Below are 71,258 nucleotides of genomic sequence, written 5' to 3' on the forward strand. Positions count from 1 at the left end.
TAAACCACCTCTTAACCCTAAACCCAACCCTCACCCTAACCGTTATCCTAACCCTAACTTTAACCCTCAACCTCACCCTAACACTCACCCTAATCCTAATGCTAACCCTAACCCTTACCTCACCCTAACCCTCACCCTAATCCTTACCCTCTCCCAAACCCTAACCCTAACCCTAAACCTCAACGTCACATTAAACCTCATCCTAATCCTAACCCTAACAATTATCATAACCCTCAAACTAAACCTAACCCTCACCCACACCCTACCCATCACCCTCACCCTAATCATCACCCTAACCCTAGCCTTAACCCTAAACCTAATCATCACCCTCACCCTAACACTAACACTCACACTAAACCTAAACCTCACCCTCACCCTAACACTCACCCTAACCCTAACACAAACCCTCACCCTAACCCTCACCCTCACACTCACCCTAACTGTAACCCTAACCCTAAACCTCAACCTAAACCTAACCCTAACCCTCCGCTAACCCTTAACCTAACCCTATTCCTAACCTTCACCTTACGCCTCACCCTCAACCTAACCCTAACCCTAACCCTAACCAGAAACTTAACTCTCGCCCTCACCCTCACCCTCACCCTCAGCCTAATGCTTACCCTAACCCTAACGCACACACTAACCCTAAACCTCACCCTAACCCTAACCCTACCACTCACCCAAACGCTCACCCTAAACATAACCCTAACCCTAACCCTAACACTATGCCTAACTCTAACCCTCACTCTAAACCTAATCCACACCCTCACCCTCACCCTCATCCTAACGTTATCCATCACCCTCACCCTATCCCTCAACCTAAGCCTTAACCTCAACCTAACCCTGACTCTAAACTTAACCCTCAACCTCACCCTAAACCTCACCCTAACCCTAACGCTACACCAAACCTCACTTTCATCCTAACCTTCACCTTAACCCTCACCCTCACCCTAAACTACACCCTCACCCTAACCCTCAGCTTTACCCTAAATTTCACACACACCCTAACCCTAACCCTCACCCTCACCCTCACCCTAAACCTAAACCTAACCCTAACCCTAATCCTCAACTTCACCCTAGCCCTCAACCTAACCCTAATCCTAACCATCACCCTCACTATAACCCTAATGCTAACCCTAACACTCACCCTATCCCTCACCCTCACCAAACACTAACCCTCATTCTACACCTAAACCTAACCCTAACTCTCACCCTAAACCTAACCCTCAACCTAACCGTTCCCGGAACACTAACACTCACCCTCACTCTAACGCTCACAATAACCCTAACTCTCACCCTAAACCTAACTCGAAAACTCACCCTCACCCTAACCCTCACCCAAACCCTAACCCTAACCCTCACCCTCACCCTATCCCTCAGCCTAACCCGAACCCTAACCCTCAGCCTAACCCTCATACTAACCCTAAACCTCACCCTCACCATAACCCTAGTGCTAACCTTAACCCTCACCCTCACCTTAACCCTCACCCTAACCCTTACCCTCACCCTAAACCTAACCCTCACCCTAACCCTAAACCTACCCCTCACCCTAACCCTCACCCTAAACCTAACCCTCACCATCACCCTAACCCTAACGCTCACCCTAACTCTAATGCTCACCATCACCCTAACCCTAAAGCTCACCCTCACCCTAACCCTCCCCCTAACACTAACCCCGACCCTAACACTCAGCCTCACCCTAACCCTAATGCTAACCCTAACGCTCACCCTCACCCTAACCCTCACCCTAAACCTTACCCTCACCCTAACCCTAACCATAACACTCAAACTAACCATAACACTCACTCTAAGCCTCAGCCTAAATCTAAACCTCACCCTCACCCTCACCCTCACCCTAACCCTCACCCACACCCTAACCCTCACCCTCACCTGAAACCTCACCCTAACCCAACCCTAACCGTTAAAAAACGGAAACTCTCATCATCCCCTCACCCTAACCCTAACCCTAACCCTAACCCTCAATCTCACCCTAACCCTTACCCTAACGCTAACCCTCACCCTAACCCTAACTATAACCCTCAGCCTAACCCTAACCTTCCCCCCCACCCTCACCTAATCCTAACCCTAAACCTCACCCTTATCCTCACACTCAACCTATCCCTCACCCTAATCCTTTCCCTCAACCTAACCCTAATCCTAAACCTAACCCTCACCCTCACCCGAACACTCACCCTAACACTCAAGCAAATCCTAACTTCATTCTCACCCTAACCTTCACCCTAACCCTTACCTTCACCCTAAACCTCAATCTAACAATAACCATAACCTTCACATGAAACCTAACCCTCATTCTAACCCTAACCCTAACCCTCACCCTAACTTTAACCCTAACCCTAACCCTAGCCCAAACCCTCACTGTCAGACTAACCCTAACCCTAACCCTAACCCTCAACCACACCTTACGCCTCAATCTCCCCCGAAACTTCACAATTACCCTAATCCTCACCCTCACCCTGAACATCAACCTAACCCTAAACCTCACCCAAACCCTATCCCTTCCTCACCCTAAACCTAACGCTCACCTAACCCTCACCCTCACCCTAATCCTCACCCTAACCCTAAGCCGGACCCATACCTAACAGAAATAATCACTCTCACCCTCACCCTCACACTAACCCGCACTCTCAATTAGCTCTCACCCTATTCCTAATACGTACACCAAAACCAAGCCTCACCCTAACCCTCAACCTCAGCCTAACTCTAACACTAACCCTCACAATAACCCTCACCGTCACCATAACCCTTACCCTTACCCTCACCCTAACCCTCACACTAACCCGAAACCTGTCCCTAACCCTCACTCTAACCCTCACCCACACCCTCACCCTCAGCCTAAAACTAACCCTAAACTTAACCCACACACTAAACCTAACCCTCACACTAACCCTAAACCTATCCCTCACCCGAACCCTCACCCTAATACTAAACCTCACCCTCACATTTACCCTAACCCTAACCCTCACCCTCACCCTATCCCTAATGCTAACCCTAACCCTGACCATCACCGTAAACCTCACCCTAGCACTTACCCTCACCTGAACCTGAACCCCAAACCTAAACCTAACCCTAACCCTCACCCTAATCCTCACCATAACCCTAACCCTAAACCTCACACTTACTCTAACTCTCTCTGTCACCCTAACCCTCAATCTCACCCTAAACCTAACACTCACCCTCACCCTAAACCTCACACTAAACCTAACCATAACCCTCACCCTCACCCTATCACTAACCCTATCCTTAACCCTATCTCTCAGCCTAACCCTCACCCTAATCCTAACCCTAACCCTAACCCTTACCATAACCCTTATGTAACGGAAATTCTCACCCTCCCCTCACCCTAAACATAAAGTTATCACTAACTCTAACACTAACGCTCACCATCACTCTCACCCTCACCCTCTCCTTAAGCCTAAGCATAATCCTAACCCTAATCCTAATCCTAAATCTAATCCTCACCCAAAACCTCACCCTAACCCTAAACCTACCGCTAAGCCTTACCCTAACCCTAACTCTCGCCCTAACCCTAACCCTAAACCTAACCCTCAACTTAAACCTAAACCTAACCATAACCCTCACCCTAACACTCACCATGATCCTAACAGTAAACTTAACCCTCACCCACACACTAACCCTCCCCCTAACATTTATCCACACCCTAACCCTAAGTTTAACCCTAATCCTAAACCTCACTCTCACCCTCACCCTTAACCTAACCCTAACACTCACCCTCACCCTAACCCCCACCGTCACCCTAAACTGCATACTCACCCTAACCCTAACCCTCACGCTCACCCTCACCCTAACCCTAAACCTAATCCTAACCCTAACCCTCACCCTCACCCTAGCCCTCACCCTAACCCAAACCCTAACCATCACCCTCACCCTAACGCTAAAGCTAACCCTAACCCTCACCCTATTCCTCACCCTCCCCTAACCCAAACACTAACCCTCACCCTAAGCCTAACCCTAAACCTAAATCTCACCCTCAACCCAACCCTCAACCAAACCGTTCCTGGAACCCTAACACTCACCCTCACTCTAATGCTCACAGTCACCCTAAACCTCACCCTAAACCTAACTCTAACACTATCCCTCACCATAACCCTCACCCTAACACTAACCCTAACCCTCACCGTCACCCTGTCCCTCAGCCTAACCCTCACCCTAACCCTAAACCTCACCCTAAACCTTACCCTCACCCTAAACCTAACCCTCACCATCACCCTAACCCTAACGCTTACCCTCACTCTAATGCTCACCATCACCCTAACCCTTACCCTAAACCTAACCCTCACCCTCACCCTAGCCCTCCCCCTAACCCTAACCCTAACCCTAACCCTAACCCTAAACCTAACCCTAACACTAACCCTAACCCTAACACTAACCCTCACCCTAACCCTAATGCTAACGCTAAATCTAAACCTCACCCAATCCCTCACCCTCACACTAACCCAAACCCGAACCCTGACCCTAAACCTAACCCTAACATTAACCCTAACAATCACCCTCACCCTCACCCTCAGCCTAAACCTAACCCTATTCCTAATCCTAACCCTCACACTCACCCAAACACTAACCCTAAATTTAACGCTCACCACCAAACTCACCTTAACCCTAAACCTAACGCTAACCCTCACCCCAACCCTAACTCTCACGTCAAACCTAACACTAACCCTAACCCTCACCCCAAACCTAACCCTATCCCTCACCTTCACCCTCAACCTAATACTAACCCTAACCCTAACCGTAACCCGAACCCTCACCCTAAACCTAATGCTAACCCTAACCCTCACCCTCACCCTAACTCTCACTCTAAACCTTATCCTCACCCTAACCCTAACCTTAACCCTCACACTAACACTAACCCTCACACTAACCCTAACCCTCACACTAACCCTAACCCTTCCCCTCACCCTAACCCTCACCCTAAACCTAAACCTCACCCTCACCCTCACCCTAACCCTCACCGTCACCCTAACCCTCACCGTCACCCTAACCCTCAGCATAAACCTAGCCCTCACCCTCACCCTCACCCTAACCGTAACTCTAATCCTAACAGTCATCCTCACCCTAAACCTAATGCTAACCTTAACCCTAACCCTATGCCTTAGCCTAACCCTCACCCTAAACCTAACCGTAACCCTAACCCTTACGATAACCCTTATCTAACGGAAACTCTCACCCTCCCCACACACTAAATTTAATCCTAACCCTAACCCTCACACTCACCCTCAACCTAAACCTAACACTAACCCTAAGCCTCACCCACACCCTCACCCTCAAACTCACCTTCACCCTAACCCTAACAATGATCTTAATCCTAACCTTAACCCTAAACCTAACCCTAAACCTAAACCTCACACTAACCCTAACCCTCACTCTACCCCTACCCCTAACCCTCAACCACACCCTAACCCGAACCCTCACCCGAAATCTCACCCTAAATATCAACCTAAACGGAACCCTCATCCTAACACTAACCCTAACACTCACCCAAATCCTAACCCTAACACTAACCCTAACCCTCAACCTAATCCTCAACCGAACCCTAACCCTAACCCTAAACCTAACACTCACACTTACCCTAACACTACCCCTCTCGCTAAACCTCAACCTATCCCGAACCCTAACCGTAATCCTCACCCTAACCCTAACCCTAACCCTCAACCTAAACCTAACCCTCACCCTAATCCTCACCCTCACCATAATCGTCTGGCTAACACTAAACCTAACCCTTACTTAACCCAAAACCTCACCCTCAGCCTCACGCTATCTCTATCCCTAACACTACCCGTCAGCCTAACCCTAAGCCTAACCCTAACCCTCACCCTCAACCTGATCCAAATCCTAATCCTAACCCTTAGCCTAACCCTCACCCTCACCCTAACCCTCACCCTAACCCTTACCCTCACCCTAACCCCAAACCTAACCCTAACCCTAACTCTCACACTAACCCTAACACTCACCCTAACCCTAACCATAAAATTAAAACTAAACCTCAACCTAACCTTCACCCAAACCATAACCCTAACCCAAACCCTAACCCTAACCCTCAACCTACCACTCACCCTAATCCTAACCCTAAACCTAACCCTCATCGTCACCCTAAAACTCACCCTAACACTTATCCTCACCCTACTCTAACCCTAACCCTAACCCTAACCCTCACCCTAACCCTAACACTCACCCAAACCCTAAGCCTAACACTAACCCTAACCCTCACCCGAAACTTCACATAACCCTAAACCTAACCCTAAACCTCACAATAACCCTAAACCTAACCCTAACTTTAACCCTCACACTAAACCTAACCTTCACCCGAACCTTAACTCTACCCCTCACCCTAACCCTCACCCTAATCCTACCCCTCACCCTAACCCTCACTCAAACCCTAAAACTAATACTCACCCTAACCCTAACACTAAACCTAAACCTCACCGTTACCTTCACCCTCACCCCCACGCTAACCCTCACCCTAAACCTAACCCTAACATTAACCCTAACCATCACCCTTACCCTATCCCTAAACCTAAACCTTACCCTAACCCTGACCCTAATTCTCACCCTAATCCTAATCTTAACTCTCACCATTACCCTCACCCTAACTCTCACCCTCATGCTAACACTAACGCTAACCCTAATCATCACCCTAACACTCACCCTAACCCTAATGGTAACCCAAAGACTCACCCTCAACCTAACCCTCACCCGAACCCTCACATTCACCCTAAGCCTAACCCTAACCCTCACACTAAACCTCACCCTCACCCTAACCCTAACTCTACTACTCAGCCTAAACCTCACCCTAACCCTAACCCTAAGCCTAACCCTCATCCTACCACTCACCCTAAACCTAAAGCTAAACCTAACCTTCACCGTCACCCTAAATCTAACCCTAATCCTTATCCTCACCCTACTCTAACCTTAACCCTAAACCTAACCCTCACCCTAACCCTAACACTCACCCAAACACTAAGCCTAACACTAAACCTAACCCTCACCCTAAACTTCACCTAATCCTAACCCTCACAATAACCCTAACCCTAACCCTAACTCTAACCCTAAACCTCACCCTAACGCTAAACCTCACCCTAACCCTTACACTCACACTAACACTCACCCTAACCCTAACCTTAACCCTCACCTTAACGCTCACCCTTAATCTAACCCTAACCCTAACCGTCACCCTCACCTTCACCCTCAGCCAAAACCTAACCCTAACCCAAACCCTAACCCTAACCCTAACCCTCACACTAAACCTAACCCTCACCCTAACACTAAACCTAACGCTAACCCTAACCCTCACACTAAACGTAACCCTCATGATAACCTTAACCCGATACCTCAGCCTAACCCTCACACTAACACTAACCTTAACCTTAAACCTCACCCTATCCTTATCCCTAACCCTAACCATCAACCTCAACCTAGCCCTCACCCTAACACTGCCCCTAACCCTAACACTCACCCTAACCCTCACCCTCACCCTAAACGTAACCCTCACCCTCACTCTCACTGTAACCCTCACCCTCACCCGCACCCTCACCCTCAGTGTAACCCTAACCCTCACCCTAACCATAAACCTAACCCTCACCCTCACCCAAACTCTAACCCTAACCCAACCCTAAACTTCACCCTAACTCTAACCCTAACCGAACCCTAACCCTCACCCTAACTCTGACCCTAACGCAACCCTAAACCTCACCCTAACCCTAACCATTACCCAAAACCTTACGCTAATCTTCACCCTAACCCGAAACCTAACCCAACACTCACCCTAAACCTCACCCTAAAACAAACGCTAACCCTAAACATCACCCTCAACCTAAACCTCACCTAACCATTATCCTCACCCTAACGCTGACCCTAACCATTACCGTAACCCTCACACTACTCCTAACCCTCACCAGCACCCTATCCTTCACCCTAACCCTAACCCTAACACTGCACCTCACACTATCCCTATCCCTAACCCTAAACCTCAACCTCACCCTAGCCCTCAGCTAACACTAACCCGAACTCTCACCCTCACTGTCACCCTAAACCTCACCCTAACCCTAACCCTCAACCACAACTTAAACTTCAACCTCACACGAACCCTCACCCTCATCCTAAACCTAAACATCACCCTAAACCGAACGCTAACCCTAACCCTAATTCTCACCTTAAACCTAACCTGCACCCTCACCCTTACCTCACCCTCACCCTAAGCCTTACCCTCACCCTAAACCTAACCCTATCCCTCACCTTCACCCTGACCCTAACCCAAACAATAAACCTTACCCTAACCCGAACCCTCACCCTAACCCTCACCGTCACCCTAACCCTAACCCTCACCGTCACCCTAACCCTAACCCTAACTTAACCCGCACCCACACCCTAACCCTCAACCACACCGGAACACTCACCCTCACACTAACCCACACCCTCACCCTAAACATCACCCTAATCTTAACCTTCACCCTAACCCTAACCCTAACCCTCACCCTAACCCTAACCTTAAACCTCAAACTCACCCTAACCCTATCCCTCATCCTCACCCCACACTAAACCTAACCCACACCCTAAGCCGAACCCTAACCCTAACCCTAACTTTCACCTTAATCCTCACCCTTACCTAACCATATACCTCACCCTAACCCTAAACCTAACACTAACCCTAACACTCACCCTAAGCCTAACCCTTACCTAACCCTAACCCTCACCCTCAGCCTAATCCTAAACCTGACCCTCACCCTTAACCTCACCCTCAGCCTAACACGAACCCTAACCCTCACCTTCACCCTCAGCCTAACACTAAACCTAACCCTAACACTAATCCTCACCCTCACCCTTACCAGAACTCTAAACGTAACCCAACCCTAACCCTCACCCTAACTCTAACCCTAACACAAATCTAACCCTCCCCTAACCCTAAACCTAACCCTAAACCTTACGCTAACCCTTACCCTCACCAGAGACTTAACCCTAACCCTAACCCTCTACCTAACCCTCAACGTAACCCTCACTCTAACCCTAAAGCTAACCCTAACCCTCACCCTCACCCTAAACCTCACCCTAACACTTATCCTCAGCATAACCCTGAGCCTAAACCTAACCCTAACCCACAAACTAATCCTAACCATAACCCTAACCCTAAATTTCCTCCTAACCCTCAACCTCACCCTAACACAAATCCTCACCCTCTCCCTAACCCTAACCCTAACCCTCACACTATCCCTAACCCTAATCTTTATCACCACCCTAACCCTAATGCTAACCCTAACCCAAAACTTCACGCTAAACCTAACCCTCACCCTAACCCTAACCCTAAACCTCACCCTCACCCTAACCCTCAACCTATCCCTTACCCTCAGCCTAACACTAACTCTAACCCTAACACTAACCCTCACACTAAACCTATCCCTCACCCTAAACATAACCCTAACCCTAACCCTTACCTTCAGCCTAACCCAACCCTAAAACTAATCCTACCGTAACACTCACCCTCAGGCTCACCCTAAACCTATCCATAAACCTAACCCACACCCTAACTCTAAAGCTAAAAATAAGCTTATCCCTAATCCTAACCCTGAACCTCACACTAAGCCTAACCCTAACCCTCATCCTAAACCCAACCCTAACCCTAACCCTCACCCTAACCCTAAGCTTAATCCTCACCCTCACCCTTAATCTAAACCTACCACTAACCCTCACACTAAACCTAACCCTCACCCTTACCCTAAACCACACCCAAACCCTAACTCTCACCATCACACTAATCCTCACTCTAAACCTTACCGTCACACTCAAATTTACTCTCAAACTAACCCTAAACCACAACCTAAACCTAACCCTAACCCTCACCATCACCCTCACCCTCAGCCTAACCCTAACCCTAACTCTAACCCTAAACCTCAACCTAACCCTTACACTCACACTAACCCTCACCCTAACCCTAACCTTAAACCTCACCCTTAATCTAACCCTAACCCTAACCCTCATCCTCACCTTCACCCTCAGCCTAATCCTAATCCTAACCCTAACCCTAACCCTAACCCTCACACTAAACCTAAACCTCACCCTAATACTAAACTTAACCCTAACTCTAACTCTAACCCTCACACTAAACGTAACCCTCATGATAACCCTAACCCTATACCTCAGCCTAACCCTCACCCTAACACTAAACTTAACCTTAAACCTCACCCTATCCCTAACCCTAACACTAACCCTCAACCTCACCCTAGCCCTCACCCTTTCACTGATCCTAACCCTAACACTCACCCTAACCCTCACCCTCACCTTCAGCCTAAATATAATCGTAACACTAATCCTAACCCAAACCCTCACCCTCACCCTCAATCTAACTCTAAACTTAACCCTAAACCTAAACCTCACCCTAACCCTAATGCTAACCCTAACCCTCACCCTCACCCTAAACCTCACCCTAATCCTAACCCTACTCCGAACCTTAACCTAACCCTACTCCGAACCTTAACCTAACCCTAACCCTCACACTAATCCTAACCCTCAACGTAACCCTAATCCTACACCTCACCCTAACCCTCACCCTAACACTAACCCTAAAACTAACAATTACCGTAACCCTAACCCTAATCCTCACCCTCACCCCAACCCTCATTGTCACCCTAACCCTCACCCTAATCCTAACCTTCACCCACAAACTAACTCTCAGCCTCACCCTCACCCTCACCCTCACACTAATCCTCAACCTCATCCTATACATCATCCTAACCATAACCATCACCTTAACCCTAAACATATCCCTCACCCTAACCCTAACCCTCACCGTAACCCTCACACTCAGCCTAACCCTCTCCATAACAATAACCATAACCATAACCATAACCATAACCATAACCCTCACCGTTAACCTCACCCTAACCCAAACCCTTTCCCCCACCCTCAACTTCAGCCTCACCCTCAGCCTAACCCTAACCCTAACCCTAATCCTACCCTAACCCTAACCCTAAATCTAACAATAACCCTAACCCTAACGCTATCCCTCACGCTAACCCTAATCATAACATTAACCATAACCCTCACCCTAACCCTCACCCTAACCCTAAACATACCCCTCACCAAAACCCTCATCCTAAACCTAACCCTTACCCTTACCCTCACCATAAACCAAACTTTAATCCTTAATCTAACCCTAAACCTAACCCTCACCCTCACCCTAAGCCTCACCCTAAACATTACACTAACCCTAATCCTAACCCTAACGGTAACCCTCACACTAAACCTTACCCTAATCCTATCCCTAAACCTAACCTTCACACTAACACTAACCCTCACCCTACACCTAACCCTAGCCGTCACGCTAACCCACACCCTATCCCTGACACTAACCTAACACTCACCCTAAGCCTAACCCTCACCCTCACCCTCACCCTAAATCTAACCCTACACCTCACCCTAACCCTCATCCTAACCCTAACCCTAACCCTAACACTCACCCTAACCCTAAACCTAACCCTCACACTCACCCTCACCCTCATCCTCAGACTAAACTTAACCCTCACCCTAAACCTTACCCTCACCATACCCTAACCATAACCCTAACCATAACCCTAACCCTAAACCTAACACTCACCCAAAACCTAACCCTAACCCTCACCCTCACACTAATCCTAACCCTAACCCTAACCCTCAATTTCACCCTAACCCTAATCCTAACCCAAACACTAACCCTCACCCTAATCCTTACCCTCATCCTAACACAAACTCTAACCCAAAGCCTACCACTCACACTAAAACTAAACCTCACACTAACCCTAAACCTACCCCTCACCCTAACCCTAAACCTAACCCTAAACCTAAACCTTACCTTCACCCTAAGCCTAACCCTAACCCTCACCCTCACCCTAGCCCTCACCTTAACCTAATCCAAACCCTAAGCTTCACCCTAAACCTAAACTTCACCCTAACCCTAAACCTCACCCTAAATCTTACCCTAACCCTAACCCTAGCATTAACCCTAAAGTTCACTCTATCACTTATCCTATCCCTAACCCTGACTCTCACCCTCAACCTAACACTCAACCTAACCCTTACCCTCACCCTCACCCTAAGACACACACTGACCCTAAACTTCACCCTAACCCTAACATTAACCCTCACCCTCACCCTCAACCTCACCCTCACACTCACCCTCACCCTCAGCCTCACCTTCACACTCACCCTAACGCTAACGCTAATCCTAACCCTCAACCTCACCCTAACCCTAACGCTCACCCTCACATTAACCATAACCCTAACCCTAACCCTAACCTTATCCCTCACCCTAACCATAATGCTAAAACTAACCCTCATCTGGACCCTAAACCTCACCCTAACCCTACCCTAACCCTAACCCTCAGATTAAACGTAACCCTCACCCTAACCATTACCCTACCCTTCAGCCTAACCCTCACCCTATCCCTAACCCTAACCCAAAACCTCAACCTCACCCTAGCCTCACACTATTCTAACACTATCCCTAAACCTCACCCGAACCATCAGCCTCACCCTAACACTCACCCTCATCCTAAACGTCACCCTAAACCTAACCCTAGCCCTCACCCTAACCCTTTACCCCAACCCTCAACCTAACCCTAACCCTCACCCTTACACTTACCCTCATCCTAATCCTCAACCTAACCCTAAAACTAACCCTTACCTAAAGGAAACCCTCACCCGCACCCTCACCCTAAACCTGACCCTCAGCCTAGCCCTCACCCTAACCTTCACACTAAACCCAAACCCTCAACCACACCCTCACCCTCAGCCTAACCCTAACCCTATCACTAATTCTAAACCTAAACCTCACCTTCAGCCTATCCCTAACCCTAACCTTCACCCTAACTTCACCCTCACCCACACCCTCACCCTAACTCTAAACCTAACCCTAACCCTCACCCTAACCATAAACCTGAACCTAACCCTGACCCTCACCCTCACCCTAACCCTAACCCGAAACCAAACCCTCACCCTAACCCTCCCTCTTATTCTCACACTCAACCTTAGCCTAAGCCTATCCCTACTCCTAATCCTAACCCTAAAATTCACTCTCACCCTCACCCTAAACCTAACTCTAACTCTAAACCTCACCCTCACCCAGAATCTCAGTCTAACCCTAACCCTAACCCTAATCCTAACCCTAAACCTCACCCTCATCCTCACCCTAACTCTAACCCTAATCCAACCCTAACCCTCACGCTAACTCTAACCCTCACCCAAACCTAACCCTCACTCTCAACCTCAATCTAACCCTAACCTTAACCCTAACTCTCACCCTAACCCTTAGCCTAACCCTAATACTAACCTTCACCCTAACCCAAACCCTCATCCTAAACCTAACCCTGACCGTGACCCTAGCCCTCACCCTAACCCTAACCCTAACCCTAACCCTCACCCTAACCCTCATCCTAACCCTAACCGTAACCCTAAGCCTCACCCTATGCCTCACCCTAACCCTAACCCTAACCCTAACCCTCACTCTCCCTAACGCTCACCCCAACCCTTACAATCTCCCTAATCCTCACCCTAACCCTAACCCTAAAACTAATCTTAAACTTCACAGTAACCCTCACGCTAAACCTAAAAATAACCCTCACCCTCAACCTAACCCTCATGCTAACCCGTGCCCCCTCCCTAACCCTAACCTTAACCCTAACTCTAAACCTCATAGTAACCCAAACCCTCACCCTAACCATAACCCTACCCCTCAACCTACCGTCATCCTACCCCTAACACTAACCCTCACGCTTAACCTCACCCTCACCCTAAAACTAACCCTCAACCTAATCCAAACCGCCACCCTCACCCTCACCCTCATCCTCAGTCTATCCCTAACACTAACCCTAATCCTCACCCCAACCCTCACCCTCACCCTAAATATAACCCTAATGCAACCCTAACTCTCACTATAACTCTAACCCTCACCCAACCCTAACCCTCACCCTCAACCTCAATCTAACCCTAAACTTAACCCTAACTCTCACCCTAAACCATACCCTCACCCTAACCCTTACCCTAAACCTAAACCTAAACCTAAACCTAACCCTCACACTAATCCTAATGCTAACCCTAACACTAACCCTCACCCAAACCGTAAAACTAACCCTAACCCTCACCCTAACACTAACCCTAATCGTCACACTCACCCTAACCCTCACCATCACCCTAACCCTAACCCTAACCCACACCATAACCCTCACTCTCACCCTGACCTTCACCCTCACGCTAAACATCACCATAAATATAATCCTCACCCTAACCCTAACGCTAAGACTCACCCTAAACCTAACCCTCACCCTCACCCTCACCCTCACTCACATCCTAATCCTAACCCTAACCCTAACCCTCACCCTCAGCCTAACCCTAAACCTAACCCTCACCCTAACCCTAATCCTCACCCTAACCCTAACGCTATCCCTAACCCTAAACCTCATCCTCACCCTCACCCTAAGTCTAACCCTCAACCTAACACTAATCCTAAAACTGTCACTCTCACCTTAACCCTCACCCTAACCCTAACCTAACCTTAAACCTAACCCTCACCCTAACCCTCACCCTAAACTTAACCCTAACCCTAAACCTCCCACTCACCCTAAACCTCAACCTAACCCTTATCCTAACCCTCACCCTAACCCTCACATTAACCCTAACCCTCACCCTAACCATAAGCATAAACCTTACTCTCACACTCATTGTCACCCTCAGCCTAACCCTAACCCTAACCCTACCTCTAACCCAAACCCTCACCCTCACCCTCACCCTAACTCTAACCCTAATTAAACCATAACCCTCACTCTAGCTCTAAACTTCAACCAAACCTAACCCTCAACCTCAAACTCAATCTAAACCTAACCTTAACTCTAACTCTCACCCTAACCCCAACCCTCACCCTAACACTTACCCTCACCCTAACCCTCACCCTAGACCTAACCCTCACCCTAAACCTTAACCTAACCCTCACCCTCACCCAAACCCTCAACATCTCCCTAACCCTCACCATAACCCTAACCCTCACCCACAACTTAACCCTCACTCTCACCCTGACCCTCACCCTCATGCTAAACATCACCCTAAACATAACCCTCACCCTAAATCTAAACCTAACTCTCACCCTAACCTTAAACCTCACCCTAACCCTCACCCTAAACCTAACCCTCGCCCTAAACTTAACCTTAACCCTCACCCTCACCCTAACACTCACCATCACCCTAACCCTCACCATATCCCTCACCCTCACACACAACCTAACCCTCACTCTCACCCTGACCCTCAGCCTCACGCTAAACATCACTCTAAACATAACCCTCACCCTAAACCTAACCCTAATCCTCACACTCACCCTAACCCTCACCATCACCCTAACCCTCGCCATAACTCTAACTCTAACCCACACCCTAACCCTCACTCCCACACTGACCCTCACCCTAACCCTTAACCTCACACTAAGCCTAACCCTAACCCTAAACGCTAACCCTCAGACTAAAACTAACCCTCTCCCTAACCCTAACCATTCCCCTCAGCCTAAACTTCACCCTAACCCTAACTGTAACCCTAATTCTCACCGATCCCTAACACTAACCCTAACCCTCACACTCACCCTATCCCTCAACCTAAATCTAAACGATACCCTAACCCACACCCTCACCCTCACCCTCAAACTAACCCTCGCCCTCATCCTTAACATCACCCTAACCCTATCCCTCACCCTAACCCAACCCTAACCCTCACCATAACCCTATCCCTCAAACTAACCCTCTCCCTCAACCAAATCCTCACCCTAACCCTAACACTAACACTTACCTATCGGAAAACCTCACTCTCACCCTCACCCTCACCCTCACCCTAATCCTCACCCTCACAATAGCCCTCACCCTAACCTTAACCCAACCCTAACCCTAACCCTCAAACTCACCCAAACCCTCAGCGTAACCCTAACCCTAACCCTAATCCCAACCCTAACCCTCACCCTTACATTAACCCTAACCCTAACCCTAACCCTCACCCTCCCTCAAACCCTCACCCTAACACTAACCCTAACCCTAAACCTCACACTAACTCTCACCCTCACCCTCACCCACACACTAACCCTAACACTAACCCTAAGCCTAACTCTCACCCTCACCCTAAAACTCACCCTAAACCTTACCCTCACCCTTAACCTAACCCTAACCCTCACACTAACCTAACCCTTCCCCTCTCCCTAACCATAACCTTAACCCTAACTCTAACCAGCACAGTAACCCTAAACCTCACACTAACCATAACCCTATGCCTCAATCTAACCCTCAGTCTACACCTAACCCTAACCCTTTCGTTTACCCTAACCCTAACCCTCACCTTAAAAAAAAACCATCACTCTCACCCTCACACTGACCCTCAGTCTAACCGTCACCCTAAACCTAAACCTAACCCTAACCCTCACCCTCAACCTCAGCCTAACTCTAAACCTAATACAACCATAACCCTCACTCTAATTCTAATCCTCACGCAACCCTAACCCTCACCCTCAACCTCATTCTAAACCTAATCTTAACTCTAACTCTCACCCTAACCCTAACCCTCACCCTAACCCTCACCCTAAACCTAACCCTCACCCTAAACATAACCCTAACCCTCACACTCACACAAACCCTCACCATCACCCTTATCCTCACCATAACCCTAACCCTCACCCACACCCTAACCCTCACTCTCACCCTGACCCTCACCCCATGCTAAACATTACCCTAAACATAACCCTCACCCTAAACCTAAACCTAAACCTAAACCTCACCCTCACCCTAACACTCACCCTAAACCTAACCCTCACCCTAAACCTAAACTTAACCCTCACCCTAACCCTAACCCTCACCATCAAACTAACCCTCACCATAACCCTAACCCTCACCATCAACCTAACCCTCACCATAACCCTAACCCTCACCCACACCCTAACCCTCACTCTCACCCTGACCCTCACTCTCACGCTAAACATCACCCTAAACATAACCCTCACCCTAAACCTAACCCTAATCCTCACACTCACCCTAAACCCTCACCATCAACCTAACCCTCACCACAACCCTTACTCTCACACACACCCTAAACCTCACTCTCACCCTGACCCTCACCCTAACCCTTAACCTCACACTAACCCTAATCCTAACCCTAAACCTCAGACTAAACCTAACCCTCACCCTAACCCTGACCATTCCCCTCAGCCTAACCCTAACCCTAACCCTAATTCTCACCCTATCCCTAACCCTAACCCTAACACTCACCCTCTCCCTAGCCTTCAACCTAACTCTAACTGTAAGCCTAACCCACCCCCAAACCCTCACCCTCACCCTAACCCTCACCCTCATCCTTAATATCACCCTAACCCTATCCCTCACCCTAACCCTAACCCTAACCCTCACCCTAATCCTAACCCTCACCATAACCATCACCCTTAACCAAATCCTCACCCTAACCCTAACCCTAACACTTACCTAACCGAAACCCTCACCCGCACCCTCACAATCACCCTAAACCTCACCCTCACAATAGCCCTCACCCTAACCTTAAACCAACCCTAACCCTAACCCTCAAACTCACCCTCATCCTCAGCCTAACCCTAACCCTCACTCTCATTCAAACCTTCACCCTAACCCTAACCCTAAACCTAACCCTAAACCTCACACTAACTCTCACCCTCAACCTCACCCCCACACTAATCCTAACACTACCCCTAAGCCTAAATCTCACCCTCACCCTAAACCTCATCCTAATATTTACCCTCACCCTAAACCTAACCCTAAGCCTAACCCTCACACTAACCTAAGCCTTACCCTCTCCCTAACCCTAACTTTAACACTAACCCTAACTCTCACAGTAAACCTAACCCTCACCCTAACCATAAACCTACCCCTCAATCTAACCCTCATCCTACCCCTAACCCTAACCCTTTCTCTTACCCTCACCCTCACCCTAACCCGAACACTCACCTTAAAAAAAACCGTCACCCTCACCCTCACCCTCACCCTCAGTGTAACCCTAACCCTAACCCTAATCTTAACCCTAACCTTCACCCTCAGCCTCACCCTAACTCTAACCCTAATCCAACCATACACCTCACTCTAACTCTAAACCTCACCCAAACCTAACCCTCACCCTCAACCTCAATCTAACCCTAACCATAACCCTAACTCTCACACTAACCCTAACCCTCACCCTAACCCTTACCCTCACCCTAACCCTAACCCTAACCCTCACAATAATCCTAATGCTAACCCTAACCCTAACCCTCAAACTGACCCTCAACCTAACCCTAAAACTAACGCTAACCATCACCCTAACCCGAACCCTAATTTTCACTCTCACCCTAAACGTCAACGTCACCTTAACCCTAACCTTAACCCTCACCCTCAGTCTAACCCTCACTCTCTCCCTTACCCTCACCCTCATTCTAAACATCATCCTAAACATAACCCTCACCCTCACCCTAACCCTAAACCTAAACCTCACCCTAACCCTAACTCTCACCCTAACCCTCACCCTAAAGCTAACCCTCACCCTAAACCTAGCCCTCACCCTCAACCTAACCCTCACCCTAACGCTTAACCTCAAAATAACCGTCACCCCAACCTTTCCCTATCACTCAGCCTAACCCTCACCCTCACCCTAACCCTAACCTTCACCCTAACACTAACCCTAACCATAACCCTAAGCCTCACACTAAATCTAACACTCACCCTAACCCTTACCCTACCCCTCAGCATAACCTCACACTAACCCTGACCCTAACATGCTCCCTAAACCTAACCATAATCCTAAGCCTCACCCTAACACTAGCCCTAACCCTTACCCTCACCCTAACCCTCACACTAATCCTAAGCCTAACCCTAACCCTAACCCTAAACTTCACCCTAACCATCACCCGCAAGCTAACCCTCAGCATCAACCTCACCCTCACCCTCAACGTCACCCTCACCCTCACCCTAACCCAAAGAATAACTCTAACCCTAACCCTAATGCTAACCCTCACCCGAACCCTTACCCTACCCCTCAGACTAACCCTCACCTGCACCCTAACCCTAACCCTAAACTTCACCCTACCACTAACCCTAACCCTAACTCTTACAAGAAATCTAACCCTCACCCTAACACTTACCCTACACCTCAGCCTAATCCTCACCCTAACCCTAACTCTAAACTGCACCCTAAACCTAACCATAACCCTAACCCGATCCCTAACCAGGACCCTAACCCTTACCCTCCCCCGAACTCTCAAACTAATCCTAAGCCTAACCCTATCACTAAACCTCACCCTAAACCTCACACTAACCCTAACACTAACCCTAACCCTTAGCCTAACCCTAATCCTAAACCTAAGCCTCATACTCACCCTAACCCTCACATTCTCCCTCACTCTCACCCTAGGCCTAACCTTAATCCTAACACTAATCCTAAACTTACCACTCACCTTAACACTCACCCTAAACCTAACCCTAACACTAACCCTCACCCTAATCCTTACCCTCATCCTAACACTAACCCTAACCCTCACCTACACCCTAACCCTAACCCTATCCCTAGCATTAACACTAACCTTCACCCTAACCCTCATCCTATCCCTAAACCTAACCCTTACCCTCACCCTAACCCTAACCCTAACCCTAACCCTCTCACTAATCCTAATGCTAACCCTAACCCTAACCCTCCCCCTAACGCTAAAACTACCCCTAACCCTCACCCTAACCCAAACACTCACCCACACCCTAACCCTCACTCTGACCATGACACTCACCCTCTCCATAAACATCACCCTAGACATAACCCTCACCCTAACCCTAACCCTAAGCCTCACCCTAAACCTAACCCTCACCCTCACCCTCATTCACAGCCTAAGCCTAACCCTAACCCATCCCTCAACCTAACCCTAACCCTAAACGTAACCCTCCCCCTAACACTAAAACTCACCCTAACCCTAACACTAACCCTAAACATCACCCTAACCCTAACCCTAACCCTCACCCTTACCCTAACCCTATCCCTAACCCTAAACCTCACCCTCACCCTCACCCTAAGGCTAACCCTAAACCTAACACTAATCCTAAACCTACCTCTTACTCTCATCCTTACCCTAATGCTAACCCTAACCCACACACTAATACTCACCTTCACCATCACCCTAACCCTAATGCTAACCTAATCCTAACCCTCACCCTCACCCTAAACCTAACCCTAACCCGAACCAGAAACGTCACCCTCACCCTAACCCTCACTCTCACACTAAACCTCACCCTCACCCTAACCCTAGCGCTAACCCTCACACTAACACTTACCGTCAGCCTAATCCACAAGTCACCCTAACCCTCACCCTAAACCTAAAGTTAAACCTTATGCTAACCCTAACCCTCACCCTCACCCTCACCTTCACCCTCAGCCTAACCCTCACCCTCAACCTAGCCATCACCCTAACCCTAACCCTAACCCTAACCCTCACCCTGAACCTAACCCTCACACTCACCCTAACACTAACCCTAAACCTAACCGTAACCCTCACCCTAAACCTACCCCTAAACCTCACCCTCACCCTCAATCTCACCCTCAACCTAAACCTAATCTTAAACCAAATCCTTACCATAATCCTCACACTTATCCTCACCTTAACGCTAACCTTCAAACTCACCCTCACCCTCACCCTAACCCTTAGCCTCACTCTCAGAGTCACCCTAACTCTAACCCTAAAAATAACCCTCACCCTCACCCTAACCCTAACCCTAATCCTATCCCTCACCCAACCCTCACCCTAAACCTAACCCTAAACCTCACCCTCACCCAACCCTCACCCTAAACCTAACCCGAAACCTCACCCTCACCCTAACCCTCACCCTAACCCTTACTCTCACCCTAAGCCTAATCTAACCCAAAACCTAACCGTAACCCTCAGACTTAACATAACCCTCACCCTAACCCTGACCCTACACCTGAGATTAACCCTCACCCTAAATCTAACCCTAACCCTAATTCTCACCCAATCCCTCTTCATAACCCTAACCCACACACTCATCCTAGCCCTCACCCTAACTCTATCCCTAACCCTAACCTTCAGCCGAACCCTCACACTCACCATCACCCTCACACTAATCCTAAAAATAACTTTAACATAACTCTCACTGTAACCCTAACCCTACCCCTAACCCTAAGCCTCCCCCTCTCATTCCCTCTCATCCTCAGCCTAACCCTAACCCTAATACTAATACTAACCCTAACCATCACTCTCACCCTCACTCTAAACCTAACCCTATCCCTAAACCTCACCCTCACCGTCACCCTCACCCTCACCCTAACCCTAACACTAACCCTAACACTAACACTAATCCTAACAATAACCCTCACCCTAACCCTCACCCTAACACTCACACTAACCCTTACACTAACCCTAAACCTCACACTAAACCTAATACTCACCCTAACCCTAAAACTACCCCTCATGCTATCCCTAACCTTAACCCTAACCCTAACGCTCACCCTAACCCTAAGCCTAACCCTAACACTCACCCTCACCCTAGCCCTAACCCTAACAATAATCCTAACCTTAAACCTCACCCTAACCCTAACCTTCATTCAAACCCTAAACCACACCCTATACCTAACCCTCACCCTAAACCTAACATTCACCCTAAAAGTTTCCCTAAAGGCAAACTTAACAATAACCCTAATCTTCACCATAACCCTAACCTAACATTAAACCTAACTCTCACCCTAACCCTAACCCTAACCCTAACCCTAAACCTCCCACTCATCCTAACCCTCAGCCTAACACTTATCCTCACCCTCACCCTAACCCTGACATTAACCCTAACCCTCACCCTAACACTTACCCTAACCCTAACCCTATCATTAACCCTAACCTTCACCCTAACCCTAATCCTAAACCTAACTCTAACTCTCCCCCTCACCCTAAATCTCAATGTAATCCTTACCCTCACCCTCACCCTAAGAATCACACTAACTCTATCCCTCACACTAACCCTAACCCTAACCCTCACCCTCACCCTCACCCTCAGCCTAACACTAACCGTAACCCTAATCCTAACCCTAACCCTCAGCTTCACCCTCATCCTAACCATATACCTAAACCTCACCCTTACCCTCACCCTCACCTTCATCCTCACCCTAACCCTAACCCTAATCCTAACCCTCACCCTAACAATAAACCACACCCTAACCCTAACCCTCACCCTCATATTAACCATAACCCTAACCCTAACCCTCACTTTAACCCTCACCCTAACCCTCATGCTAAATCTAAACCTCAAACTCACCCTAACCCTCACCCTAACCCTTACCCTAACCTTAACCCTAACCCAACCCTAATCCTAACCCTCAACCTAACCCTAACCCTACCCCTCAGCCTAACCCTCACCCTAAACTTAACCCTAACTATAATTCTCAACCTATCCCTTACCCTAACCCTAACCCTCAACCTCACCCTAGCCCTCACCCTAATTCTAACCCTATCCATAACCCTAATCCTAACCCTCACCCTCAGCCTAACCCTCACCCTCATCCTAAATATCACCCTAAGCCTAACCCTCACCCTCAACCTAACCCTAACCCCAACCCTCAATCTTTACCTAACACTCAAACTAAATCTCACCCTTACCCTAATTCACAACCTAAAGCAAAAACTAACCCTTACATAAGCGAAAGCCTCAACCTCACCCTCACCCTCACACTGACCCTCACCCTAGCCCTCACCCTAAACTTAACAATAACTCTAATGATCAACCACTCAATAAACCTCATCCTAACCCTAATCCTAAACCTAATCCTAAACCTAACAATCACCTTCACCCTAACCCTAACCCTAACCATAAACCTAAACCTCAACCTCACCCACACCCTCACCCTAACCCTAAATCTAACCCTAACCTTCAACCTAACCCTAAACCTGACCATAACCCTAACCCTCACCCTCACCCTAATCCTAAACCGAACCCTAACCCTAACCCTCCCTCTTACTCTCACACTAAATCTGAGCCTAAGCCTAACCCTAATCCTAATCCTAAACATAAAGCACACTCTCACCCTCACCCTAAACCTAACTTTAACCCTAAACCTCACCCACACCCTCATCCTCAACTTCACCCTAATCCTAATCCTAACCCTAACACTAACCCTCACGCTCACCCTAACCCTAACCCTAACTCTAACCCTAAATCTCACACGAAACCTAACACTCACCCTAACCCTAACACTATCCCTCAGCCTAACACTCGCCCTAACACTTACCCTAACCCTAATCCTAACCCTGACCCTAACCCTAACCCTCACCTAAACCTAACCCTCACCCTGACCCTAATCCTCACCCCAACACTAACCCTAACCCTAACCCAATCCCTCACTCTAACCCTCATCTTAACCCTAACCTTAACCCTAACACTAACCCTCACTCTCCCTAATCCTCACCCTAACCTTTACCCTCACCCAAAACCTCACCCTAAACCTAACCCTAACCCTAACATTAACCTTAACCCTCACCGTAACCATCACCCTAACCCTAACACTAACCCTCAGCCTCAACCTAACGCTCACGCTAACCCTTACCGTCTCCCTAACCCTAACTTTAACCCTAACCCTAACCCTCAAAGTAACCCTAACCCACACCCTCACCATAACCCTACCCCTCCACCTAACCCTCATTCTACCCCTAAGCCTAACCCTCATGCTTACCCTCACCCTAACCCTAACCCTAACCTTCAACCTAACCCAAACCCTCACCCTCACCCTCAGTCTAACCCTAACCCTATTCCTAATCCTAAGCCTAACCCTCACCCTCACCCTCACCCTAACTCTAACCCTAATCCCACCCTAACCTTCACTCTAACTCTAACCCTCACCCAACCCTAACCCTCATTCTCACCCTGACCCTCACCCTCAAGCTAAACATCACCCTAAACATAACCCTCACCCTAAACCTAACCCTAATCCTCACACTCACCCTAACACTCACCATCACCCTAACCCTCACCATAACCCTAAACCTCACCCACATCCTAACCCTCACTCTCACCCTGACACTGACCCTCATGCTAAACATCACCCTAAACATAACCCTGACCCTAAACCTAACCCTAAGCATCACCCTAAACCTAACCCTCACCTTCACCCACACCCTCACTCATAGCCTAAGACTAACCCTAACCCTAACCCTCACCCTCACCCTAATCCTCACCCTAACCGTTAACCTCACACTTACCCTAACCTTAACCCTAACACTAACACTCAGACCAAACCTAAACCTCACCCTAACCCTAACCATTCCTCTCAACATAGCCCTCACCCTAACGCTCAACGTAACCCTAACCCGCACCCGAACACTCACCCTCACCCTAAACCTCACCCTCATCCTAAACATCAACCTAACCCTATCCCTCACCCTAACCCTAACCCTAACCCTCACCCTAACCCAAATCCTCACCCTCACCCTAATCCTCACCTTAACCTTAAACCTAACCCTTACCTAACAGAAACCCTCACCCTCACCGTCACCCTAACCCTCACCCTCACAATAGCCCTCACCCTAACCTTAGGGTTATTGTGAAGGTTAGGATGAAGGTGAGGGTTAGGGTGAAGTTTAGGATTAGGGTGAGTGTTAGGGTTAGGGTTAGAGTTAGGCTGATGGCTAGGGTGAGGGTGAGGGTTAATGTGAGGGTGAGGTTGAGGGTTAGGGTGTCGGTGAGGATTAAGGTAGGGTGAGGGTTAGGGTATTAGGGTGAGGGTGCAGTTTAGAGTTAGGTTTAGGTTTAGAATTATTGTCAGGGTGAGGATTACTGTTAAGTTTAGGGTTAGCATGAGGGTTAGGGTGAGGGGTAGGGTTAGGGTTAGGTTGAGGGTAAGGCTTAGGTGAGGGTGAGAGTTAGGGTTATGGTTAGGGTTAGGTTTAGGGTAATTATTAGGCTGAGGGTTAGGATGAGGGTGAGGGTTAGGGTTAGGGTGAGGGTTAGGGTGATGTTTAAGGTTAGGGTTTGTGTTAGTGTTAGGGTTAGGCTTAGCGTGAGGGTTAGGTTGAGGGTATGGGTTAGGGTGAGGTTTAGGGTGAGTTTGAGGGTTAGAGGGAGGGTTAGGGTTAGGGAGAGGGTTAGGCTTAGGGTGACAGGGTTAGTGTTACGGTGACGGTTAGGTTTAGGGTGATGTTTTGGGTGAGGGTGAGGGTTACCGTGCAGTGAGGGTTCGTGTGAGGGTGAGGGTTAGGGTTCGGGTAAGGGTTAGGGTGAGGGTGAGGATTAGGATTAGGGTGCGGGTGACCATGAGGGTGAGGGTGAGGGTGAGGGGAAGGCTAGCGTGAGGGTTAGGGTGAGGGTAAGTGTTAGGGTGAGGGTGAGGGTTAGGGATAGGGTGAGGGTGAGGGTTTTCGTTAGGTAAGGTTTAAGGTTAGGGTTACGGTGCGGGCTACGTTAAGGGTGAGGTTTATGGTGAGAGAGAGGGTAAGGTTGAGGGTTAGGGTGTGGGTGAGAGTTAGGGTTAGGGTGAGGGTTAGAGTGATGGTGAGGGTTAGGGTAAGGCTGAGGGTTAGGGTTAGTGTTAGGTTTAGGGTGAGGATTAGGGTCAGGATGAGGGTTAGGGTGAGGGGTAGGGTTAGGGTTAGGGTGAGGGTTAGGGTTAGTGTGAGGGTTAGGGTTAGGGTCAATGTTAGAGTGAGGGTAAGCGTTAGGGTGAGGGTTAGGATGAGGGTGATGTTTAGGGTTCGGTTGAGGGTGAGGGTGAGGGTGATGTTTAGGGTTAGGGTTAGGATTATTGTGAGGGTTAGGGTTAGGGTTAGTGTCAGTGTTAGGGTGAGGGTAAGGGTTAGGGTGAAGGTTAGGGTGAGGGTGAGGTTTAGGGTTAGGGTTAGGGTTACAGTGAAGTTTAGAGTTCTTGTGAGGGTGAGGGTTAAGTTTAGGTTTAGGGCGAGGGTTAGGGTTAGGGTGAGAGTTAGAGTTAGGGTTAGGGTTAGGGTGAGGGTGAGGTTTAGGGTTAGAGTTAGGGTGAGGTTAAGGGTTAGGTTGAGGGTTAGGATGAGTTGAGGGTTAGGGTTAGGGTGATGTTTAAGGTTAGGATTAGGGTTAGGGTGAGGGTTTGGGTGAGGGTTAGGGTTAGTGCTAGAGTTAAGTTTAGGATGAGGGTTAGGTTGAGGTTAAGGTTTAGGGTGAAGTTTAGGGTGAAGGTGATGGTTAGGGTTAGGTTTAGGGTGAGGGGTAGGGTGAGGTTTAGGTTTAGGGTTAGGGTTAGGGTAAGGGTTAGGGTTAGGGTTAGGGTTAGGGTGAGGGTTAGGGTTAGGGTTAGGGTGAGGGTGAGGGTCTGGGTGAAGTTTAGGGTTAGGGTTAGGTTTAGGGTTAGGGATAGTCTGAGGGTGAGGTTGAGTGTGAGGGTGAGGGTTAAGTTTAGGGTTAGGGTTAAGCTCAGGGCTAAGGAGAGTGTGAGGGTTAGGGTGAGAGTGAGGGTAAGGGTGACGGTTTTGGTTAGGATAGAGTTAAGGTTATGATTAGGGTGAGGATTAGGGTGAATTTGAGGGTTAGATGGAGGGATAGCGTTAGGGCGATGGTTAGGTTTTGGGTTAGGGTGAGGATTAGCGTTAGGGTGATATTTTGGGAGAGGTTGAGGGTTACCGTGAGGTGAGGGTTCGATTGAGGGTGAGGGTTAGGGTGAGGATGAGGGCTAGGTTTAGGTTTTTTTGAGGATTAGGGTGAGGTTAAAGTTTAGGGTGAGGGTTAGGTTGAGGGTGAGGGTTAGGGTTAGTGTTAGGGTTAGGGTGAGGGTTGGGGTGAGGGTTAGGGTTAGGGTTTGGGTGAGGGTGAGGTTTAGGATTAGGGTTAGTGTGAGTGTTAGGGTTAAGGTTAGGGTTACGATGAGATTTAGGGTTAGGTTGAGGGTGAGGGTGAGGTTGAGGGTTTCGGTTAGGTAAGGTTTAGGGTTATGATTATGGTGAAGATTAGGGTGAGTTTGAGGGTTAGAGGGAGGGTTAGGTTTAGGGTGAGATTTAGGGTTACGGTTAGGGTGACAGTTAGGGTTAGGGTGATGTTTTGGGTGAGGGTGAGGGTTACCCTGAGGTGAGGGTGAGGGTGAGGGTGAGGGTTAGGGTGAGGCTAAGGGTTAGGGTGAGGGTGAGGGTTAGCGTTGGGGTGATGGTGACCTTGAGGGTGTGGATTAGTGTTAGGGTTAGCGTGAGGGATAGGGTGAGGGTAAGTGTTAGGGTGAGGGTGAGTGTTAGGGTTAGGATGAGGGTGAGGTTGAGGGTGAGGGCTCTAGTTAGGTAAGGTTTAGGGTTAGGGTTACGGTGAGAGCTAGGTTAAGGGTGAGGTTTTGGTTGAGGGTGAGGGTGAGGTTGAGGGTTAGGGCGTAGGTGAGGGTTAGGGTTAGTGTGAGGGTTAGAGTGACGGTGATTGTTAGTGTCAGGCTGAGGTTTCGGTTTAGGGTTAGGTTTAGGGTGTGGATTAGGGTCAGGATGTGGGTTACGGTGAGGGGCAGTGTTAGGGTTAGGTGAGGTTTAGGGTTAGTGTGAGGAATAGGTTTAGGGTTAGGGTTATGGTGAGGGTAAGGGTTAGGGTGAGCGTTAGGTTGAGGGTGAGGGTTAGAGTTAGGGTGAGGGTGAGGGTTAGGGTGATATTTAAGGTTAAGGTTAGGTTTAGGCTTAGGGTTAGTGTGAGGGTTAGTGTTAGGGGTAGTGTGAAGGTTAGTGTGATGGTAAGGGTTAGGGTGAAGGTTAGGGTGAAGGTGAGGGTTAGGGTTAGGGTTAGGGTGAGTGTTAGGGTTAGGGTGAGGGTTAGTGTTAGGTTGAGGGTTAGTGTTAGGTTGAGGGTTAGGTTAGGTTAGGGTTAGGGTGAGATTGAATGTGAGTGTGAGGATTAGGGTTAGTGTTAGGGTTAGGGTGAGGGTGAGCTTTAGGGTGTGGGTGAGGATCAGGGTTAGGGTTCGGATTAGGGTGAGGGTTAGGTTGAGGTTTAGGGTGAGAGTGAGGGTTTGGGTGAGGTTTTGGTTTAGGGTGAGTGTTAGGGTCAGTGTTACGCTAAGAGTTATTGTTAGGGTGATGTTCAGGTTTAGGGTGAGGGTTAGGGTGAGGTTGAGGGTTCGGTTTAAGATGAGATTTACGGTGTGGGTGAGGGTTAGGTTTAGGGTGAGGGTTAGGTTTACAGTGAGGTTTAGCGTGAGGATGAGGCTTAGTGTTAGGGTGAGGGTTAGCATTAGGGTTAGTGTTAGGGTTAGGGTGAGGGGGAGGATTAGGGTTATCATGAGGGTTAGGGTGAAGTTTAGGGTTAGAGTGAGGGTTAGGGTTAGGGTGAGGGTGAGGGTAATTGTTAGGCTGAGTGTTAGGGTGAGGATGAGGGTTAGGTTTAGGGTTAAGATTATGGTTAGGTCTAGTGTGAGGGTTAGGTTTAGGGTTAGGGTGAAGATTAGGGATAGGTTTAGGGTGAGGATTAGAGTGTGTGTGAAGTTTAGGGTGAGGCTTAGCGTTAGGGTGAGGTTTAGGCTTAAGATTTGGGTAAGGTTTAGGGTTAGCCTGAGGGTGAGGGTGCAGGTGAGATAGTGGGTTAGGGTTAGGTTTAGGGTTAGGGTTAGGCTGAGGGTGAGTGTGCAGGTTAGGTTTAGGGTGAGAGTTAGGGTTATGTTTACGGTTAGGGTGAGTGCGAGGGTTAGGGTGTGGGTGAGGGTTAGGGTGACGGTGAGGGTTAGGGTGACGGTGAGGATTTGGGACAGGCTGAGTGTTAGGGTTAGGGTTAGGGTGAGGGTGAGGGTTAGGGTTAGGTTTAGGGTTACATTGAAGGTTTGGTTGAGGTGTAGGGTTTGGGTTTGGTTTAGGGTGAGGGTGAGGGTGAGGCTGAGGGTTAAGTGAGAGTGAGGGTGAGTGTGAGGGAGAAGGTTAGGCTTAGGGTTAGGTTTAGGGTGAGGGTAAGGGTGAGGGTGAGGGTTAGTGTTAGGATTAGGGTTAGGGTTAGGATTAGGCTGAGGGTGATCTTTAGCGTGAGGGTAAGGGTTAGGGTTAGGGTGATGGTTAGTGTTAGTGTGAGGGTTAGCGTGAGAGTGAGGGTAAGGTTTACGTTGAGGGTTAGGGTGAGAATAAGGTTTAGGGTTAGGTTTAGGTTTATGTTTACATCAGGGTTAGGTTTAGGGTGAGGGTTAGGGTTAATGTTAGGGTTAGGGTTAGGGTAAGGCTTAGGATGTGGTTGAGGTTTTATGGTTAGGGTGAGGTTTGGGGTTAGTGTGAGGGTTAGGGTAAGGATTAATGTTAGGGTGAGGGCTAGGGTGAGGGTGAGCATTAGGTTTAGGCTTAGGGTTAGGGCGAGGGTTAGGTTTATGGTTAGGGTGAGTGTGAGGGTCATGGTGAGGGTTAGGGTTAGGTTTAGGTTGAGGGTTAGGGTTAGTTTGAGGGTAAGGGTGAGTGTGAGGGTAAGATTTAGGGTGAGGATTAGGGTGAGGGTGAGGGATAGGTTTAGTGTAAGTGTTAGGGTTAGGGTTAGGGTTAGGGTGAGTTTTAGGGTTAGGGTTAGGTTGAGGTTTAGGGTTAGGGTTGGGGTTAGGGTGAGGTTTAGGGTTAGGGTTAGGGTTAGGTTTAGGGTTAGGATTAGGGATAGGGTTATTGTTAGCTTTAGAGTTAGGTTTAGGGTGAGGGTTAGGTTTAGTGTGAGGGTTAAGGTTAGAGTTAGTGTTATGCTAAGTGTAAGGGTTAGGGTGAGGGTTAGGGTGAGGGTGAGGGTTAGGGTTAGGTTTAGAGTGAGAGGTAGGGTTACAGTTAGCATTAGGGTTAGGCTGAGGATAAGGATTAGGGTAAGGGATAGTGTGAGGTTTAGGGTTAGGGTTAGGGTGAGGGTGAGGGTGAGGGTGAGGATTAGGGTTAGGTTTATTGTTAGGCTGAGGGTGAGGGTGAGGGTTAGGGTTAAGTTTAGGGTGAGCTTTAGGGTAAAGGTGAGGGTTAGGTTTAGGGTTAGTGTTAGGGTGAGGGTGAGGATGAGGTTAAGGGTGAGCTTGAGGCTGAGGATTAGGGTTAGGATTAGTGTTAGGTTTAGGGTTAGGCTGAGGGTGAGTGTGATGGTGAGGGTTAGGTTTAAGATTAGGGTTACTGTGAGGGTAAGTGTGAGGGTGAGGGTAAGGTTTAGCTTGAGAATTAGGGTGAGGGTGAGGGTTAGTGTTAGAGTTAGGATTAGGGTGAGGCTTAGTGTAAGGGTGAAGAATAGGTTTATGGTTAGAGTTAGGGTAAGTTTTAGGGTTAGGATTAGGGATAGGGGTATTGTTAGCTATAGAGTTAGGGTGAGGGTGAGGGTTAGGGTGAGCCTGAGGGTGAGGGTTAAGGTTAGGATTAGTGTTAGGTTTAGTGTTAGGCTGAAGGTAAGGGTCAGGGTGCGGTGAGGGTTAGGTTTAGGGTTAGTGTTAGGCTGAGGGCGAGGGTTAGGGATAGGTTTAGGTGAGGGTGAGGGTTAGGGTTAGGTTTAGGGTTAGGCTTAGGTTGAGGGTTAGGGTTAGGGTTAGGGTGGGGGTGAGGGTGAGGCTGAGGGTTAAGGTGAGAATGAGGGTGAGTGTGAAGGAGAAGTTTAGGCTTAGGGTTAGGTTTAGGGTGAGGGTGAGGGTGAGGGTTAGTGTTAGGATTAGGGTTAGGGTTAGGATTAGGCTGAGGGTGATCTTTAGGGTGAGGGTAAGGGTTAGGGTTAGGGTTAGGGTGATGGTTAGTGTTAGTGTGAGGGTTAGCGTAAGAGTGTGGGTAAGGGTTAGGTTGAGGGTTAGGGTGAGAATAAAGTTTAGGGTTAGGTTTAGGTTTAGGTTTACATCAGGGTTAGGTTTAGGGTGAGGGTTAGGGTTAATGTTAGGGTTAGGGTTAGGGTAAGGGTTAGGATGTGGTTGAGGTTTAGGGTTAGGGTGAGGTTTGGGGTTAGTGTGAGGGTTAGGGTAAGGATTAATGTTAGGGTGAGGGCTAGGGTGAGGGTGAGCATTAGGATTAGGCTTAGGGTTAGGGCGAGGGTTAGGTTTATGGTTAGGGTGAGTGTGAGGGTCATGGTGAGGGTTAGGGTTAGGTTTAGGTTGAGGGTTAGGGTTAGTTTGAGGGTAAGGTTGACGGTGAGGTTAAGGTTTAGGGTGAGGATTAGAGTGAGAATGAGGGTTAGGGTTAGGGTTAGGATTAGGGTTAGGGTGAGGGTTAGGGTAAGGGTGAGGGTTAGGTTTAGTGTGAGGGTTAGGGTTAGGGTTAGGTTTAGGGTGAGGGTGAGGTTTAGGGTTAGGGTTAGGTTGAGGTTTAGGGTTAGGGTTGGGGTTAGGGTGAGGTTTAGGGTTAGGGTTAGGGTTAGGTTTAGGCTTAGGATTAGGGATAGGGTTATTGTTAGCTTTAGAGATAGGTTTAGGGTGAGGGTTAGGTTTAGTGTGAGGGTTAAGGTTAGAGTTAGTGTTATGCTAAGTGTAAGGTTTAGGGTGAGGGTTAGGGTAAGGGTGAGGGTTAGGGTTAGGTTTAGAGTGAGAGGTAGGGTTACGGTTAGCATTAGGGTTAGGGTGAGGATAAGGATTAGGGTTAGGGATAGTGTGAGGTTTAGGGTTAGGGTTAGGGTGAGGGTGAGGGTGAGGGTGAGGATTAGAGTTAGGGTTATTGTTAGGCTGAGGGTGAGGTTGAGGGTTAGGGTTAAGTTTAGGGTGAGCTTTAGGGTAAAGGTGAGGGTTAGGTTTAGGGTTAGTGTTAGGGTGAGGGTGAGGATGAGGTTAAGGGTGAGCTTGAGGCTGAGGATTAGGGTTAGGATTAGTGTTAGGGTTAGGGTTAGGCTGAGGGTGAGTGTGATGGTGAGGGTTAGGTTTAGGGTTAGGGTTAGTGTGAGGGTAAGTGTGAGGGTGAGGGTAAGGTTTAGCTTGAGAATTAGGGTGAGGGTGAGGGTTAGTGTTAGAGTTAGGATTAGGGTGAGGCTTAGGGTAAGGGTGAAGAATAGGTTTAGGGTTAGGGTTAGGGTAAGTTTTAGGGTTAGGATTAGGGATAGGGGTATTGTTAGCTATAGAGTTAGGGTGAGGGTGAGGGTTAGGGTGAGCCTGAGGGTGAGGGTTAGGGTTAGGATTAGTGTTAGGTTTAGTGTTAGGCTGAAGGTAAGGGTGAGGGTGGGGGTGAGGGTTAGGGTTAGGGTTAGTGTTAGGCTGAGGGCGAGGGTTATGGATAGGTTTAGGTGAGGGTGAGGGTTAGGGTTTGGTTTAGGGTTAGGCTTAGGTTGAGGGTTTGGGTTAGGGTTAGGGTGAGGGTGAGGAATAGGGTTAAGTTAAGGGTGAGGATTAAAGTGAAAGTTAGGTTTAGGTTAGGATGAGGGTTAGTTTGAGGGTAAGGTTTAGGGAAAGGTTTAGGGTGAGGGTGAGGGTGAGGCTTAGGGTTATTGTTATTTTGAGGCGTACTGTGAGGGTGAGGGTTAGGGTTTCGGTTAGAGAAAGGGTTAGTGTGAGGGTGAGGGTTAGGGTTTCGGCTAGAGTAAGGTTTAGAGTGAGGGTGAGGGTGAGGGTTAGGGTTAGGCTGAGGGTTAGTTTCAGGGTGAGGGTTAGTGTTAGGGTGAGGGTGAGGCTTAGGGTCAGGGTTAGTGTTAGCTGAGGGCTACGGTAAGGTTGAGGATTAGTGTTAGGGTTAGGGATAGGGTCAGCTGTAGGGTTAGTGTTAGGGTTAGTGTGAGGATTAGACTCAGGGTTAGGTGTAGGGTTAGCATGAGGGTTAGGTTTAGTGTGAGGGTTAGGATTAGGGTGAGGGTTAGTGTTAGGGTGAGGGTTAGGTTTAGTGTGAATGTTAGTTTTCGGGTTCAGGTTAGGGTGAGGGTAAGGTTTTGGGTGAGGTTTAGGGTGAGGGTGAGTATTAGGGTTAGGGTGAGGTTTAGGGTGAGGTTTAGGGTTAGGGTTAGTTTTAGGGTGAGGGTTAGGGTTAAGGTGAGGGTTAGGTTTTGGGTTAGTGTTAGGGTGAGGGTGAGGTTGAGGTTGAGGGTCAGCTTGAGGGTGAGGGTTAGAGTTAGGATTAGTGTTAGGTTTAGGGTTAGGCTGAGGGTTAGGGTAAGTGTGAGGGTAATTGTGAGGGTGAGGGTAAGATTTAGGGTGAGGATTAGGGTGAGGGTGAGGGTTAGTGTTTGGTTTAGGATTAGGGTGAGGGTTAGGGTAAGGGTGAGGAATAGGTTTAGTGTGAGTTTTAGTGTTAGGGTTTGGGTAAGTTTTAGGTTAGGATTAGGGATAGGGTTATTGTTAGCTTTAGAGTGAGGGTGAGGGTGAGGGTTAGGGTGAGCCTGAGGGTGAGGGATAGGGTTAGGATTAGTGTTAGGGTTAGGGTTAGGCTGAAGGTATGGGTGGGGGGGGTGAGGGTTACAGATAGGGTTAGGGTTAGTGTGAGAGTTAGGGTTAGAGTTAGTGTTAGGCTGAGGGTAAGGGTTAGGGTGAGGGTTAGGGTGAAAGTGAGGGTTAGGGATAAGGTTAGGGTGAGGGGTAGGGTTAGGGTTAGCTTTAGGGTTAGGGTGAGGATAAGGATTAGCGTTAGGGATAGTGTGAGGTTTAGGTTTAAGGTTAGGGTGAGGGTGAGGGTGAGGGTTAGGGTTAGGGTTAGTGTTAGGCTGAGGGCGAGGGTGAGGGTGAGGGTTAGTGTTAGGATTAGGGTGAGGGTGAGGTTTAGGGTTAGTGTTAGGCATAGAGTGAGGGTTAGGGTGAGGTTGAGGGATAGGTTTAGGGTAAGGGTGAGGATTAAAGTGAAAGTTAAGTGTAGGTTAGAGTGAGGGTTAGTGTGCGGGTAGGGGTTAGGGTGAGGGTTAGCATGAGGGTGAGGGTTAGGCTTACGGTTATTTTTATGGTGAGGCGTAGGGTGAGGGTGAGGGTTAGGGTTTCGGTTAGAGTAAGGGTTAGTGTGAGAGTGAGGGTGAGGGTTAGGGTTAAGCTGAGGGTTAGGTTCAGAGTGAGGGTTAGGGTTAGGGTTAGGGTGAGGGTTAGTGTTAGGGTTAATGTTAGCTGTGGGCTAGGGTAAGGTTGAGGGTTAGGGTTAGGGTTAGGGATAGGGTGAGGTTTAGGGTTAGGGTTAGGGTTAGTGTGAGGGTTAGACTCAGGGGTAGGGTTAGGGTTAGCATGAGGATTAGGTTTAGTTTGAGGGTTAGGAATAGGGTTAAAGTTAGTGTTAGGGTGAGGGATAGGTTTAGTGTGAGGGTTAGCATTAGGGTTCAGGTTAGGGTGAGGGTAAGGTTTCGGGTTAGTATTAGGGTTAGGGTGATGGTTAGGGTGAGGGTTAGGTTTAGGGTTAGGTTTAGGGTGTGGGTGAGGGTGAGGGTTAAGATTAAGTGTAAGGTGAGCGTTAGGGTTAAGGTGAGGTTTAGGTTTAAGGTTAGAGTTAGGGTGAGGGTGAGGATGAGGTTGAGGGTGAGCTTGAGTGTGAGGGTTAGGGTTAGGATTAGTGTTAGTTTTTAGGGTTAAGCTGAGGGTGAGTGTGATGGTGAGGGTTAGGTTTAGGGTTAGGTTGATGGTTAGGGTTAGTGTGAGGGTAAGTGTGAGGGTGAGGGTAAGATTTACGGTGAGGATTAGGGTCAGGGTGAGGGTTAGTGTTAGGGTTAGGATTAGGGTGAAGGTTGGGGTAAGGGTGAGGAATAGGTTGTGTGAGGTTTAGGGTTAGGTTTAGGGTAAGGTTTAGAGTTAGGATTAGGGATAGGGGTATTGTTAGCTTTAGAGTTAGGGTGAGGGTGAGGGTTAGGGTGAGCCTGAGGGTGATGGTTATGGTTAGGATTAGTGTTAGGGTTAGGGTTAGGCTGAAGGTATGGGTGAGGGTGGCGGTGAGGGTTACAGATAGGGTTAGGGTTAGTGTTAGGGTAAGAGTTAGGTTTAGAGTGAAGGTTAGGGTTAAAGTTAGTGTTAGGCTGAGGGTAAGGGTTAGGGTGAGGGTTAGGGTGAAGGTGAGGGTTAGGGGTAGGTTTAGGGTGAGGGGTAGGGTTAGGGTTAGCGATAGTGTGAGGTTTAGGGTTAGGGTTAGGGTGAGGGTGAGGGTGAGGGTGAGGGTTAGGGTTAGGGTTAGTGTTAGGCTGAGAGCGAGGGTGAGGTTGAGGGTTAGGTTTAGGTATAGAGTGAGAGTGAGTGTTAGGGTTAGGGTTAGGGTTAGGCTTAGGGTGAGGGTTAGGTTTAGGGTTAGGGTGAGGGTGAGGGATAGGTTTAGGTAAGGCTGAGGATTAAAGTGAAAGTTAGGTTTAGGTTAGGGTGAGGGTTAGTGTGAGGGTAAGGGTTAGGGTCAGGGTTAGGTTGAGGGTGAGGGTGAGGCTTAAGGTTATTGTTATTGTGAGGCGTACAGTGATGGTGAGGGTTAGGGTTTCCGTTAGAGTAAGGGTTAGTGTGAGGGTGTAGGTGAGGGTTAGTGTTAGACTGAGGGTTAGGTTCAGGGTGAGGGTTAGGGTTAGGGTGAGTGTGTGGGTTAGGGTTAGGGTTAGTGTTAGCTGGGGGCTAGGGTAAGGTTGAGGGTTAGGGTTAGGGTTAGGGATAGGGTGAGGTTTAGGGTTAGGGTTAGGGTTAGTGTGAGGGTTAGACTCAGGAGTAGGGTTAGGGTTAGCGTGAGGGTTAGGTTTAGTGTGAGGATTAGATTTAGGGTTAGGGTTAGTGTTAGGGTGAGTTGTAGGTTTAGTATGAGGGATAGGGTTAGGGTTCGGTTTAGGGTGAGGGTAAGGTTTTCGGTGAGTTTTAGGGTGAGGGTGAGTGTTAGGATTAGTATTAGCGTTAGGGTGAGGGTTAGGGTGAGGGTTAGGTTTAGGGTTAATTTTAGGGTGAGGGTGAGGGTGAGGGTTAGTGTTAAGTTTAGGGTGAGCGTTAGGGTTAAGGAGCGGGTTAGTTTTAGGGTTAGTGTTAGGGTGAGGGTGAGGATTAGGTTGAGGATGAGTGTGAGGTTGAGGGTTAGTTATAGGGTTAGGTTGAGGGGTAGGGTTAGTGTGAAGGTAAGTGTGAGTGTGAGGGTAAGATTTAAGGTGAGGATTAGGGTGAGGGTGAGGGTTCATGTTAGGGTTAGGATTAGGGTGAGGGTTAGGTTAAGGGTGAGGAATAGGTTTAGTGTGAGGTTTGGGGTTTGGGTTAGGGTTAGGGTGAGGGTGAGGATTAGGGTTAGGGTTAGTGTGTGGGTTAGGTTTAGGGATAGGTTTATGGTGAAGGTTAGGGTTAAGGTTAGGATTAAGGTGAGGGTTAGGGTTAGGTTTAAGGTGAGGGTTAGGGTGAGTGTGAGGGTTAGGGTTAGAGTGAGGTTTAGGGTTTGGGTGAGGATGAGGGTTAGGGTTAGGGAGAGTGTTAGGGTGAGGGTGTGAGTGAGAATTAGGGTTAGGTTTAGGGTGAGCATTAGGGTTAGTGTTTCGGTTAGGTTTAGGGCTCCAGTAAAGGTGAAGTTTAGGGTGAGGTTTAGGGTGAGGGTTAGTGTTAGGGTTAGGGTTAGGGTGAGGGTTAGGGTGAGGGTTAGGATGAGTGTGAGGGTTAGGATTAGGGTGAGGTTTAGAGTTAGCGTGAGGGTTAGGGTTAGGGTAAGGGTGATGGTGAGGGTTAGGTTTAGGTTGAGGTTTAGGGTTAGTGTAGGGGTTAGGATAAGGGTTAGTATGAGCATTAGGGTGAGGGTGAAGGTTAGGGTGAGAGTTAGGGTTAGAGTGAGGTTTAGATTTAGGATTACGCTGAGGGTTAGGTTTAGGGTGATGTTTAGTGTGAGGGTGAGGGTTAGGGTGAGGGTGAGAGTTCGGGTAAAGATGAGGGTTAGTGTGTGGGTTCGATTTAGGATTAGGGTGAGGGTTATGGTCACGGTGCGGTTTAGCTTGAGGCTGAGGGTTTGGGTTAGTGTGAGGGTTAGTGTTAGGGTTAGGGTTAGGGTGAGGGTTAGGGTGAGGGTTAGTGTTAGGGCTAGGGTTAGGGTAAGGGTTAGGATTAGTGTTAGGGTTACAGTTAGGGTGAGTGTTAGGGTTAGGGTGAGGTCTAGGGTGAGGGTTAAGTTTAGAGTAAGGTTTAGGTTTAGGGTTAGTGTGAGGGTTAGGATGTGGGTGAGGTTTAGTGTTAGGGTGAGTGTTAGGGTGATGGTGACAGTTAGGGTGAGTTTTTGGGTTAGGGATATGGTAAGGTTGTGTGTTAGGGTTAAGGTTCGTGTTAGACTGAGGGGTAGGGTGAGGGGTATGGTTAGGGTTAGGGTGAGGGTTAGGATTAGTGTGAGGGTAAGTGTTAGGTTTAGGGTTAGGGTGAGGGTAAAGGTTATGGTGAGGTTTAGGCTGAGGGTGAGGTTTTGGGTTAGCATTAGGGTTAGGTTGAGGGCTAGGATGAGGGTCAGAGTTAGGGTTATGATTAGGGTGAGGGTGGGGGTTAGGGTTTGGGTTAGGTTTAGGGTGATGGTTATGGTGAGGGTCATGGTTAGGGTGAGGTTAAGGGTTAGGGTGAGTGTTAGGTTGAGGGTGAAATGTAAGGTTAGGCTTAGGGTTAGGGTGAGGGATAGGGTGAGGTTTACGGTTCGGGTTAGGTTTAGGGTTAGAGTGAGGTTTAAGGTGAGGGATAGGGTTAGTGTTTGGGTTACAGTTAGGGTGAGTGTTAGGGTTAGGGTGAGGGTTAGGATTAGGTTTAGGGTATGGTGAGTGTAAGTGGTAGGGTGAGGGTAAGGTTTAGGCTGAGGGTGAAGGTGAGGGTGAGGGTTAGGGTTAGAGTTAAGGTTAAGGTGAGTGTTAGGGTTAGGTTAGGGTTAAGGTGAGGGTTAGGGTGAGCTGTAGGGTTAGGGTTAGTGTGAGTGTAAGGTTGAGGGTTATGGTTAAGGTGAGGGTGAGGGTTAGGGTTAAGGATAGGTTTGCAGTTAGGGTGAGTGTTAGGGTTAGGGTGAGGGTTAGGGTTAGGTTTAGGATAAGGCGAGTGTAAGGCGTATGGTGAGGGTTAGGGTTAGGCTGAGGGTGAAGTTGAGGGTGAGTGTTAGGGTTAGGGTTAAGGTTAAGGTGAGTGTTAGGGTTAGGTTAGGGTTAGGATGAGGGTTAGGTTGAGGTGTAGGGTTAGGGTTAGTGTGAGGGTAAAGTTGAGGGTTAGGGTTACAGTGAGGGTGAGGGTTAGGGTTAGGTGTAGGTTTAGGGAGAGGGTTAGGGTGTGGGTGAGTGTTAGGAAAAGTGTTAGGGTGAGGGTGAGGGTTCGCATTAGGGTTAGGTTTAGGGTTAGTGTTAGGGTGAGGTTTAGGGTGAGGGTTAGGGTTAGTGTTAGGGTTAGATTTTGGGTGAGTGTTAGGGTTAGTTTGAGGGTTCGGTTTACTGTTAGGATTAGGGTAGGGTGAGGTTAAGGGTTAGGGTGAGGTTTAGGGTTAGGCTGAATGTTAGGTTTAGGAATAGGTTTAGGTTTAGGGTGAGGATGAAGGTTAGGGTGAGGGGTAGTTTTAGCGTTCGGGTGAGAGTGAGAGTGAGGGTGAGGGTGAGTGTTAGGGTGAGGGTTAGGGTGAAGATGACGGTTAGGATTAATGTTAGGTTTAGGTTGAGGGTTAGGGTGAGTGGTAGGGTAAGGTTTAGAGTGAGGGTTAGGGTTAGTGTGAGAGTTAGTGTTATTGTTAGGGTTAGGGTTACTGTGAGGTTAAGGTTAAGGATGAGGGTTAGTGTGAGCGTGGGGGTTAGGGTTAGGGTTAGTGTGAGAGAGTATTAGGGTGAGGATGAGGGCTAGGGTTAAGGTTAGGGTTAGGGTGAGGGTTAGGGTGAGGGATACGGTTAGGTTTTGGGTTAGGGTGAGGGTGAGTGTTAGGGTTAGGATGAGGGTTAGGGTAAGGTTTAGTGTTAGGGTGAGTTTAGGGTAAGGTTTAGGGTGAGGGCGAGGGTGAGTATTAGGGTTAGTGTAAGAGTTAGGGTGAGGGTGAAGGTGAGGGTTAGGGTTAGGGTCAGGTTTATGGTTAGTGTTAGGGTTAGGTTTAGAGTGAGTGTTAGGGTTAGTGTGCAGTTTAGGATTAGGGTTAGGGTTAGGGTTAGGGTGAGGGTAAGGGTTAGGATGAGGGTTAGGGTGAGGGTGAGGATTAGGGTGAGGGTGAGAGTGAGGGTTTCGTTTAAGTAAGGGTTAGGTTTGGTTTAGTGAGAGGATTAGCGTTTGTTTGAGGGTTAGGGTGTGGGTAAATGTTAGGGCTAGGTTGAGGGTTAGGGTGAGGGTGAGGGTGAGCATTAGGGTTTCGGTTAGGTAAGGGTTAGGGTTAGGGTTATGGTTATGGTTAGGGTTAGGGGTAGGTTGAGTTTTAGCATGAGGGGTAGGGATATGGTTAGGGTGAGGGTTAGTTTTAGGGTGAGGGTTAGGCTTAGTGATAGGATTAGGGTTAGGTTGAGGTTAAGAGTTAGGGTGAGTTTTAGGATGAGGGTGAGGTTTAGGGTGAGGGTTACGGTTAGGGTTAGGTTTAGGTGAGGGTTAGGGTGAGGGTTATTGATAGGGTTAGGTTAAGGGTTAGTTTTACGGTTAGGTTAAGGGTTAATGAGAGTGTGAGTATAGGGTTAGGTTTAGGGTGAGGGTGAGGTTGAGGGTTAGGTTTAGGTTTATTGTTACTTTTAGGGTTAGGCTTAGGGTTATGGTGAGGGTGAGGGTTAAGGTTAGGTTGAGCCTTAGGGTTAGGGTTAGGGTGAGGATTAGGTTTAGGTTTAGGGTTAGGGTGAGAGTGAGTGGTAGGTTGAGGATGAGGTTTAGGGTTAGGGTTAGGGTTAGGTTTATTGTTAGGGTGAGGTTGATGGTTAAGTTTAGGGTTAGGGTGAGGATTAGTGTTAGGGTTACGGTTTGGGTGAGGGTAAGTGTTAGGATTAGCATTAGGATTAGGGTGAGGTCTAGGGTGAGGGTTACGGTTAGGGTTAGGTTTAGGTGAGGGTTAGGGTGAGGGTTAGAGTTATCGTCAGGGTGAGGGTGAGGGTTGTTTTTAGGATTAGGGTTAGTTTTAGGTTTAGGATAAGGGTGAGGGTGAGGTTGGGTGTTAGGATTAGGATAAGGGTTAGGGTGGGGGTTAGCTTTAGTGTGAGGTTTAGGTTTAGGGTTTGCATGAGGGTTAGGTTTAGGGTGATGTTTAGGGAGATGGTGAGTATTAGGGTGAGGGTGAGGTTTTGGGTGAGGGATAAGATGTGTTTGAGGGATTGGATTAGGGTGAGGGTTGGGGTTAGTGTTCGTGTTAGGGTGAAGGAAAGGTTGAGGGGTATGATTAGGGTTAGGGTGAGGATTAGGATTAGTGTGAGGGTATTGTTTAGGGTTAGGGTGAGGGTAAAGTTTAGGGTGAGGTTTAGGGTGAATTTGAGGTTTTCTGTTAGCGTTAGGGTTAGTTTGAAGGTTAGAATGAGGGTTAGGGTTAGGGTTATGTTTAGAGTGAGGGTGAGTGTTATAGTTAGTGTTAGGTTTAGGGTGATGATTAGGGTGATGGTTAGGGTTAGGGTTAGTGTTAAGGGGAGAGTTAGGGTGAGGTTTAGGGTTAGTGTTATGGTTTCGGTGAGGGTGAGGGTGAGTGTTAGGGTTAGGGTGAGTGTTTGGGTTAGGTTTAGGGTTTGGGTAGGGTGTGGGTAAGGGGTAGGGTGAGGGTTAGGGTTAGGCTGAGGGTGAGGGTTAGGGTTAGGGTTACGGTGAGTGTTAGTTTTAGGGTTAAGGGTAGGATGAGGGTTAGGGTGAGGGATAGCATTAGGGTTAGAGTGAGGGTGAGGGTTAGGGTTAGGGTGAGGGTGAGGCTTAGGGTTAGGTTGAAGGTTAGGGAGAGGGTGAGGCTTGGGGTTAGGGTGAGGCTTAGGGAGAGGGTTAGGGTGAGGGTAGGGGTGAGGTTTAGGATTAGGGTTAGGTTTAGGTTGAGACTTAGGGTGAGGAGTACGGTTAGGGTAAGTGTGAGCCTTAGTGTTAGTGCGAGAGTTAGGTTTAGGGTTAGGTGAGGGTTACCTTGAGGGGAATGGTAAGGGTGAGGGTTAGGGTGAGGGTTAGCGTGAGGGTTAGGGTTAGGGTGAGGGTGAGTGCTAGGGTGAGGTTGAGGGTTAGTTTAGGGTTAGGGTGAGGTTTAGCGTGAAGGTTAGGTTTAGGTTTAGGTTTAGGGTAAGAGTGAGTGGTACGGTGAGGATGAGGGTTAGGTTTAGGTTTAGGGTTAGGTTTAGGGTTAGGGAGAGGGTGAGGGTTAGGGTTCGGTTAAGGGTTACAGTGAGGTGTTGGGTGAGGGTTAGGGTTAGGGTTTTGGTTAGGGTTAGAGTGAGGGTGAGGGTTAGGGTTAGGGTAAGGGTGAGTGTGAGGGTGAGGTTTAGGGCTAGGTTTAGTGTTAGGGTGAGGGTAAGTGGTAGGTTAAGGATTAGGATTAGGGTTAGGCATAGGGTTAGGATGAAGGTGTGGGTTATGTTTATGGTGAGGGTAAGGGTTAGGGTGAGGGTGAGGGTTAGGGTTAGGGTGATGTTTAATGTGAGGGTGAGTGTTAGGGTAGGTGTGAGGGTTCACGTGTGGGTTAGGGTGTGGGTGACTTTTAGGGTAAAGCAGAGTTTTAGGATGACAGTGAGTTTGAGGGTTAGGTTTAGTGTAAGGGTAAGGGTGAGTGTTAGCTTGAGGGTTATGGTTAGGGTTAAGTTTAGGGTAAGTGTTAGGGTTTGGGTGAGTGTTAGGGTTAGGGTTAGGGTTAGAGTTAGGGTAGGGTGAGGTAAGGTTTAGGGTGAGGGTTAGTGCCAGGCTGAGGGTGAGGGTGAGGTTGAGGTTTAGGGTTATGTTTAGGGTTAGGGTGAGTGTAAGTGTTAGGGTTATGTTTAGGATGAGGGACAGGTTGAGGGGTAGGATTAAGGTTAGGTTGAGGGTGAGGGTGAAGTTTAGGGTTAGGGTGAGTGTTAGGGTTAGTGTTAGGTTTAGGATGTGTGTTAGGGTGAGGGGTAGGGTTAGGGTTATTGGGAGGGTTAAGGTTAGTGTGAGGCTTAGGGTTAGGTTTAGGGTTAGGGTGAGGGTTAGGGTTTAGGGTTAGGTTTAGGGTTAGGGTGAGGGTTAGGGTTAGGGTTATGGTTAGGGTAGGGTGAGGTTTAGGGTTAGTGATAGGGTTAAGTTTAGGGTGAGTGTTAGTTTTAGTATGTGTGTTAGGGTTAGGGTTAGGTTTAGTGTTAGGGTGAGTGTAAGGGTTAGCGTGAGGTTTAGGCTGAGGGTGAGGGTTAGGGCAAGGTTTAAGTTTAGGATTAGGGTCAGGGTGAGGGTGAATGTTAGGGTCAGTGAGAGGGGTAGGCTGAGGGGTAGGGTTAGGGTTAGGGTTAGGGTGAGTGTGAGGGTTAGGTTTAGGGTTAGGGAGAGGATTAGGTTTTGGGATAGGTTGAGGGTTAGTGTGAGAGGTAGGGTTATGGTTGGGTTGAGGGTTAGGGTTAGTGTGAGGGTTAGGTTTAAGGGTAGGATTAGAGTGAGGGTAAGTGTTAGGGTGAGGGTTAGGATGAGGGTGAGGTTTAGGGTTAGTATGAGGGTGAGGGTTAAGTTTTGGATTGGTGTTAGTGTTAGGCTTAGGCTTAGTGTGAGGCTGAGGGGTAGGGTGATGGAGTGGGTTGGGGTTAGGTTTTGGGTGAGGGTTAGTATGAGGCTTAGTGTAAGAGTTAGGGTTAGGGTTTGGGTGAGTGTTAGGGTGAGGGTGAGGTTTAAGATTAGGTTTAGGGTTAGGGTGAAATCTAGGGTGAGGGTTAGGGTTAGGGTTAGGGTGAGTGTGAGGGTTAGGGTTAGGTTTAGGAGGAGGGTTATTTTGAGGTGTAGGGTTAGGGTTAGTGTGAAGGTTAGGGTTAGTGTGAGGTTTAGGGTTAGGTTTAGGGTTAGGGTTACCATGAGGGTAAGGGTAGGGTTGAGGGTTAGAATGAGGGTGAGGGTTAGGATTAGGGTTAGGGTGAGGGTTAGCCTGAGAGGAAGGTTTATGTTTGGGGTGAGGGTAAGGTTTATTGTGAGTGATAGGTTTAGGATTAGGGTTAGGTTGAGGGTAACGTTTAGGGTGAGGATTAGGATGAGGTTGAGCATTAGGGTAGGGTGAGGGTTAGGGTGACGGTGAGGGTTAAGTTGAGGGTTAGGTTTAGGGTTAGGGTTAGGGTCAGGGTGAGGATTAGGGTGAGGGTTAGGGTTAGGATTAGGGTTAGGGTGAGGCTAAGGGTTAGGGTGAGGGTTTGGGGGAGGTTGACATTTAGGGTTAGGGTTAGGGTGAGTGTAAGGATTAATGTGTTAGGGTTAGGATGAGGATTAGGGTTAGGTGAGGGTGACAGTGAGGGTGAGGGTTTCCCTTAGTAAGGGTTAGGTTTATGTTTAGGGTGAGGATTAGGGTGAGTTTGCAGGTTAGAAGGAGGGTTAGCGTTAGGGTTAGGGTGAAGGTTAGGTTTAGGCTGATGTTTTTGGTGAGGGTGAGTGTGAGGTTGAGGGTTAGGGTGAGGGTGAGGGTTAGGGTTAGGGTGAGTGTGATCGTGAGGGTGAGGTTGAGGGTTAGTGTTAGTGTGAGGGTTAGGATGAGGGTAAGTGTTAGGGTGAGGGTGAGGGTTAGGGTTAGGGAGAGGTTGAGTGTTTCGGTTAGTTAAGGGTTAGGGTTAGTGTTAGGGTTATGGTGAGGGCTAAGTTCTGGGTGAGTTTTAGGGTGAGGGTTAGGGTTAGGGTTAGTGTGAGGATTAGGGTCAGGTTGATGGGTAGGTTGAGGGGTAGCGTAGAGTTAGGGTGAGGGTTAGGGTTAATGTAAGTGTTAGGTTTAGGATTAGGGTTAGGGTTACCGAGAGGTTAAGGATAAGTGTGAGGGTTAGGGTGAGCATGGGGGTTAGGATTCGGGTTAGGGTGAGAGTGAGTGTTAGGGTGAGGATGAGGGTTAGGTTTAGTGTTAGGGGGAGGGGGAGGGTTAGGATGAGGGTTAGGGTGAGTTTAGGGTTAGGGTTTGGGTGAAGACAAGTGTGAGGGTGAGGGTTAGTGTAAGAGTTAGTGTGAGGGTGATGGTTAGGATTAGTGTTAGGGAAAGAGTGAGAGGTAGGGTGAGTGTTAGGGTTAGGGATATTGTTAGGGTTAGTGTGAGGGTTAGGGTGAGGTTTAAGTTTAGTGTTAGGTTTAGGGTTAGGGTGAGTGTTAGGGTTAGTGTGAGGGTTAGGATTAGAGCTAGGGTGAGGGTTAGGGTGAGAATAAGTGTTAGGGTGAGGGTTAGGGTGAAGGTGAGGGTTAGGGTTAGGGTGAGGGTGAGGGTCAGGGTTTCGTTGATGGAGGGGTTAGGATTTGGTTTCGCGAGAGTTTTAGCGTTTGTTTGAGGGTTAGCCTGAGGGGTAGGGTTATGATTAGGGTGAGGGTTAGTGTTAGGGTGAGGGTTAGGTTTCGTGATAGGATTAGGGTTAGGGTGAGGGTAAGGGTTAGGGTGAGTGTCAGGATGAGGGTGTGGTTTAGGGTTAGCATTAGGGTTAGTGTGAGGGTTAGGGTGAGGGTTAGGTTTAGGGTTAGGGTGAGGGTTAGGGTTAGGGTGAGGGTGAGTGTGAGTGTGAGGTTTAAGGTTAGGTTTAGGGTTAGGGTGAGGGTGAGGGTTAGGTTTTGTTTTAGTGTTCCGGTTAGGGTTAGGCTTAAAGTTATGGTGAGTGTGAAGGTTAGGGTTAGGTTGAGGGGTAGGGTTAATGTTAGGGTGAGGATTAGGGTTAGTGTGATGTTTAGGGTGAGGGTGAGGGTCAGGATGAGGGTGAGGGTTAGGTTGTGGGTGAGGGTTAGGGTTAAGGTGAGTGTTAGGGTGAAGGTGAAGTTGAAGGTTAGGGGTAGTATAAGGGTTAGGGTGAGTGTTAGGGTGAGGTTGAGGGTTAGGGGTAGGGGTAGTGTGAAGGGTAGGATGATGGTTAGGGTTATGTTTATGGTTAGGGTTAGGGTGAGGGTTAGGGTGAGGGTTAGGGTTAGAGTTAGGTTTAGGTTTTGTGTTAGTGTTAGGGTTAGGGTGAGTGTTAGAGTTGGGGTTATGTTTAGGGTATGGTGAGGGTAAGGTTTAGGGCAACGGTTAATGTTAGGCTGTCGGTGAGGGTGAGTGTGAATGTTAGGGTTAGGGTCAGTGTTAGCGTTAGGGTTAGGGTTAGGATGAGGGTTACTGTGAGGGTAATGTTTAGGGTGAGGATTAGGGTGATGGTGAGTGTTAGACTTAGGGTTAGGCTTAGTGTTAGGGTGAAGTTGAAAGTGAGGTTTAGGGTTAGGATTAGGGTTAGTCTGAGGGTGAGGGTCAGGGTTTTGGTTAGGGGCAGGTTTAGGGTTAGGTTTAGGGTGAGGGTTAGGGTTAGGGTGAGGGTTAGCCTGAGGGTGAGGGTTAGCGTTAGGGTTAGTGTTAAGGTGAGGGTTAGGGTGAGTGTTGTGATTAATGTTAGGGTTAGCCTTAGGGTGAGGCTTAGGGTTAAGTTTAGGTTTACTGTGAGAGTGAGGGTTATGGTATGATTAGAGTGAGGGTTAGTGTTATGTTGAGGGTGAGGGTGAGGTTGAGTTTGAGGGCTAGGGTTTGGGTTAGGTTTAGGGTGAGTGTGAGGGTGAGGGTTATGGTTAGTGTAAGGGTTAGGGTCAGGGTTAGGGAGAGAATTAGATTGAGCGTGAGGAATAGGGTGAGGATTAGGCTTAGGGTGAGGGATAGGTTTAGGGTTAGGGTGAGGGTTATGGTTAGGATGATGTTCAAGGTGAGGGTGAGGGTTAGTGTGAGGGTGAGGGTTCCTTTGAGGGTGAGAGTTAATGTGTGGGTGAAGGTTAGGATTAGCGTGAGGGTTAGTGTGAAAATGAGGGTTGGGGTGAGGGTGAGGATTAGGGTTAGGGTTATGGTGATGGTTAGGGTTAGGGTTAGTGTTAGAGTGAGGGTTCAGGTGAGCTGTAGGATTAGGGTTAGGTTGAGGGTTAGGATTAATAGGTTTATGTTTAGGTTGAGGGTTCGGGTTAGGGTGAAGGTAAGGTTTTGGGTGAGGTTTAGCGTGAGGGTGAGGGTGAGGGTTAGAGTGAGTTTTATGTTTAGGGTTAAGGTTAAGGTTAGCTTGAGGTTGAGTGTGAGGTTTAGTGTAAGGATGAGATTTAGGGTTAGGTTTAGGTTGAAGGTTAGGGGGCTTGTGAGGGTTAGGGTTTGGGTTAGGGTTAGTCTGAGGTTAGGTTTACGGTTAAGGTTAGGGTTACGTTGAGGTTAAGTGTTCGGGTGAGGTTTAGGATGAGGGTGAGGTTTAGGGTTAGGGTTAGGGTGAGGGTTAGATTGAGGGTGAGGGTTAGGTTGAGGTTGAGTTTTAGGGTGAGGATTAGGGTGAGGGTTAGGTTTAGAGTTAGGGTGAGGGTGAGGGTTAGGGTTAGGATATGGGTTAGGTTGAGTTTTAGGTTGAGGGTGAGGTTTAGAGTTAGGGTTAAGGTTAGTGTGAGGGTAGGGTGAAGGGTAGATTTAGGGTTAGGGTTAGGGTTAGTGTGAGGGTTAGGGTTAGGGTTAGGGTGAGTGTGAGCGGGAGGGGGAGGGTTAGGATTAGGTTTAGGATTAGGGTTAGGGCAAGGGTGAGGGTTAGTTTTAGGGGTAGGGTTATGTTTAGTTGAGAGTTGGGGTGATGTTTAGGTTTAGTGTTAGGGATAGGGTTAGGGTGAGTGTTAGGGTTATTGTGTGGGTTAGGATTAGGGTTAGGTTTTTGGATTGGGTAAGGGTAAGGGTTAGGGTGAGTGTTAGGGTGAGGGTGAGGGATAGGCTAAGGGTTAGGATAAGGATTAGTTTCAGGATGAGGGTGAGGGTTAGGGTTATTGTGAGTGTTAGGGTGAGGGGTAGGTTATAGTTATGGTTAGGGTTAGGGTGAGGGTGAGGGTGAGGGTTTCAGTTAAGTAAGGGTTGGGTTTAGGGTTAGGCAGAAGATTAGGGTGAGGGTGAGGATTAGGGTGAGGGTTAGGGTTAGGGATAGGTTGAGGGTTAGCGTGAGGCTTAACCTTAGGGTTAGGGTGTGGGATATGTTTAGGGTTAGGGTTAGGGTTATGGTGAGGGATAGGGTCAGGATAAGGTTAGGGTGAGGGTGAGGGTGATGGTGAGGGTTAGATTTAGGTTTAGGTTGAGGGTTAGGGCTAGTGTGAGGTTTAGGTTTAGGGTTAGGCTGAGGGTGAGGGTTACATTTGGGGTTATGTTTAGGGTGATGGTGTGGGTTAGTCAGAGGGTGAGGGTTCTGGTGAAGGTAAGGGTTAGGGTGTGGGTGAGGTTTAGCGTTAGGGTGAGGGTTAGGGTGATGGTGAGGGTTAGGGTTAGGGTTAGTGTTTGGCTGTGGGTGAGGGTGAGGGAGAGGGTTAGGATTAGTCATACAGTGAAGCTGAGTGTTAAGTTTAGGGATAGGGTTAGGCTTAGGGTGAGGCTTATGGTTGGGGTTAGGTTTAGAGTTAGGTTTAAGAATAGGGTGAGGGTGAGGGTGAGGGATAGGGTTAGGGTGAGGATGAAGGTTAGGGTTAGGGTTAGGTTTAGGGTGATTGTGATGTTGAGGGTTAGGGTTAGGGTTAGCGTAAGGATGAGGGTGAGTGTGAGATTTAGGTTTAGGGTTAGTGTTAGATTTAGGGTTAGGCTTAGGGTGAGGGTGAGTGTGAGGGTGAGGGTTAGGTTTAGGGTGATGTTTAGGATTAGGTTAGGGTGAGGGTTAGGGTTATTATGATGGTGAGGGTTAGGGTGAAGGTGAGGGTTAGGTTGAGGTTGAGCGTTGAGGTTAGGGTGAGGATGAGGGTTACGTTTAGGTTGAGTGTGAGGGTTAGGGTTAGGGTTAGGGTGATGGTTATTATTAGGGTTAGGGTGAGGATTACGCTTAGGATGAGGGTGAGGGTGAGGGTGAGGATTAGATTTAGCTTGAGGCTTAGTTTTAGGGTTAGGTTAAGAGTACGGTTTAGGGATATGTTTATGGTTAGGGTGAGGGTGAGGGTTCCTGTGAGGGTGAGGTTTAGGGTGTGGTTGAGGGTGAGAGTGAGGGTGAAGGTTAGGTTTACGGTTAGTGTTAGGCTGAAGGTGAGGGTGAGGGAGAGGTTTAGGTTTAGGATTAGGGTGAGGGTGAGGGTTAGGCTTAGGGTGAGGGTTTGGGTTAGGGTTACTGTGAGGGTGAGGGTGAGAGATAGTGTTAGGGTTAGGGTTAGGGTTAGGTTTAGGGTGTAGGTTATTTTTAGTGTGATGTTTAGGGTGAAGGTGTGGGTTAGTGTGAGGGTGAGAGTTCAGGTGAGGGTAAGGGTTATGGTGTGGTTGAGAGTTAGTTTTAGAGTGAGGGTTAGGGTGACGGTGAGGGTTAGGGTGAGGTTGAGCTTTAGGTTTAGGATTAGGGTGAGTGTTAGGGTTAGGTTGAGTGTTCGGGTTAGGGTGAGGGTGAGGGTTAGTGTTAGGCTGAGGGTGAGGGTGAGGGAGAGGGTTAGGGTTAGGCTTAGGGTGAGGGTGAGTGTTAGGTTTAAGGTTAGTATTAGGCTTACGGTGAGGGTTAGGGATAGGGTTAGGGTTAGGGTGAGGGTGAGGGTGAGGTTGAGTGTGAGGGTTGTGGTTAGGTTTAGGGTGATTGTGACGGTGAGGGTTAGGGTTAGGATTAGGGTTTGAGTTAGGGTGAGGGTTAGGCTAAGTGTGAGGGTGAGGGTGAGGGTTAGGGTTAGGGTGAGGTTTAGGTTTAGGTTTAGGCTGAGTTTTAGGGTTAGGGTGATGTTTAGGTTGAGGGAGTGCGTTAGTGTGAGGGCGAGTGTTCGGGTGAGGGTGAGGGTTAGGGCATGATTGAGGGTTAGGTTTATGGTGAGGGTTAGGGTTAGGATGAGGGTTAGAGTTACGGTGAGGGGTAGGGTGATTGTCAGGGTTATGATTAGGATTAGGGTGAGGATGAGGGTTTGGTTTAGGGTTAGGGTTAGGGTGAGCGTTAGGATTAGTGTTAGGGTGAGTTTTAGAGTTAGGCACAGGGTTATTGTAAGGATAATTTTTAGGATGAGTTTTAGGGTGAGGGTTAGGGTTAGCATTACGGTTAGGGTGAGGGTTATTGTGAGGGTGAGGATGAGGGTTAGTGTTATGGTTAGGTTTCTGGTGAGCGTGACTGTTAGGGTATGTTTTAGGGTTTGGGTTAGTGTTAAGGGAGGGTTAGATTTGGGTTAGGTTTAGAGTTAGGTTGAGGGTTAGAGTTGGGTTTGGGTTAGAGTTAGGGTGAGGATGAGGGTGAGTCTTAGGGTTAGGATTAGGATTAGGGTGAGGGTGAAGGTGAGGGCTAGGATTAGGGTTAGTGTTAGGCTGAGGGTGAGGGTGAGGTTTAGGGTTAGGATTATGGTGAGGGTGAGTATTAGGTTTAGGGTTAGTGTTAGGGTGAGGTTGAGGGATAGGGGTACGGTAAGGGTGAGAATCAAGGTGAAAGTTAGGGTTAGGTATAGAGTGAGGGTTAGGGTAAGGGATGGGGTGATGTTTATGGTGAGGGTGTGGGTTAGTGTGAGGGATAGGGTTAGGGTTAAGGTTAGGGTTACGGTGAGCGTGAGGGTTTGGGTTAGGGTGAGGGTTAGGGTGATGGTGAGGGTTTGGGTGAGGTTGAGTTTTAGGGTTAGGGTTAGGGTGAGGGTTAGGGATAGGTTGAGTGTTAGGATTAATGTTCCGGTGTGGGTTAGGGTTAGGGTTAGGTTGAGGGTTAGGCTTAGTGTGAGGGTGAGGGTGAGAGTGAGGTGTTAGGTTTAGGGTGAGGGTTAGGGTTAGATTTAGGATGAGGGTTCGGTTTATGGTGATGTTTATGATTAGGGTTCTGGTGAGGGTGAGGTTTAGGGTGTGGTTGAGGTTTAGGATTAGGGTGAGGGTAAGGGTGACAGTGAGAGTGAGGGTTAGGGTTAGGGTTAGTGTAAGCTGAGGGCTAGGGTGAGGTTGAGGTTTAGGTTTAGGGTGAGGGTTAGTGTGAGTTTTAGGCTCAGAGGTAGGGTTAAGTTTAAAGTGATGGTTAAGTTTAGGGTGAGGGTGAGTTTGAGGGTTAGGGTTTTTAGGCTGAGCATTAGGGTTAGGATGAGGGTTATGGTTAGGCTTTGTGCCAGGGTGATGGTGAGTTTGAGCCTTAGGGTGAGGGGGAGGGTGAGGGTTAGGGTTAGATTTAGAGTGAGGTTTAGGGTTAGGCTTAGGGTGAGGTTGATATTGAGGGTTAGGTTTAGGGTAAGGTTGAGGGTGGGGGTGAGGGTTAAGGTTAGGCTTAGGGTTAGGTTTAGGGTGATGGTTAGGTTTAGTGTGAGGGTTATTGTTAGGGTTAGTGTTAAGGTTAGAGTGAGGTTTAGGGTTAGGCTTAGGGTGAGGTTGATGATGAGGGTTCGGTTTAGGGTAAGGTTGAGGTTGGGCGTGAGGGTTAAGGTTAGGCTTAGGTTTAGGGTTAGGTTGATAGTTAGGTTTAGTGTAAGGCTTAGGGTTAGGGTTGGGGTTATGGTTAGGGTGTGGGTAAGTGTTAGGGTGTGGGTTAGGGTGAGGGTGAGGGTTTGGGTTAGGGTTAGTGTGAGGGTTAGGGTTAGGGTTAGCTTTAGGTTTAGGGTGAGGATAAGGATTAGGGTAAGGGATGGTGTGAGGTTTAAGGTTAGGGTTAGGTTGAGGGTGACTGTGAGCGTGAGGGTTAGGGTGAGGTTTAGGGTTAGGGTGAGGGTGAGGGTGTGGGTGAGGGTTAGGTTTAGGGTTTGGGTTTATCTTCGGTTGAGGGTGAGGGTGAGTTTTAGGTTTAGGGTTAGTCGTAGGTTTAGGTTTAGCCTTAGGGTGAGGGTGAGGGTTAGGATTATGGTGAGGGTTAGGGTAAGGGTGAGGGTGAGGGTTACAGTTAGGGTTATGTTTAGGGTGATGGTGTGGGTTAGTGTCAGAGTGAGGGTTCGGGTGAAGTTAAGGGTTAGGGTGTGGGTGAGGGCTAGAGTTAGGTTGAGGCTTAGGGTGATGCTGAGGGTTAGGGTGTGGTTGAGGGTTAGGATTAGGGTGAGGGTTAGGGTTAGTGTTAAGGTTAGGGTGAGTGTTAGGGTTAGGGTTAGTGTTAGGCAGAGGGTGAGGGTGAAGGTGAGGGAGAGTTTTAGGATTAGTCATACGGTGAGGGTGAGTGTTAAGTTAGGGTTGCGGTTAAGCTTAGGGTGAAGGTTATGGTGAGGGTTAGATTTGTGGTTAGGTTTAAGGTTATGTTTAGGGTGAGGGTGAGTTATAGGATTAGGGTGAGGGTGAAGGTTAGGGTTACGGTTAAGTTTAGGGTGATTTTTATGGTGAGGGTTAGGGTTAGTGTTAGGGTTAGTGTAAGGGTGTGGGTGACTGTGTGATTTAGGTTTAGGGTTAGTGTTAGGTTTAGGGTTAGGCTTAGGGTGAGGGTGAGGGTGAGGGTGAGGGTTAGGGTGAGGGTGAGGTTTCGGATTAGGGTTAGAGTGAGTGTTAGGATTAGGGTGAGGATTAGGGTGACGGTGAGTTTTAGGGTGAGGTTGAGCATTAGGGTTAAGGTGAGGGTGAGGGATTGGGTTAGGTTGAGTGTGAGGGTTAGGTTTAGGGTTAGGGTGACGGTTAGGCTTAGGATGAGGGTGAGGATTAGATTTAGCTTGAGGGTTAGTTTTTGGGTTAGGTTAAGAGTTCAGTTTAGGGAGATGTTTAGGGTTAAGATTTGGTTGAGGGTTCTGGTGAAGGTGAGGTTTAGGGTGTGGTTGTGGTTAAGGGTGAGGGTGAAGGTTAGGGTTATGGTTAGTGTTAGGCTGAAGGTGAGGGTGAGGGAGAGGGTTAGGTTTAGGATTAAGGTGCGGGTGAGGGTTAGGCTTAGGGTAAGGGTGAGGGAGAGGGTTACGGTTACTGTGAGGGTGAGGCTGAGGGATAGTGTTAGGGTTAGGTTTAAGGTTCGGGTGAGGGTGAGGGTGACAGTTAGGTTTAGGGTTAATCTTAGGTTTAGGTTTATGCTTAGGGTGAGGGTGAGGGTTAGGGTTAGGGTGAGTGTTAGGGTTAGGTTTAGGGTGAGTGTTAGGGTTAGGTTTAGGGTGTGGGTTAGAGTTAGTGTGATGTTTAGGGTAAGGGTGTCGGTTAGTGTGAGGGTGAGTGTACGGGTGAGGGTAAGGGTTATGGTGTGGGTGAGGGTTAGCTTTAGGGTGAGGGTTAGGGTGAGGTTGATCGTTAGGGTTAGGATTAGGGTGAGGGTTAGGGTTAGGTTGAGTGTTAGGGTGAGAGTTAGTGTTAGGCTGAGGCTGAGGGTGAGGCAGAGGGTTAGGGTAATGCTTAGGGTGAGGGTGAGTGTTAGGTTTAGGGTTAGTGTTAGGCCTAGGGTGAGGGTTAGTGATAGGGTGAGGGTTAGGGTTAGGGTTAGGGTGAGGGTGAGGGTGTGCGATAGGTTTAGGCTTAGGGTGAGGTTGAGGGTGAGGGATAGGGTTGGGGTTAGGTTTTTGGTGATTGTGATTGTGAGGGTTAGGGTTAGGTTTAGGGTTAGAGTTAGGGTGAGGGTTAGGCTTAGGGTGAGGGTGAAGGTGAGGGTTAGGTTTAGGCTGAGGTTTAGGTTTAGGTTTAGGGTGAGGTTTAGGATTAGGGTGATGTTTAGGGTGAGGGAGTGCGTTAGTGTGAGGGCGAATGTTCGGGTGAAGGTGAGGATTAGGATGTGATTGAGAGTTAGGTTTGGGGTGAGGGTTAGGGTTAGGGTTAGGGTTAGAGTGACGGTGAGGGGTAGGGTGATTTTAAGGGTTAGGATTAGATTTAGGGTGTGGATGAGGGTTTGGGTTATGGTTAGGTTTACTGTGAGGGTTAGTGTTAAGGTTAGGGTCAGGGTTATTGTAAGTATAAGGGTTAGGATGAGGTTTAGGGTGAGGGTGAAGGTTAGGGTTAGGGTTAGTGTTAGGGTTAGGTTTCTGGTGAGCGTGAGGTTTAGAGTATGGTTTAGGGTTAGGGTTAGGGTTAAGGGAGGGTTAGATTTGGGTTAGGGTTAGAGTTAGGTTGAGGGTTAGAGTTGGGTTTGGGTTAGACTTACGGTGAGGGTGAGGCTGAGGCTTATGGTTAGTATTAGGATTAGGGTTAAGTTGGGGGTTAGTGATAGGGTTAGGGTTTGGGTGAGGGTTAGGGTGATGGTGAGGGTTAGGGTGAGGGTGAGGGTTAGGTTTAGGATTAGTGTTAGGGTTAGGATTAGGATTAGTGTGAGGTTTAGGGTTAGGGTTAGGGTCAGCGTTAGGGTGAGGATAAGGGTAAGGGTAAGGTTTAGGGTGAAGTTGAGTTTTAGGGTTAGCGTTAGGGTTAGTGTGAGGCTTAGGGTGAGGGTTAGGGTTAGGTTTCGGTTGAGGGTGAGGGTTATGGTAAGGTTTTGGGTTAGTGTTAGCGTTAGGGTGATGGATAGGGTTGGGTTAGGGTTAGAGTTAGGGTGAGGTTTAGGTTTGGGTTTAGGGTTAGAGTTAGGGTGAGGGTGAGGGTGAGGGTTAGGGTTAGGATTAGGGTTAGGGTTAGGGTTAGACTGAGGTTGAGGGTGAGGGTTAGGGTTAGAGTTAGAGTTAGGGTTACTGTGAGGGTTAGGGTTAGGGTAAGTGTTAGGGTAATGGTTAGGATGAGGGTTAGGGTGAGAGGTAGGGTTATGGTTAGGGGGAGGGTAATATTGAAAGTTAAGTTTCGGGGTTTGATTAGGGTTAGCATGAGAGTTAGGGTTAGGATTAGGGTTAGCTAGAAGTATAGGGATAGGAGAAAATTTAGGGTTAGGTTTAGGGTAGGGGTGAGTGTTAGGGTTAGCGTAAGGGTGAGGAGTAGGGTGAGGGTTATGTTTAGGGTTACGGTTAAGGTGAGCTTTAGGGTGAGTGTTAGGTTTAGGGTTTGGGTTAGGGTTAGGGTTAGGGTCAGGGTGAGGGTTAGGGTTAGGGTGAGGGTAAGGCTTAGGGTGAGGGTTATGGTGAGATTGAGGGTTAGGGTTAGCGTGAGTGTTAGCATGAGGGTTAGTGTGAGGGTTAGGTTTAGGGTTAGTGTGAGAGTTAGCGTGATGGTAAGGGTTAGGGTTAGGGTTAGTGTTAGGGTAAGGGTTAGGATTAATGTTAGAGTTAGGGTTAGTGTGAGAGTTAAGGTTTGGGTTAGGGTTAGGGAGAGGATGAGGTTAGGGTTAGGATTAGAGTTAGATTTATGGTTAGACTGAGTAAGAGGGTGAGGGGTAGGGGTAGGGTTAGAGTTAGGGTTAGGGTGAGGGCTAGAGTGTGCGTGAGGACTAGGGTGGGGGTGAGGGTGAGGGTGAAGGTTAGGGTTAAGGTAAGTGTTAGGCTTAGGTTTAGGGAGAGGATTAGGGTGGGGATGAGTTTTAGGGTGAGGGTTATGTTTAGGGTGAGGGTTAGATTTTGGGTTAGGATAAGGCTTATGGTTAGGATGATGTTTAGGGTGAGGCTGAGGGTTAGGGTGAGGGTGAGTGTTGGGGGGAGGGTGAGAGTTAGGGTGTGGGTGCGGGTTAAGATTTGGGTGAGGGTTAGGGTGAAAGTGAGGGTTAGGCTGAAGGTGAGGATTAAGGTTAGGGGTAGGGTGAGTGTTAGAATTAGGGTTAGTGTTAGGGTGAGGGTTAGGGTGAGGGGAAGGACTATGTTTAGGGTGAGGGTTAGGATAAGTGTGAGTGTTGGGTTTAGGTTTAGGGTTCGGGTTAGGTGAGGGTAAATGTTTTGGTGAGGTACAGGGTGAGGGTTAGGGTGAAAGTGAGGGTTAGGCTGCCGGTGAGGATTAAGGTTAGGGGTAGGGTGAGGGTTAGAATTAGGGTTAGTGTTAGGGTGAAGGTTAGGGTGAGGGGAAGGATTAGGGTTAGGCTGAGGGTTAGGATAAGTGTGAGTGTTGGGTTTAGGTTTAGGGTTCGGGTTAGGTGAGGCTAAGGGTTTTGGTGAGGTTTAGGGTGAGGGTTAGGGTTAGAGTTAGGGTGCGGATGAGGGTGAGGTTTAGGGTTAGGATTAGTGTTAGGGTAAGGTTTAGGCTGAGGGTGAGTGTGAGGATGAGGGTTACTGTTAGGGTGAGGGTGACAGTTAGGGTGTGGGTTAAGGTTAGTTTTAGTGTTAGGGTGAGGGCTAGTGTGAGGGTGAGGGTAAGGGTTAGGGTTAGGGAAAGGGTGAGGTTTAGGGTTAGGCTGAGGGGTAGGCTGAGGGGTAGGGTTATGATTAGCGTGAGGGTTAGGTTTAGTGTGAGGGTCAGGGTTAGGTTTAGGGTTAGGGTTAGGGTGAGTGTTAGGTTTAGTGTGAGGGTTAGGGTTAGGGTTAGGTTAGGGTTAGGGTGAGGATTGAGGTGAGGGTTAGTGTTAGAGTTAGGGTTAGGGTGAGGGATAGGTTTAGGAATATAGTGAGGTTTACAGTTAGTGTGTGGGTTAGGGTTAGGGTTAGGGTTACCGTGAGTGTAAGTGTAAGGGTGAGGGTTAGGATGAAGGTAAGGGTTAGGATTAGGGTTTCGGTTAGGGTGAGGGGTAGGTTGAGGCTTAGTGTTAGGGTTATGTTTAGGGTAGGATGAGGGTTTGGGTGAGGTTTAGGGTTAGTGTTTGGGTTAGGGATAGGGTGAGTGTTAGGGTTAATGTGAGGTTTAGGGTTAGGGTTAAGTTTAGGGTGAGGGTAAGGTTTATGGTGAGGGTTAGTGTTAGGATGAGGGTGAGGGTTAGGGTGAGGTTTAGGGTTAGGTTTAGGCTTAGTGCGAGTGTTAGGGTTAGGGTTAGGGTGAGGATGAGGTTTAGGGTGAGGGGTAAGGTTAGGGTAACTTTTAGTTTGAGATTGAGTTTGAGGTTTAGGGTTAGGTTGTGGGTTAGGGTTAAGGTTAGGATGAGTGTGAGTGTTAGGGATAGGTTTAGGATGAGGGTTAGGGTGAGGGCTAGGGTAGGGTTATTGTGAGCGTTAGGGTTAGTTTGAGGTTTAGGGTTAGGATTAGGATTAGGGTTACCATGAGGGTAAGGGTGAGGGTGAGGTTTAGGATGAGGTTGAGGATTAGGGTTAGGGTTAGGGTTCGGGTGAGGTTAGAGTGAGGATGAGGGTTACGGTGAGGGTAAGGGTTATTGTGAGGGTTAGGTTTAGGTTTAAGGTTATGTTGAGGGGAAGGGTTAGGGTGAGGGTTAGGATGAGGGTGAGGATTTCGGTGAGGGTTAGGCTTAAGGTGAGAGTTAGGTTTAAGGTGAGGGCTAGGGTGAGGGTGAGGGTTAGGGGGAGGAGGAGGGGGAGGTTTAGTTTTAGGGTATGGGTGAGGGTTAGGGTTAGGTTGAGGATTACCGTGAAAGTGACAGTTAGGGTGAGGGTGAAGGTTAGTGTTAGTGTTAGGGTTAGGGTGAGGATTAGGATTAGGGTTAGGGTTAGGATTAGGGTTAGGGTGAGTTTTGGGGTTAGGGGTAGGGTGAGGCTTAGGGTTAGTGTGAGGGTTAGGGTAAGGGTTAGGGTGATGTTATGGTTAGGGTTAGGTTTAGGGTTAGGGTGATTGTTAGTGTGAGGTTTAGGGTTAGGGTTATGGTTAGGTTGAGGTTTAGCGTGAGGGTAAAGTTTAGGATGAAGGTTAGGGTGGTGGTGCGAGTTAGGGTTAGGATTCGGGTGAGGGGTTGGGTGAGGGTTAGTTTTAGGCTTAGGGTTAGGGTAAGGGTTAGGGTGAGGTTAAGTTTTGGGAGAGGGTTTGGGTTAGGTTTAGGGTTAGCCTGAGGTTGAGGGTCAGGTTGAAGTTTAGGGTTAGGATTAGGTTTAGGGTTACAGATAGTCTGAGGATGAGGGTGAGTTTGAGGGTGAGGATTAGGCATCTGCATAGGGTGAGGGTGAGGGTGAGTGTGATGGTCAGAGTTAGGGTGAGAGTGAGGCTGAGGGTTTGGGATTGGTGAGGGTTAGGGGTATGATTAGGGTGAGGATTAGGGTGAGTTTGAGGGTTAGAGGGAGTGTTAGGTTTAGGGTGAGGGTTAGGGTTAGTGTGAGGATTAGGTTGAGGTTAAGGGTTAGTGTGAGGGTGAGTGTGAGGTTGAGTATTAGGTTTAGTGTTAGGGTTAAGGTGAGGGTTAGGGTTAGGTTTTGTGTGACGGAGAGGTTTTCGTTTAGGGTTAGGGTGAGTGCTAGGATTAAGGTTTGGGTGAGGATGAGGGTTAGGGTTAGGGTGAGGGTGAGGGTGAGGGTGAGATTTAAGGTAACTGTTAGGGTTAGGGTGAGGGTGAGGGATCGGGTTAGGATTAGGTTTAGGGTTAGGGTTAGGCTGACGGTGAGTGTGAGGTTGACAGGGTTAGGGTAAGGGTTAGGGTTATACTTAGTGTGAGGATTACAGTGAGGGTGAAATTTAGAGTGAGGGTTAGAGTTAGGGTGAGGTTTAGTTTTAGGATTAGGATGAGGGTTAGAGTAAGGTTGAGGTTTAGGGTGAGGGTGAGTGTTAGGGTTAGGGTTAGGGTTAGGGTTAAGGTTAAGGTGAGGTTGTGTGTTAGTGTAAGTGTTAGGGTTAGGTTGAGGGATAAGGTGAAGTTTAGAGTTATGTTGAGGGTAAGGGTAGGGTTAGGTTTAGGGTGAGGATTAGGGTTAGGGTGAGAGTTAGAGTTAGGGTTAGGGTGAGGGTGAGGTTTAGGGTTAGGTTTGGGGTTCGAATTAAGGTGAGGGTGAGGTTGAGGAATAGGGTTAGGATTAGGGTTAGAGTTAGGGTGAGGGTTAGAGTGATGTTTAGGTTTAGGATTAGGGTTGGGGTGAGGGTGAGGGTCAGGGTGAGTTTTAGGTTTAGGGTGAGGGTTATGTTGAGGGTAATGGTGAGGTTGAAGGTTAGGGTGAGAGTTACGGTTAGGGTTATTGTTTGAGTTAGGTGTAGGGTGAGGTTTAGGTTTCGGGTTAGTGTGAGGGTTAGGGTTAGGGTGAGGATAAGTTCTAGGGTGAGGCTTAGGGTGAGGGTTGGGGTAAGGTTTAGGGTAAGGTTTAGGGTGAGATTTAGGGTAAGTAATAGGGTTAGGGTGAGGGTTAGGCTGAGCAGTAGGGTTAGGGTGAGCGTTAGGGTGAGGGTTAGGTTTAGGTTTAGGGTGAGGGTAAGTGTTAGGGTGAGGGTGAGGGTTAGGTTTTGGGTTAGGGTGAGGGTAAGGGTTAGGTTGAGGGTTAGGATGAGGGTAAAGATTAGGGTTAGGGTGACGGTTAGGGTGATGTTTAAGGTTAGGGTTAGGGTTAGTGTTAGGGTTAGGTTGAGGGTTAGGGTGAGGGTAAGTGTTAGGTTGAGGGTGATGGTTAGGGTGAGGTTTAGGGTTAGGGTTAGGGTTAGGTTCAGGGTGCGGACTAGGGTGAGGGTGAAGGTTAGCGTGAGGGTTATGGTTAGGGTTAGGTTTAGGGTGAGCATTAGGGTTAAAGTTAGGGTTAGGATGAGGGTTAAGGTGAATGGTAGGGTTATGGTTTGCGAGAGGGTTAGGGTTAGTGTGAGGGTTAGGTTTAGGGTTATGGTTAGGGTGAGGGTAAGGGTAGGGGTGAGGGTAAGTTTTAGGGTGAAGTTTATGGTTAGGGTTACTATTAGGGTGTGCAGTAGCGTTAGGGTGAAAGTGAGGTTGAGAGTTAGGTTTAGGGTTAGTGTTAGGTTTAGGGTTAGGCTTAGGGTGAGGATGAGGTTTCGGGTGAGGGTTAGGATTAGGGTGATGGTTAGGATTAGGGTTAGGGTGAGGGTTATGTTTAGGGTGATGTTTAGTGTGAGGGTGTGGGTTCATGTGAGATGAGTTTTCGGGTGAGGGTGAGGGTTAGTGTGTGGGTGAGGGTTAGGTTTAGTGTGAGGGTTAGGGTTAGTGTTAGACTTACCGTGAGGGTAAGTGTAAGGGTTAGGATGAGGAAGAGGGTTAGGTTCAGGGTTTCGGTTAGGGTGAGGGGTAGGGTGATGGTTAGGGTTAGGGTTATGTTTAGGGTAGAGTGAGGGTTAGGGTGAGGTTTAGGGTTAGTGTTTGGGTTAGGGTTAGGGTGAGTGTTAGGGTTAGTGTGAGGGTTTGTTTATGGTTAGGTTTAGGGTTAGGGTGAGGGTTAGGGTTAGGGTAAGGGTTAGTGTTAAGATGAGGGTGAGGGTTAAGGGGATATTTAGGGTTAGGGTTAGGTTTAGTGTGAGTGTTAGGGTTAGGTTTAAGGTGAGGATGAGGTTTAGGTTGATGGGTAAGGTTAGGGTTACATTTAGGGTGAGGTTGAGGGTGAGGTTTAGGGTTAGGTTGAGGGTTAGGCTTAAGGTTAGGGTGAGGGATAGGGTGAGGATGATGGTTATGGGGAGGGTAAGGTTTATTGTGAGGGTTAGGTTTAGCTTTAGGTTTGAGGGTAATGGTTAGGGTGAGGGTTAGGATGAAGGTGAGGATTAGGGTGAGGGTTAGGCTTAGGTTGAGGGTTAGGTTTAGGGTTAGGGCTAGGGGGAGGGTGAAAGTTTGGTTTAGGTTATGGGTGAGGGTTAGGGTCAGGTTGAGGATTACCGTGAAGGTGAGGGTTAGGATGAGGTTTTATGGTTAGTGTTAAGGTTAGGGTGAGGATTAAGTTTAGGGTTAGGGTTAGGATGAGGGTTAGGGAGAGTGGTAGGGATAGGGTTAGGGTGAGGGTTAGGGTTAGTTTGAGGGTTAGGGTGAGGGTTAGGGTGATGTTAAGTTTAGGGTTAGGGTTAGGGTTAGGGTGATTGTTAGTGTGAGGGTTAGGGTTGTGTTTAGGTTTAGGGTGAGGGTTTGGGTGAGGGTAAAGGGTAGAATGAAGGTTAGGGTGGTGGTGAGTTTTAGGGTTAGGGTTAGGGTGAGGGGTAGGGTGAGGGTTAGGTTTAGGCTTAGGGTTAGGGTAAGGATTAGGGTGAGGTTAAGAGTTAGGGTGAGGGTTAGGTTTAGGGTTAGGTTTAGGGTGAGGGTGAGGGTCAGGTTGAAGTTTAGGGTTAGGATTAAGTTCATGGTTAGGGATAGGCTGAGGATGAGGGTGAGTGTGAGGGTGAGTGTTAGGCATCTGGATAGGCTGAGGATGAGGGTGAATGTGATGGTTAGTGTTAGGGTGAGAGTGAGGCTGAGGGTTTGTGTTTGGTGAGGGTTAGGGATATATTTAGAGTGAGGATTAGGGTAAGTTTGAGTATTAGAGAGAGGGTTAGGGTTAGGGTGAGGGTTAGGGTTAGGGTGAAGATGAAGGTTAGGGTTAGGTTTAGGGTTACGTTTAGGGTTAGGGTGAGGGTTAGGGTTAGGGTTATGGTGAGGGTTAGGGTTGGTGAGAGGGTTAGGGTTAGTTGAAGTTCAGGGTTATGGTGAGTGTGAGGGTAAGTGTTAGGCTGAGGGTTAGTTTGAGGGTGAGGGTTAGGATTAGGGTTAATGATAGGGTGAGGTCTAGGGTGAGGGTTAGGGTTAGGGATCGGGTTAGGGTTAGGATGAGGGTTAGGGTTAGGTTTAGGGTTAGGGTGAGGTTGAGGGTTAGGGTTAGAGTTAGGGTTAGGTTGAGGGTTAGGGTGAGGTTTAGAGTTAGGTTGAGGGTGAGCGTTAGGGTTAGGTTTAGGGTGAGTGTTACGGTTAGGGTGAGAGTTAGAGTTAGGGTTAAGGTGAGGGTGAGGTTTAGGGTTATGTTTGGGGTTCGAATTAAGGTGAGGGTGAGGTTGAGGAATAGGGTTAGGATTAGGATTAGAGTTAGGGTGAGGGTTAGATTGATGTTTAGGTTTAGGTTTATGGTTAGGGTGAGGGTGAGGGTTAGGGTGAGTGTTAGGGTTAGGGTTAGGGTTAGGGTGAGGGTTAGGTTGAAGGTAAGGGTGAGGGGGAAATTTAGGTTTTGGGTTACCGTTAGGGTTAGGGTTTGAGGTGTAGGGTGAGGTTTAGATTTAGGGTGAGGATTAGGGTGTGTTTGAGTGTTAGAGGGAGGGTTAGGGTGAGGTTTAGGGTTAGGATGAAGGTGAGGTTTAGGGTTAGGGTTAGTGTGAGGATTACGTTGAGGTTAAGGGTTAGTCTTAGGGTTAGGGTGAGGTTGAGGGTTAGTTTTAGTGTTAGGGTTAAGGTGAGGGTTAGGGTTAAGGTGTGGGTTAGGTTTGCGTGACTGTGAGGTTTTGGGATAGGGTTAGGGTGAGTGTTCATGTTAAGGTTAAGGTTAGGATGAGGGTTAGGTTTAGGATGAGGTTGAGGGTTAGGGTGAGGTTTAGGTTTAGGTTTAGTTTTAGTGTGAGTGTTAGGGTTAGGGTTAGGGTGAGTTTGAGGGATAGAGGGAGGTTTAGGGTTAGGGTGAGGGTTAGGGATAGGGTTAGGGTGAGGGTTATGGTTAGTGTGATGTTTTGGATGATGGTTACCATGATGTGAGGGTTCGGGTGAGGGTTCGGGATAGGGTGAAAGTAAGGGTTAGGGAGAGGATGAAGGTTATGGTTAGGGTGAGGGTGACCATGAGAGTGAGGGTGACAGTGAGGATTAGGGTTAATGTGAGGGTTAGCGTGAGGGTAAGTGTTATGGTGAGGGTGAGGTTTAGGGTTAGGGTGAGGGTGGGTTGAGGGTGAGGGTTTATGTTATGTAAGTTTTAGGGTTAGTGGTATGGTTATGGTGAGTTCTAGGTTGACGGTGAGGTTTAGGGTGAGGATGAGGGTGATGTTGAGTTTAGGGTGTGGTTGACCATTAGCCTTAGGTTGAGGGATAGGGTGACCGTGAGTGTTAGGTTGAGGGTGAGGTTTAGGGTTAGAGTTAGGGTTGGGGTGAGAATTAGGATCAGGATGAGGGGTAGTGTGAGGGTTAGGGTTAGGGTTAGGGTGACATTTAGGGTTAGTCTGAGGGTTAGGCTTAGGGTTAGCTTTAGGGTTAGGGTTAGTGTGATGGTAAGAGTTAGGGTGAGGGTTAGGATGAGGGTGAGGTTTAGGGTTAGGGTGAGGTTTAGGGTTAGTGTGAGGGTTAGGCTTAGTGTTAGGGTTAGGGTTAGGTTTAGGGTGAGGGTTAGGATTAGGGTGAGGGTTAGGTTGAGGGTGAGGGTTAGGGTTAGGGTGAGGGTGTGGGTTAGGGTGATGTTTAGGGTTTGGGTTAGTGTTAGGTTTAGGGTGAGGGTTAGGTTGAGGTTTACGGTTAGGGTTAGAGTTAGGGTTAGTGTGAGGATTAGGGTGAGGGTAGGGGTTAAATTCAAGGTGAGGGCCAGGGAGAGGGTTAGGGTTAGCGTTAAGCTTACGGTTAGGTTTAGGGTGAGGGGTAGGGTTAGGGTTATGGTGAGCGTTAGGATTAGTGTGAGGGTTAGGGCTAGTTTGAGGATTAGGTTTATGGTGAGGGTCAGGGTAAGTGTTAGGATGAGGGTGAGTGTTAGGATTAGGTTTAACGTTAGGATGAGGTCTAGGGTGAGGGTTAATTTTAGGGTTCGGGTTAGTTAGGATGAGGGTTAGGGTGAGGGTTAGGTTTAGGGTTAGTTTGAGGGTTAGGGTTAGGTTTACGGTTAGGTTTAGGGTGAGGGTGAGGGTGAGGGTTTGAGTAATGGTTACAGTTAGGGTGAGGGTGAGGGTTAGGGTTAGGATTAGGGTTAGGGTTAGGGTTAGGCTGAGGGTGAGGGTGAGGATGAGAGGGTTAGGGTAAGGGTTAGAGTTATGGTTAGGGTGAGGATTAGTGTGAGGGTCAAATTTAGGGTGAGAGTTAGTGTTAGGGTGAGGTTTTGTTTTAGGATTAGGGTGAGGGTTTGGGTTAGGGTGATGTTTGAGGGTGAGGGTGAGGGTTAGTTTTAGGGTGTGTGTTGGGAGCCAAGAAAGTGTGTGGAAAGATAAGATAAGATAAGATTCCTCCAGCCCTAAGCAAACTACATTTGGCTAACCATAAATATTCCTCCAGCCCTAAGCAGACAACTTTTGCCTAACCATAAACATTTCTCTTATCTCCAGCCCTAAGCAAACACGCCTGGCTAACCATAAATATTTCTTAGAAAGTCTAGCACAACGGCCAAAGGAAAAGCATGACCCATCCCTGACCCCGGGACTTCTCACACTTGCTTCTGCAAAGTTTTTTCATTCTTTCCCTTCCCCTCTCCCTTCGGGTATATAAACCCTGCCTCACTTTAATAAAGCAGACCTTGACACGACTCAGACTGACTTTGTCTTCTTTATGCGCTTGGTCTCTTTTCTCTCTCGTCCCCATTGGTTTTTAGGAGGCGCCTCCTCGAGCCTAACGAATAACTGAACCTGCTGGATGGGTCAAGTGGCTCCCAACGTGGGGCTCGGGGCACGGTGGGCTGCCAGACGGCGCTGGAGACGGTGATCCCCAAAAATCTAAGGGTAGAGACGCCCACATCGCATCACTCATGCACCGCGTTAAGTCTTGAGGTAAGTTTGCCGTCCCATAAACAATGGGCAAGATATTGTCTAAAGAGCCATTATTTATAAAGGAAATGAAGGAAGCTCTTAGGGAGAGAGGAATAAGAGTAAAAAGAAAGGATCTTGTAAAAATGTTTTGTTTTGTCGTGGGAAAAATGTCCTTGGCTAATTTTGAGTGGCCCGGACATTCATCCTCTTACCTGGAGTAAAGTAGGGAAAAATATTAATGATTTAGCGGCTAAAGGAGAAGAAATTCCTGAGGCCTTTTTTAGTTTGTATGGGATTATCAGGGACATTTTAAAAGAGGTAGGAAAGGGAAGAGATGGTGCCCGCTTATTGATTTTAATGGAGGACACCTGCTGCCTCATGAATAGAATAAGATTGTACAATCGGTCCTGGCCAGAGGTCAATATTTAACCTGGAAGGCTGAATTTATAGATAAGGCAGAGTTTCAGGCTATCATAAACAAAAAACTTGTTCAGATGGCCACTACCATCTGAAGTTGCTTTTTCTGTTGCAGTCCTGGTTTCCTCTGTTTCTGTTTAGTGTTAATTGTCTCTGTTGTCTGTCTTGTTGTTCTTAAAGGGAAGGGGCGGCAACTAACAACCCCCTTAAGTCTGACTTTAGATCACTGGAAAAAAGTTACAGCTCGAGCCCAGATTGTCAGGTTTTAGGAACTTGCTTGTTTGTCAATTATGAAATTGCCACTGACCACCTGTGAGTGGCCCCAGTTAGATCTCAGCCTTAGGCCTTGGTTCAGGGGTTCTGAGGGTGGGGGAGAACCTGTCAGTCTGAGGGGACGGCCACTAGGTATTTTTGTTTTCCCTTGCCCCAAGATGACTGGGAATTCTCCTCCGCCTTGGAAGGCCCCTGGGTCAATGCTTGCAGGAATCTAGAAAAAAGAAAAAAGAAAAAAAAATCCTCCGGAGGAGAATAGGAGTGTTGAGTCCCCTAGTAAGTGAATGGTGGTGAGATGTCGCCCCATTCACTAAGACCTGATTTTGTCTTTGTGGCCACTTGTTTGTCTTGATTAGTGTGTGTGTTCATTTTATGTTTTCTGAGGTAGGGAAGATTTGGGTGAGTGTGGCAGGCTCACTCAGCAGACTCTGGATTCAGCTTGCTGAATGAGAACAGCACAAAGATTCAAAAGACTAATTAGTGAATTGCCTTGCTAGATAAGCAAGCTCTGGGAAAATAACGCCCAACAAAGGTACCTAGTTAAAAGAAATACTGTCTTAAATTTTTGTTTAAAAACTTTAAAAGGTGTACGTACAACTGATTTTGATTTTTGCGCGCTTTAAGATCTGTGTGAGTGTTTGTGTGTGTCTGAGAACGTGTTCAAAGATAAAAATTGTCAGCATGCTGTAACAATTGGGTGAGTTTAAATTTAAAATTCAAAAAGTTATGAGGTTTGGACATTGACCAAAAAAAAAAAAATCTTCGCATTGTTTTAAATAGCTTTGTAAGGATTCTTTAACTTGCAAATTAGAAAATCTGGTATTTAAAGACTAATGTTTTAAAATGCATAAGACTGTTTATACTGTAATCAAGTTATCTGGCTTAACAAAAATGCATTCGCTGTTTGGGATCTAGTTCCCTTGGCTAAAATTTGGGATAAATATTAAAAATTTAAATGTACAGGTTAGTTTAACACTGTCAAAGATGTAACCTGTTCTGTCTGTCTAAAACTGTGTATTCCATTCGAAAAAAGAGAAGAGATGGAGAAAAACTTAGAAGCCAACAGAAGACCTTTAGGGGTGAAGGGTGAACAAGCTGAAGTGCAGTTCAGCTGGTCATGCATGTTGGGACAGGCCCTGGGAGGCATCCACGCATGGAGAAAGAGGGCAAGCTGACGCAAACACAGTTCATCTACCCTTAAGAGTCAGATTGGTTGTGTGGCCATTCCATAGAAGGGGCTGAGTGGCCCATCTTTGTTCTCTCTTTTCTCTGCAGATAGACACTGAAAACATGATGGTTAAAATGAGTGATGTGATGATCTGATTAGTATTGCTAAAACCTCCCATTGGATGTGTTAAAATTAAAATTAGGAAGGCCTTAAAAGAGGGCTAAAAAGTTATTTATTTAATGTGGCTTACTTTCAATTATATTCCACAATTAGGATGCTTTTAAAAGTTATAAAGGTGGCCGGGCGCCGGTGGCTCACGCCTGTAATCCTAGCTACTCAGGAGGCTGAGATCTGAGGATCGCGGTTCAAAGCCAGCCCGGCAGGAGAGACCGTGAGACTCCTATCTCCAATAAACCACTAGAAAAACCGGAAGTGGCGCTGTAGCTCAAGTGGTAGAGCGCTCGCCTTGAGCTGAAGAGCTGAGGGACAGCGCCCAGGCCCAGAGTTCAAGCCCCACGACCGCCAAAAAAAAAAAAAAAAAAAAAAAAAGTTATAAAGGTGTTAAGTCTAGCTTCGTGATATAGTGAAGGTGACTATAATTCGTGCATTAAGGAAAAATTGTCATTTGAGTTTAAAAATCTTAATGTGTGTCTGTTTTAAAACAAGCAACCAGAGTTCCGGGAAGATGGTGGAGGAGAAGCTGGAATCTGAACAAGCTCTCTCATAGAAAGCAGTTTAGAGTTCCAGTAAACAGTCCTAAGCCAGAGAATCACACCAAGTGTGCCATCACAGGACAGAGAGTTAGTCAAGAGAGGGGAAGCCAAGAAGACACATCTGAGCGCCTGCCAGCAGCTGCCGCTGCGGTGGCAGGGTCGCGGCGGCGACCACCGCTGCGGGGTCATACCTGAGACACAGAGAGTCATGGACAAAGGAGCCAGACGCAGCGGACGAGCGGATTCTACTCAACACCAAAAAGAACCGACAAGGAGCGGACATCTTCATCCTGCAGTTTGCAGACCAGAGACGACCCAGGATCCAAGACTCGGCATGAGTACAAGCCCGACGTCCTCACTCCTTCTCAGGGAGCAGAGAAGGGAAGGCCACCCCTCCCCCCCCCAGCACCAGTGATCTCCATCTTGGATACCGACAAAGCTCGGAGGAGCTGCTAGCTCCAGCTCAGGCCTTGGAATAAAACGAGTCATTTAGCAGGTCACAAGAACTTAACGGCGAAGTGACCTGCCAGACTCGGCTCCATCCAGGGAAAAGTCACCCAGCTCAGGCGCCAGCAATTGGATTGGCTTTCCTCACTGGGTAACCAGAGCCAGAGGCTGCCCCTCCCTCTAGCAGCAACCACAATCAATTGAAAAACAGAAACCCTGAGAATGGCTCCAGGCTGGGCGCTGTGAGTTTTATCACAAAATAGCCCCAGGGAAAAGCTACTGTTAGTTGAAAGGCCTCAACTCTACCCAGAACCTCGCCTCATCACTGCATCCCCCTCTTTTGTGATTCTCAAAGCTGATCACCCTTCCAAAAAACTAACCTGGGAGGGGGATCTCAAAATCTTGGGTAAAGCAGAGCATTTTTCTGCCTCTTCCAACAAACCGACTTAAGAAACCAATCAAGCCACAGGACCTCAAGCTGACCAGAGACTCCAACAAGAGGCTGGTTACAGACAAAAGGGAGATACAGGATTCTTCCCACCCCTCCCCCCAAAAAAAAATCAAAGGACTTTTTTTTTCTTTTTTTTCTTTTTCTTCTTTTCTTTGTTTGTTTGGTTTTTTTGTTACCTTATATATATATATTTTTTCTCTTCTAAAACTTTTATTAATATTTAATTTTTGCCTCTTCTGAAAAAATAATTGTTTTCCAATAACTTTTTTTTTCTTTCTCCCCTTATAATTTTTATTTTAGGAATATGTGAATGAGCGTTTTCCTTTCTTTTTTTGTCTTCTTTCTCTTTTTCTTTCTTTCTTAATTATCTTTTTGTTTTTTGTCTAGCTCTACTGAACTTCTGATCTTTTCTTCTCCCTTTCCCATCCTCAAAGTTTTTCACATCTCCTCTATGTCCCTCCCTTTCTCTCAACATATTCACATTCCTCTCTAAATAGATGGTCTTTTAATCTCTATAATAACATTAATTTTTACGTTTCTATTTTTTTCTGGTCTCTTTTCATTCCCCTTTCCGTCTCTTCTTTTTCTGTCTCTCTCTACTTGCATCCTACCCAACCCATTTCCTGCATTGTGATTAGGACATATTTAACTCTCCCTGTTCCTCCCCACACCAATCTATTCCTATTTTTTACCTACATCTCTCCCTAATCCTAATAATTTCTGGTTTTCCAAATTCTTTTCTGTGGTTCGAAGTCCTTTAACATATAGTTGTTTGATATTGAATAGATGTATCTGTTGAACTAGATTGTATCTGTAGACTACTGACTGTACAAATGCAAACTTTGGTTGATGGTTGCCTTAAGATAGTGTTCTAGCACAAAACTGGTGCTATCTTCATCTCAAATGGGCAGAGTAAGCCGGAAAAACACAAGAAAAATGGCAAATTCGGGTATCTCAATTCCCAATCTTGATAATCAGGGATTAGAACAGATAAAGAATAATCCAGAGGAGAGTTCCCAAATAGCTCTACAAACACTACTAGCAAACATGATAAATGAGAAGTTTGACAATGTACAAAGGACTCAGTATGAGCGTGATAGGGAGAGAGAGGAGGCATCCCAGAAGTTTATACAGGAATATCATAAGCGTGAGGAAGCTACTCAAAAACTGATACAGTATTTGCGTGAACAAAACTTGAGAATACTCAAAAAGAAAGGGAGGAATTGCGTGAGCAGGCTGAGAACACTCAAAGAGAACTGCAGGAATCCCACGAACGAGAGGAAGCTAATCAAAGAGTAATACAGGAATTGAGAGACCAGGTAGAGAACACACAAAGATCACTAAAGACATCCATAGAATCCATTAACAAAGAGCTGAAGGAAGTCAGGGAGACCACAAAGGGAAAGCTGAATGGAACCCAACAGAAGGAATGGGAGTCCAAAGAAACCATATCCAACCAACTAAGTGATTTGAGGACAAACACTGAACACCAAATTAAGGAAGTGAAGAGATTCATACAAGACCTAAAACAGAGCTTCAACAAAGAACTTGAAGCCATCAAATCTGACCAATTAGAAAGAAAAGAGATAAAAAACAAAGTAGAGAGTCTTGACAGCAGGTTAGACCATGCAGAAGTTCGAATCTCAGGGATTGAAGACAGCCTAGATATTATAGAGAAAGAACATACAACCATCCAAGACAAGTCCAAGAAATATGATAGATCTATTCAACACCTGGAAGACACCATCAGAAGGCCTAACTTAAGGATAATGGGTGTAGAGGAGCACCTAGAAACAGAAGTTAATGGTCTAGGAAATTTGTTTAACAGGATCCTAGCAGAGAACTTCCCAAACATGCAAAAAGATAGGCCTATTCAGATACAAGAAGCCTTTAGAACCCCAAATAGACCAGACCAGAATAGGACATCCCACCGTCACATTATAATCCACACAGGATCAACTCAGAACAAGGAAAAGATCCTTAAAGCTGTCAGGGAGAAAAGGGTAATCACCTATAAAGGGAAACCAATAAGAATCACCTCAAATTTCTCAGCAGAGACAATCAAAGCAAGAAAAGCCTGGAATGATGTATGCCATGCCCTAAAAACAAACAACGATCAACCAAGAATACTGTACCCAGCTAAACTCTCCTTCATAACTGAAGGCCAAATAAAAAACTTCCACAGCAAAGAAAAATTGAAACAATACATCTCCACCAAACCAGCCCTACAAAAGATTCTTAACGATGTCCTACACATAGAAAACCAACAAGACCACAATAAAGACCAACAAACTGCACCCAAACTGAGAATCCAAGAACCATAGGAAGAACCCAGTTTTAAAGCCCCCAAGAAGGAAGATAACATGGCAGGAACTCCCAAATTCCTCTCAGTCCTATCTCTTAACGTTAACGGACTGAACTCTCCAATTAAGCGACATAGACTGTCTAGTTGGATTAAAAAACAAGACCCTTCTATCTGCTGCCAGCAGGAGTCACATCTTGCCCGTAAAAACACACACATTTTCAATGTTAAAGGCTGGAACAAAATCTACCAAGCAAACGGCCCTCATAAACAGGCGGGAGTTGCAATCCTAATATCAGATAAAATAGACTTCAAATTAAAATTCGTGAGAAGAGATAAAGAAGGTCGCTACATACTAATTAAATGATCTCTCCTTCAGGAGGATATTACAATTCTAAATATCTATTCGCCAAAAAATGGAGCACCCAAATTTGTCAAAGAAACACTACTTTCCCTCAAATCCCATATAGATCCAAAGACATTAATTGTTGGGGATTTTAACACACCACTCTCCCCACTAGATAGATCAACTCGGCAAAAACTCAACAGAGAAACCGCAGATCTAAACAGCTACATAGATCAACTAGACTTAACAGACATTTACCGAACATTTCACCCAGCAGCATCAGAATACACGTTCTTCTCAGCAGCATATGGAACATTTTCTAAAATAGACCACATTTTAGGCCACAAAGCAAACTTGTCTAAATTCAGAAACATTGGAGTTATACCTTGCATTCTCTCTGACCACAAGGGAATAAAATTAGAACTCAACACCAAAAGCCACCAAAGAAAGTCCGGTATCACATGGAGGCTGAACAACACACTGCTGAATCATGAGTGGGTCATGGAAGAGATTAGAAAGGAAATTCAAATGTTCATGCTATTCAACAAAAATGAACACACAAATTACCAGCTCCTCTGGGACACAGCAAAGGCAGTACTCAGAGGCAAGTTTATAGCTCTGAGCTCCTACATCAACAAATTGGAGAGATCTGAAACTAACAATTTAATGACACATCTAAACCTCCTTGAAAAAGAGCAGCAAGATAAACCCCAATCCAGTAGACGGAAAGAAATAATCAAAATTAAATCAGAATTAAATGAATTAGAATCCAAAAAAAAAAAAACTATAGAAAGAATCAACAAAACAAAGAGTTGGTTCTTCGAAAAAATTAACAAAATTGACAGACCCTTAGCAAATCTAATCAGAAAAAGGAGAGAACACACCCAAATTAATAAACTCAGAGATGAGAATGGAAACATCACCACGGAAACAACCAAGATTCAGAACATGATAAGGGAATACTTCTCAAAACTTTATGCTAATAAGTTTGAGAACTTGACAGAAATGGACCTTTTCCTAGCAAATATTGACATGCCAAAACTAAACCAAGATGAGTTAAACCAGCTTCACAGGCCCATATGAAGCATTGAAATAGAAACAGCAATAAGGGACATCCCAGCTAAGAAAAGTCCAGGACCAGATGGTTTTACAGCGGAATTTTACAAGGCCTTCAAAGCAGAGCTCACACCAATACTCCTCCAACACATCAATGAAATTGAAAGAGAAAGCTCACTACAGAACTCATTCTAGGAAGCCATCATAACCCTCATCCCAAAACCAGGCAGGGACTCATCAAAGAAAGAGAACTATAGACCCATTTCTTTGATGAACATTGATGCAAAACTTCTCAACAAAATTTTGGCCAATCGACTTCAACAATTCATCCAAAAAATCATACACCATGATCAAACAGGATTCATTTCAGGGATGCAAAGCTGGTTCAAGGAACGCAAATCAATTAATATTATTCATCACATCAACAGGAGCAAGAATAAGAACCACATGGTTATCTCAATAGATGCAGAAAAAGAATTCGACAAGATCCAACACCCCTTTATGATGAAGGTTTTGGAAAAATTAGGAATCCATGGAACATTCCTCAATACAATAAAGGCTGCATATGACAAACCTACAGCCAGCATTATACTCAATGGTGAAAAACTAAAGCCATTTCCTCTTAACTCAGGAACAAGACAAGGATGCCCACTCTCTCCAATTCTCTTCAATCTAGTATTAAAATGCCTAGCTACAGCAATAAGACAAGATGCAGACATAAAGGGGATCCAAATAGGGAAAGAAGAAATAAAAGTCTCCCTCTTTGCAGATGACATGATCTTGTACTTAAATGGTGAAAAACTAAAGCCATTTCCTCTTAACTCAGGAACAAGACAAGGATGCCCACTCTCTCCATTTCTCTTCAATCTAGTATTAGAATGCCTAGCTACAGCAATAAGACAAGATGCAGACATAAAGGGGATCCAAATAGGGAAAGAAGAAATAAAATTCTCCCTCTTTGCAGATGACATGATCTTGTACTTAAAGAATCCCATAGACTCCACTCCCAAATTACTCAAGCTGATTCAAAACTTTGGCAAAGTATCAGGTTATAAAATTAACCCCCAAAAATCAATGGCTTTTCTGTATGCCAACAATGAGAAAAGTGTGGCTGAAATTAGGAAAGCAACTCCATTTGTAATAGCCCCACAAAAAATAAAATACCTAGGAATTGACTTAACTAAAGAAGTGAAGGACC

This window comes from Dipodomys merriami, unplaced genomic scaffold, assembly GCF_024711535.1.
Source record: "Dipodomys merriami isolate MVZ:Mamm:240054 unplaced genomic scaffold, mDipMer1.0.p SCAF_83, whole genome shotgun sequence".
NCBI lineage: Eukaryota > Metazoa > Chordata > Mammalia > Rodentia > Heteromyidae > Dipodomys > Dipodomys merriami.